Raw genomic sequence first — 72089 nt, 5'->3', positions numbered from 1 at the left:
GACAATGAAACCATGATGATCCAAAACTTATGGGATGCAGCAAAAACAGTTCTAAGAGGGAACTTTATAGCTATACAAGCCTACCTCAAGAAACAAGAAAAATCTCAAATAAACAATCTAACCTTACACCTAAAGGCACTAGAGAAAGAAAAACAAACAAAACCCAAGTTAGCAGAAGGAAAGAAATCATAAAGATCAGAGCAGAAATAAATGAAATAGAAACAAAGAAAACAATAGCAAAGATCAATAAAACTCAAAGCTGGTTTTTTGAGAAGACAAACAAAATTGATAAACCATTAGCCAGACTCATCACGAAAAAGAGGGAAAGGACTCAAATCCATAAAATTAGAAATGAAAAAGGAGAAGTTACAACAGACACTGCAGAAATACAAACGATCAGAAAAGATTACTACAAGCAACTCTATGCCAGTAAAATGGACAACCTGGAAGAAATGGAGAAATTCTTACAAACGTATAAGCTTCCAAGACTGAACCATGAAGAAATAGAAAATATGAACAGACCAATCACACATAATGAAATTGAAACTGTGATTAAAAATCTTCCAATAAAAAAAAGTTGAGGACCAGATGGCTTCGCAGGTGAATTCTATCAAAAATTTAGAGAAGAGCTAATACCCATCATTTTCAAACTCTTCCAAAAAATTGCAGAGGAAGGAACACTCCCAAATTCATTCTATGAGGCCACCATCACCCTGATACCTAAACCAGACAAAGATACTACAAAAAAAGAAAATTAAAGAACAATATCACTGATGAATATAGATGTAAAAATCCTTAACAAAATACTAGCAAACAGAATCCAACAACACATTAAAAGGATGATACAGCATGATCAACTGGGATTTATCCCATGGATGCAAGGATTCTTCAATATATGCAAATCAGTCAATGTGATACAGCATATTACAAATGGAAGAAGAAAAACCACACGATCATCTCGATAGATGCAGAAAAAGCTTTTGACAAAATTCAACATCCATTTAGGACAAAAACTCTCCAGAAAGTGGGCACAGAGGGAACCTACCTCAACATGAGAAAGGCCATATATGACAAACCCACAGCAAATATCATTCTCAATGGTGAAAACCTGAAAGCATTTCCTCTATGATCAGGAACAAGACAAGGATGTCCACTCAAACCACGTTTATTAAACATAGTTTTGGAAGACCTAGCCATGGCAATCAGAGAAGAAAAAGAAATAAAAGGAATCCAAATTGAAAAAGAAGAAGTAAAACTGTCACTGTTTGCTGATGACATGATACTATACATAGAGAATCCCAAAGATGCCACCTGAAAACTACTAGAGCTAATAAATGAATTCGGTAAAGTTGCAGGATACAAAATTAATGCACAGAAATCTCTTGCATCCCTATACACTAATGATGAAAAATCTGAAAGAGAAATAAAGGAAACACTCCCATTTACCATTGCAACAAAAAGAATAAAATACCTAGGAATAAACCTACCTAGGGAGACAAAAGACCTGTATGCAGAATACTATAAGACACTGATGAAATAAAGTAAAGGTGATACCAACAAATGGAGAGATACACCATGTTCTTGGATTGGAAAAATCAACACTGTGAAAATGATTATACTACCCAAAGCAATCTACAGATCCAATGCAATCCATTTCAAATTACCAATGGTAGTTTTTTACAGAACTAGAACAAAAAATATTAAAATTTCTATGGAGACACAAAAGACCCCGAATAGCCAAAGCAGTCTTGAGGGAATGAAACGGAGCTGGAGGAATCAGACTCCCTGACTTCAGACTCTGCTACAAAGCTACAGTAATCAAGACAATATGGTACTGGCACAAGAACAGAAACAGATCAGTGGAACAAGATAGAAAGCCCAGGGGTAAATCCACGCACCTATGGTCAACTAACCTATGACAAACAAGGCAAGGATATACAATGGAGAAAAGACAGTCTCTTCAATAAGTGGTGCTGGGATAACTGGACAGATACATGTAAAAGAAGGAAATTAGAACACTCCCTAAAAACATAAACAAAAATAAACTCAAAATGGATTAGAGACCTAAATGTAAGACCAGACACTATAAAACTCTTAGAGAAAACATAGGAAGAATAACTCTTTGACATAAATCACAGCAAGATCTTTTTTGATCCACCTCCTAAAGTAATGGAAATAAAAACAAAAATAAACAAATGGGACCTAATGAAACTTCAAAGCTTTTGCACAGTAAATGAAACCAAAAACAAGGCAAAAAGACAACCTTCAGAATGGGAGAAAATATTTGCAAATGAAGCAACTGACAAAGGATTAATCTCCAAAATTCACAAGCAGCTCATGCAGCTCAATATTAAAAAAACAAACAACCCAATCGAAAAATGGGCACAAGACCTAAATAGACATTTCTCCGAAGAAGACATACAGATGGCCAAGAAGCACATGAAAAGCTGCTCAACATCACTAATTATTAGAGAAATACAAATCAAAACTACAGTGAGGTATGACTTCACACCTATTAAAATGGGCATCATCAGAAAATCTACAAACAACAAATGCTGGAAAGGGTGTGGAGAAAAGGGAACTCTCTTGCACTGTGGTGGGAATGTAAATTGATACAGCCATTATGGAGAACAGTATGGAGGTTCCTTAAAAAACTAAAAGTAGAATTACCATATGATCCAGCCATCCCACTACTGGGCATATACCCAGAGAAAACCATAATTCAAAAAGACACATGCATCCCAATATTCATTGCAGCACTATTTACAATAGCCAGGTCATGGAAGCAACCTAAATGCCCAACAACAGATGAATGGATAAAGAAGAAGTGGTACATATATACAGTGGAATATTGCTCGGCCATAAAAAGGAACAAATCGGGTCATTTGTTGAGACGTGGATGGATCTAGAGACTGTCATACAGAGTGAAGTAAGTCAGAAAGAGAAAAACAAATATCGTATATTAACACATATATGTGGAACCTAGAAAATTGGTACAGATGAACCGGTTTGCAGGGCAGAAATTGAGACACAGATGTAGAGAACAAACGTATGCAAACTAAGGGGGATAAGCGGCAGGGGGGTGGTGGTGGTGGCGTGATGAATTGGGTGATTGAGATTGACATGTATACACTGGTGTGTATAAAACTGATGACTAATAAGAAAAATAATGTAAACCTTATATACTTTTTATACAATTTAAATAAAAACTCCGATTTGTAAAGGAAAAAAAAAACAAGACCTGTATAAATGCTGTCTACAAGAGACGCACTTCAGATTCAGGGACACATACAGACTGAAAATGTGGATATGGAGAAAGTCATTCTGTGCAAATGGAAATCAAAAGAAAGCTAGAGTAGCAATACTCATATCAGACAAAATAGACTTTAAAATAAAGACTATTACAAAAGCCAATGAAGGACACTACATAATGATCAAGGCATCAGTTCAAGAAGAAGATATAACAATTGTAAATATATATTTAGCCAACATAGGAGCACCTCGATATTAAGGCAAATGCTAACAGCCATAAAAAGAGAAATCTGCATTAACACGATAATAGTGGGGGACTAAGCAGCCCACTTTCATCAACGGACAGATCATCCAGACTGAAGACCAAAAGAAACACAGATCTTAAAAGACACATTAGCCCAGATAGACTTAATTGATATTTATAGAGCATTCCATCCAAAAGCAGCAGAATGTACATTCTTTTCAAGTGCACATGGAACATTCTCCAGGACTTATCACAAGGTGGGCCACAAATCAAGTTGTGGTAAATTTAAGAAAACTGAAATCATATCAAGCATCTTTTCTGACTACACGCTATGAAATTAAAAATCAACTACCAGAAAATACTGTAAAAAAAAGTAGAAACAGGTGGAGGCTAAACAACATGGTATTAAAAAACCAATGGATCACTGAAGAAATCAAAAAATACCTAGAGACAAATGAAAATGAAAGTATGATGACCCAAAACCTATGGGACAGAGCAAAAGCAGTTCTAAAAGGGGAGTTTATAGCAATAAAATCTTACCTCAGGAAACAAAAATCTCAAATAAACAATCTAACCTTACATCTAAAGCAACTAGAGAAAGAAGAACAAACAAAATCCAAAATTAGTAGAAGAAATCATAAAGACCAGAGCAGAAATAAATGAAATACAGATGAAAGGAACAATAGAAAAGATCAATGAAACTAAAAGGTAGTACTTTAAAAAGATAAACAAAATTGATAAACCTTTAGCCAGACTCATCAAAGAAAAAAGGAAGAGGGGTCAAATCAATAAAATTGGATATGAAAAAGAAGTTACAATGGACACCACAAAAATACAAAGGATCATAAGAGACTACTAGAAGCAACTATATGCCAATAAAATGGATAACCTAGGAGAAATGGACAAATGCTTAGAAAGATTCAATCTCCCAAGACTGAACTGTGAAGAAATAGAGAATATGAACAGACCAATCACAAGTACTGAAATTGAAATTGTGATTAAAAAACTCCAAACAAAAGTCCAGGACCAGATGGCTTCACAAGCAAATTCTATCAAACATCTAGAGAAGAGTTAACACCCATCCTTCTGAAACTGCTCCAAAAAATTGCAAAGGAATGAAAACTCCCAACCTCATTCTATGAGGCCACCATCACCCTGATACCAAAAGCAGACAAAGACACCACAGGAAAAGAATATTAAAGGTCAAAATCACTGATGAACATAGACTCAAAAATCCTCAACAAAATACTAGCAACTCAAATCCAACATTAAAAGGATCATACACCATGATCAAGTCGGATTTATCCCAGGCATGCAAGGATTCTTCAACACCTGCAAATCAATCAGTGCGATATACCACATCACCAAAGTGAAGAATAAATACCATATGATCATCTCAATAGATGCAGAGAAAGCTTTTGACAAAATTCAACACCCATTTATGATAAAAAAAAAAAAACTCTCCAGAAAGTGGGCACAGAGGGAACATACCTCAACATAATAAAGGTCGTATATGACAAAACTACAACTAACATCATACTTGATGTTGAAAAGCTGAAATCATTTCCTCTAAGATCAGGAACAAGACAAGGATGTCCACTCTCACCACGTTTATTCAACATAGTTTTGGGAGTCCTAGCCACAGCAATCAGAGAAGAAAAAAAACCAAAAGGAATCCAAATTGGAAAAGAAGAAGTAAAAGTGTCACTGTTTGCAGATGACATGATACTATACATAGAAAATTCTAAAGATGCTACCAGAAAACTACTAGAGCTCATCAATGAATTCTGTAAAGTTGTAGGATAAAAAATTAATACAAAGAAATCTCTTGCATTCCTATACACTAACAATGAAAGATCAGAAACAATCCCATTTACCACTGCAACAAAATGAATAAAATACCTAGGAATAAAACTACTTAAGGAGACAAAAGACCTGTACTCTGAAAACTATGAGACACTAATGAAAGAAATTGAAGATGACACAAACAGATGGAAAGATATACCATGATCTTGGACTGAAAGAATCAATCTTGTCAAAATGACTATACTACCCAAGGAAATTGACAGATTCAATGCAATCCCTATCAAATTACCAATGGCATTTTTCACAGAACTCAAACAAAAAAAATCTCAGAATTTTTATGGAGACACAGAAGACCCCAAATAGCCAAAGCAATCTTGAGAAAGAATAACAGAGCTGGAGGAATTAGGCTCCTTGACTTCAGACCATACTACAAAGCTACAGTCATCAAAACTGTATGGCACTGGCACAAAAACAGAAATGTAGATTAATGGAACAGGATAGAAAGCCCAGAAAAAATCCCATGCACCTATGGTCAATTAATCTACAACAAATAAAGTGAGACTATACAATGGAGGAAAGACAGTCTCTTCAATAAGTGGTGCTGGGAAAACTGGACAGCTACACGCAAAAGGATGAAATTAGAACAGTCTTTAACACCATACAGAAAAATAAACTCAGAATGGATTCGAGACCTAAATGTAAGACTGGATACTATGACAGTCTTAGAGGAAAACATAGGAAGAACACTCTTTGACATAAATTGCACCAATACCTTTTTTGATCCATCTCCCAGGGTAACAGAAATAGAAACAAAAATAAACAAATGGGACTTAATTAAACTTAAAAGCTTTTGCACAGCAAAGGAAACCATAAACAAAACAAAAAGACAACCCACAGAATGGGAGAAAATATTTGCAAACCATGTGACCAACAAGGGATTAATCTCCAATATTTACAAACAGCTCATGCAGCTCAATATCCAAAAAAAAATCCCCAAAAACAACCCAATCAAAAAATGGGCAAAAGACCTAAATAAACATTTCTGCAAAGAAGACATACAGATGGCCAAGAGGCACATGAAAATCTGCTCAACATCACTAATCATTAGAGAAATGCAAATCAAAACTACAATGAGCTATCACCTCACACCAGTCAGAATGGCCATCATCAAAAAGTCTACAAATAATAAATGCTGGAGAGGGTGTGGAGAGGAGGGAACCCTCCTACACTGTTGGTGGGAAGGTAAACTGGTACAGCCACTATGGAGAACAATATGGAGGTTCCTTAAAAATCTAAGAGTAGAGCTACCATATGATCCAGCAATCCCACTCCTGGGCATATATCCAGAGAAAATCATGATTTGAAAGGATACATGCACCTTAATGTTCATTGAAGTGGTGTTTACAATAGCCAAGACATGGAAGCAACCTAAATGTCCATCAACAGAGGAATTCATAAAGAAGATGTGGCACATATATACAATGGAATACTACTTAGCCATTAAAATGAATGAAATAATGCTATTTGCAGCAACTAAGCAAAGTAAGAAAGAGAAGCACAAAAACCATATGATATCACTTATATGTGGAATCTAAAATATGACACAAATGAACATATCTATGAAATAGAAACAGACTCAGAGACATAGAGAACAGACTTGGTGTTGCCAAGGTGGGGTGGGGGAGGGAAAGTCTGGGAGTTTGGGATTAGCCGATGCAAACTGTTGTATATAGGATGGATAAATGGCAAGCTCCTACTGTACATCACAGGGAACTATATTCAGTATCCTGTGATAAACCATACTGGAAAAGTATATGAAAAATAATGTGTATATATATATATGTGTATAATAATCACTTTGCTGTACAACAGAAATTAACACAACACTGTACACCAACTATACTTCAATAAAATTTAAAAATATATATAGACTGTAGTTTTACAAAAAAGAATATTTGATTAAAAGTAGACATTAAGTTAAAATTGAATGTTTTTGGATTTTTTTTTTTTTTCAGTTTTTGCCACGCCATGAGGCATGTGGGATCTGAGTTCCCTGACCAGGGATGGAAGCAGCGTCCCCTGCAGTGGAAGCGAGGCGTCTTAACCACTGGACCACCAGGGAAGTCCCAATTATTGACTTCCTGATGTTTTAAGAATTTAATGTTTTCATTTGGAAGTAAAATCTAAATCAGTCATCTTGTAAGACTGTTCAAGAATGTGATCATCATTTCGAATATTTTTAGAAAAAAAGGAGTAACAAATTTGTAAGAAATGGATCAAAGTATGAATGAAATATTTATAGCACTCTTCTCTCTTTCCCCTTTGTTTTGCACCAAAAGGGGTGATGAAGTTGAGACATTTGCCTCTAGCTAATGCAGTAAATGATGTGGTCAAGCAGGAGGCCCAAGGAAAACCATGTAACATTATCTATGGTTCTTGGAAGTGTCTATGTGTATAGGTTGATAAATACACAATTTCATCACAGCACTTTAGAAGAGAAAGAGAAATTAGAGAATCTGTTTCCACACCCTCATCAACCCATGAAGAAACTGAAGCCCAGACCTAATAACAGGACTCTTTGTAGGTATCCTTTTCTCATATTTGCTTGTAGTATACATAGCACATCTGGAGTTACTTTCTCGTGTGGTCTAGTATAAACTAGGGGAAAAATTGCTTGGTGGCTCTTAAAATTTCAGGGTGCTGGTGTTTGCTGAACGTGCCCTGCATTCAGAGATTCAATTAAGTCTAAATGAAGCCTGGGTGTCTGCAATTTCAACAGTGATTGTGAAGAAGATATCTTTGGTTAGTTAGTCATTCTAAGAAATATAGAACCTAGGATGCAAAAGTTTTAAAAAGGGGTGTTTTTCCTTTCCAAACAAGTGAGTGAGCACACTTTCCAAACAACTCATAGCTTTTTCATTAAAATATAACTGTTTTTCCCTTCCTTTGCAACTATAACAAAAAGGGAATGCTGTTTAAACAAGAAAGTAGGGAAACCACAGAAGCAATACTTGACCAAATTCCCACAAAAGCAGAATCACCTGGGACACTTGTAAGACTACAGATTCATTGGGCCCTTTTCCTGGAGAGTCTTATTTATAGGGAGATACTGATGGGACCCAAAAATCTGTAGTTTTCAGAATCATTCCTGGTAATTCTGAAAACAAACGCACTTTGAAAACGACACCGTGATCTGTTGTATTAAAACAGGCTTCAGCGGTTCTCAACTCTGGTTTACACAATCAGCCAGGAGACTCAGGAAAACACTTACCTCCAGAGCTTCTGAGCGGGTAGGTCTGGAGTAAGTCCAAGAATTTGCACTGTTTCAGGTTCCCGGGTGACGCTGACACATTGCAAACCGCTGGGCGACACCGTACTGTGCAAACTGAGGCAGCAGAGTCACGGGAAAATGGCCAGAGGCTGCGGCAATTTCTCTGCTGAAACTCGTACCTCCGCCTCCCGCTGCCCGAAGAACGAGACAATGGCGTCCGCGGCTTTTTCAAACCTCAAGCAGGTGCTTCTGATTAGTGGAACCTAAATTGGAACCTCCTGGAAGAGAATCTGGCCCAGGTAGTTCCCAGGCATCTAGCTGTTACACTGGATGGGGACAGCCCGGGGCTGCCGTGGAGAGGGGCGGGGTTGGGAAGTAGACGAGGGGAAATAGTGCTAACTCCCAACATGTAAGGTAGCGCAAATGTCAGGTAAGTTTTTTTTTTTTTAACAACTTTTATTAGAGTATAATTGCTTTACAATGGTGTGTTAGTTCCTGCTTCATAACAAAGTGACTCAGCTATACATATACATATATCCCCATATCTCCTCCCTCTTGTGTCTCCCTCACACCCTCCCTATCCCACCCCTCTAGGTGGTCACAAAGCACTGAGCTGATCTCCCCGTGCTATGCAGCTGCTTCCCACTAGCTATCCATTTTACATTTGGTAGTGTATATAAGTCTGCAGGTAAATTTTAATAGTAGTTTTTCCCAAACCGTGGAAGTCAGTTAATCTCTGAACATATTCAGAATTTGAAAGGTTAGTAGGGTCTGAGGGCCTAGGAAAAGGAAAAAAGTAAGACACCTAAAAGAGAAAAAAATTTGAAGATTTAGGTGATCAGATGAGACCAGACTGCTCAATGCAGAGAAGATCATTGCTGTTTTGGCAATGCACCCGAATGTAGAATCCCACATTGACATCTGAAAACTATCCTTATATGTGCAAGTGATCGATAGAAAGAACAGGCTTTGGAAGCAAAAGCAAAGAGGTCATGAGGAGAGCCACAAATATGTGTTGGCAAAATAGAGGCTTACAGAGAATAAGGCATGCTTCAAATGAAAATGCTAGGGAGAAAAAAAAACACTAAAATCTGTTCTAATTATACAAAGGTAAGTCTCACACTCACCAGGCAGCTGAATGCACTTATATGCAATGATAAAAATAAGAAGGAAAAAAGAAACCTTTAGGGACAGAGAAATAAATGAATGTTAAAAGTATAACCGTAGGGGAAAGCAGTAGCTAAAGCAAGAAGCATTGTGTTAAAAATTAGAGTTCAGAGAAGGGAAAGACGCAAGTTATTAAGACTGTAGTTAACTTGAATGCCTTCTGCCAGGTCTGCATTTGTACAGATGCCACTGTAAAATCAGGCACTGAAACAGAGAATATCCTTGGTATAAAAGATTCAGTTTTACAAAATGACACTAAACAGGGATGTTGAAGCTGTCACAGATTTTGGGTGGCTCAAGATAATCAGATAATCACATTAGCACAGAAGCAGACTTTAAACACTTTTCAATTTCCTCTTGAATCCTTATTTTAGGGAGATGAAAAAGTAATCTTTTTTGCTCTCTGTAGATTAAATACCCCACATGCGGCGAGCCGCTTCTGACCAGCAGAATGACGAATCACCACACGCTAGATTCTTCTCGCATCACACTTTATTGGAGTACAGCTTGGTTTCGGGCGGATGGAAGGAAGACCCCGTACGCTCGAGCCTGTCTGCTTATATAAGGGCTTAAGGACTCGTGTAAGTCCCTGATTCGTCCGTATGGTTATCGCATTTCGCAAGCCGGACTTTGGATAGGCCACTGCTTCAAAACCTGATTAGCATATTAGGTGCATACGCCCTAGCGGCATACTTAGTGCATGCGTAATGGCTATCCGGCCGCGCCCTACATCTCCCCCTTTTTTCTTTTCGACCATTGCAGCGGACATTGACCTGTACCAGTGCTCATACCGGGGTATGTACACGGTGTACCGGTAGTTTCCGCTTGCATTCGCAGACACCCTCCTGCGTGCAATGCTCGCAATCGAACTGCAGGGTGCAAGGGCTGTCTTCACGTGGCATGGGCTCCTCATGGAGGTGCAATGGTAACGAGACCTCTCCGTGCAGAGGCAGCCCCTAGGGCCGATCCCCTATAGAGGTGCAATGGCGGCAAGGCCCCTCTGTGCAAGGGCGATCATATGTTTTTTAGGGTGGAGAGCCAGGCTGCGGGGGACTCGCCTTCACTGATGGCCACAAGCGCCTGAGTGAGCATTATCCTATCTCGCCGGGTTCGAATGCGAATACGACAGACCAACCAGAGACACAACACTATCCCAAACAAACAGCAGGCTGCGAACAGTCCCACACCCACCCATTCCTTAAAAAAGGAAAATGCTCTAGCTAGCCATGCGGTAAATTCTCCAAGAGTCACTGGATCCACTCTGGTTGCATTCAGCTGCAGGATATTCAACTTCTGCTTAAATATCATCTTCTCCGCCTCGCGGGACCAATTTCCCTTTAGGAATTCTCCAATCTGCTTGCTCTTATTCAGAGCATCCAATCTGTGCTTAGTGGCCTAGCACAAGCCGTATTCATCTCACAGCTAGTGGAATACAATACTGGGAGAATGGTACTTTGAGAATGAACGGGGATGGGGACTGGCCAGGTTCGGCTAATTCCCCAAAACGTCTTGATCTCCGCCTTGAGCAGGGGGAAGCTCATCAACAGTATCCAGTCCAGTGTCACTCCTTGAGCGCTCCACATCGTTCTTGGGATTATCTTCCACGACTCTTGTTAACCTTGTCGGGACCCAAATCGGATCTTGATCCTGAGACCAGACTTCTCTGGGTATGAATGTACACTTTGGCGGTTCCCGAACCGCAGCGCCAGGGGGGGCGCTAGCAATAAAAGCGGAAGTCTGAGTACATGTTAAAGCTTTTGATTTAGCAGAAGCACAAAATGGCGGTCGAGCACCCGCAGAGGCACAAAATGGCGGACGAGCACATGGGGAACTGCCATATCGTCCTCTTTCATATTCGGCAGCTGCTTCTTCCAGATCCGCCTCCTCCTTGGGATTCAACTCATCTTGAGACAAATAAAGCGCTTTAAATTCATCTAAAAGTGGATACAATCCTGGCGTTGCATCCGATTTTTCTATTTGTTTTTCTCTCCTTTTCCTAGGATTCTTAGGCCTATCTACCGTAGTCCCTATATTTTCACTTTCTGACGCACTATCTTGATGTATGCTAAGAGCTTTACGGCCCATCTGTACAATATCTTCGCATTTCCCTTCTCTTAAGCACGAATGTATCATTCTCCATAACGGAAACGTGCCTCGAGAGAGCTCCCCCATTTTGTGACGATCAGCCAAGTCCTTCCCCAGTTTTTCCCAAGATGGAACAGTCAGGCTTCCAGACACCGCAAACCATGGGGCGGCACCATCAATATCCTGCAACAGTTTACTAATAGTTTTATGTGAAATCTTAAGTCCTCGATCGTTCAGAAGGGCTTGGATGGGCTCATGGAATCCAACGGTTGGTTCCGCGGATGAACTATTCCCCATAGTTCACTCTCATATATGAACAACTTGCTAAAGCGGGAAGATCTCTGACCTATCTAATGGCCAGGGGAGACACACTCGGTCGGGCTGATGGCACCGTAGCCACACGCAGACAAAAAGTGCGACAGCTACGAAGAGAACGAAAGCGAAAATAAAATCTCGGGCTCTATTGCAGCAAAAAACATACCTAAACTGGACTACTTAACGGCGGTTCACTCCGTGTGTCGAGTTCTGAATCGGTCCTCCATGCGGGGCGCGCAGGTTCCCGGGTTTCGGCACCACTTGCGGCGAGCCGCTTCTGACCAGCAGAATGACGAATCACCACACGCTAGATTCTTCTCGCATCACACTTTATTGGAGTACAGCTTGGTTTCGGGCGGATGGAAGGAAGACCCCGTACGCTCGAGCCTGTCTGCTTATATAAGGGCTTAAGGACTCGTGTAAGTCCCTGATTCGTCCGTATGGTTATCGCATTTCGCAAGCCGGACTTTGGATAGGCCACTGCTTCAAAACCTGATTAGCATATTAGGTGCATACGCCCTAGCGGCATACTTAGTGCATGCGTAATGGCTATCCGGCCGCGCCCTACACCCACATTGCTGCAATATCTAGATACATTTTAGGTTCCATTTACACATTTAGAAAAGCTTAAATAGAAGAACTCATACAGATAACAAACCAAGATTAAATTAAACATAATTTAATTTGAAAAAATTAAAACCTCTTTATGTAAAAAAAAGTATATTGTAAATAAAGAGTGCCTAAGATATATTATTGAATGAACAAAAAATTGCAGTGTAATATGCATGCTTATAAGCACATCTTATAAAATTAAAAAATGAATAGGAAGAGAAATGCAGTAAAGTAGCAAAGTGGGAACATCTGATATACATTCAACTGGTAAAGTAGGAGTGAGGAAGGAAAGGGAAAAAAGGGAACATATATTTTTTATTCAAAACTCAAATACACTCAAAAATGGTAATGAACCTTCTGTTTTATAAACATAAAAGATTTAGCATTTAAATAGTAAAATACTGGATTTAGAAAAATTGATTACTTGCACATTTTCTTGACTCCCCTGGCCTCAGAGATCTTCTCAGCAGCGTTTCATACCAGAAATCAACGAAGTGATATCTGCTGAGTTGTGAGAAAAAAGTTTGTTTCACAAAAATATAATAATAATTTAAGACATCAGAAAGACATTCTCCAATGAGCAAGTGCCCAAGAATAAATTCATGTCCTTCTAAGTACATACATGCATATATATATAAACTCATTAATCAGAAGTCACTGTGTAAAAGACCAGTTTTGAATATGTAATCCATTGAAACACAGAATTAATGCTAAAATAATGTGGAATATGATGGCAGACAAGAACATAAATCTTGCAATTCTTGAAATAAAAGCCGCACGACAAAACTAAAAATCTCTCTATAAAAGACCAAAACAAAAATTCTGCAGTATATGCCCTAAATGGAAAAGTAGAGATTGGGGGATTCATATACGCAAAAACGTCCTCGTCCTTCATGGAAGTTGTGTAGTGAATTCTGTAACATGCTACCCAGATCCCCCTTCAGGACAGGTACACTTACTTCCTCGCTGCTGGTGAGGGTGCCGGAAGCACCGCCTGGTCAACAGCCCTCAGCTCCCTTCAGGAACTGCATCATTTGATGTGAGTCACCTGGCCTAAGCCCCTGCCCCCTTCAGGAACAGCCAGCAACCAGTGACTGGACATCCGGGGTCCCTGCCAAAACTCTGAAGGATCTTGTAAGCTTTAGAGCCCCATGTGGGTTACAAAGGAATATTTTGATTGCATAACAATCCACCTTCTCTATTATCTGCCCAATCTCGTTTCCTTCTATTCCCTCTCACAGGTATTGACTCTAAGAGCACTACTCCCAAATCCTCCTGCACTCAATTGTTAATCTCAGAGGATAGTATGGTAGGTTCTAGCTAATAAGGTTAACAAGAAATAAATTAGATATAAATTGTTGAAAAAAGAAAAATTGCTATCTGAAAAGAACCCTAAAGAAAATGAAATGCAAAAACTCATAAAAATTCCATAAAGGAATTAATAAAATATCAATACAATAAAATCTGTAACATTCCTCACCTCAGTAAACACAAATTTGAAAATACAATGTAAAAATTCTGACTAGCAACAAAAAGATAAAATATCCTGGAAATAAACATAAAAAGCAAATTAAAGCTTGTGATATATATGAAATAAATTTTGAAATATTTGAAAAGGTGGGCACTGAGGAGGAAGGTTTGTCCTACCATTTATCAAAATGTTGTATAAACTACAGTAATTGTATCAATTTAATATTAGATGAGGAATAAAGTTATGAAATAGGAGTCTAAAACCAGGCTTATGAATATATGAAGATTTATTTTGTGATAAAAGTAGCAATTTGTATAAGTGGGAAAAGAATGAATTAGTCAAAAATAGTGTTGAAATGAGTGACTATTTGCAAAATCTTAAGTCAGATTTATAAGTCATACTGTACAGTAAAAGAAGATTAATTTTTATTTTTTCATTGGAAAAAAAATTTTTTTATACAGCAGGTTCTTATTACTCATCAATTTTATACACATCAGTATATACATGTCAATCCAATCACCGAATTCAGCACAGCCCCACCCACCCACCCCCTGCCGCTTTCCCTGCTTGGTGTCCATACGTTTGTTCTCTACATCTGTGTCTCAATTTCTGCCCTGCAAACCGGTTCATCTGTACCATTTTTCTAGGTTCCAAATACATGCATTAATATACGATATTTGTTTTTCTCTTTCTGACTTACTTCACTCTGGAAGACAGTCTCCAGATCCATCCACCTCTCAAAAAATGACCCAATTTTGTTCCTTTTTATGGCTGAGTAATATTCCATTGTATACATGTACCGCATCTTCTTTATCCATGCATCTGTCCATGGGCATTTAGGTTGCTTCCATGACCTGCTACTGTAAATAGTGCTGCAATGAACATTGGGGTGCATGTGTCTTTTTGAATTATGGTTTTCTCTGGGTATATGCCCAGTAGTGGGATGGCTGGATCATATGGTAATTCTATTTTTAGTTTTTTAAGGAACCTCCATACTGTTCTCCATAGTGGCTGTATCAATTTACATTCCCACAAACAGTGCAAGAGGGTTCCCTTTTCTCCACACCCTCTCCAGCATTTCTTGTTTGTAGATTTTCTGATGATGCCCATTCTAACTGGTATGAGGTGATACCTCATTGTAGTTTTGACTTGCATTTCTCTAATAATAGTGATGTTGAGCAGCTTTTCATGTGCTTCTTGGCCATTTGTATGTCTTCTTTGGAGAAATGTCTATTTGGGTCTTCTGCCCATTTTTGGATTGGGTTGTTTGTTTTTTTAATATTGAGCTGCATGAGCTGTTTATATATTTTGGAGATGAATCCTTTGTCCATTGATTCATTTGCAAATATTTTCTCCCATTCTGAGGGCTGTCTTTTCATCTTGTTTATGGTTTCCTTTGCTGTGCAAAAGCTTTGAAGTTTCATTAGGTCCCATTTGTTTATTTTTGTTTTTATTTCCATTACTCTAAGAAGTGGACCAAAAAAGATCTTCCTGTGATTTATGTCAAAGAGTGTTCTTCCTATGTTTTCCTCTAAGAGTTTTATAGTGTCTGGTCCTACATTTAGGTCTCTAATACATTTTGAGTTTATTTTTGAGTATGGTGTTAGGGAGTGTTCTAATTTCATTCTTTTACATGTAGCTGTCCAGTTTTCCCAGCACCACTTATTGAAGTGACTGTCTTTTCTCCACTGTATATCCTTACCTACTTTGGCATAAATTAGGTGCATGGGTTTATCTCTGGGCTTTCTACATTGTTCCACTGATCTGTGTTTCTGTTTTTGTGCCAGTACCATATTGCCTTGATTACTGTAGCTTTGTAGTATAGTCTGAAGTCAGGGAGTCTGATTCCTCCAGCTCCGTTTTATTCCCTCAAGACTGCTTTGGCTATTTGGGGTCTTTCGTGTCTCCATACAAATTTTAAGATTTTTTGTTCTAGTTCTGTAAAAAATGCCATTGGTAATTTGAAATGGATTGCATTGAACCTCTAGATTACTTAGGGTAGTAGAGTCATTTTTACAATATTGATTCTTCCAATCCAAGAACATGGTATATCTCTCCATCTGTTGGTATCATCTTTAATTTCTTTCATCAGTATCTTATAGTTTTCTGCATACAGGTCTTTTGTCTCCCTAAGTAGGTTTATTCCTAGGTATTTTATTCTTTTTGTTGCAATGGTAAATGGGAGTGTTTCCTTTATTTCTCTTTCAGATTTTTCATCATTAGTGTATAGGAATGCAAGAGATTTCTGTGCATTAATTTTGTATCCTGCAACTTTACCGAATTTATTGATTAGCTCTAATAGTTTTCTGGTGGCATCTTTAGGATTCTCTATGTATAGTATCATGTCATCGGCAAACAGTGACAGTTTTACTTCTTCTTTTCCAATTTGTATTCCTTTTATTTCTTTTTCTTCTCTGATTGCCATGGCTAGGACTTCCAAAACTATGTTGAATAAACATGGTGAGATTGGACATCCTTGTCTTGTTCCTGATCATAGAGGAAATGCTTTCAGTTTTTCACCATTGAGAATGATGTTTGCTTTGGGTTTGTCGTATATGGCCTTTATTATGTTGAGGTACGTTCCCTCTATGCCCACTTTCTGGAGAGTTTTTATCATAAATGGATGTTGAATTTCGTCAAAAGCTTTTTCTGCATCTATTGAGATGATCGTGTGGTTTTTCTTCTTCCATTTGTAATATGCTGCATCACATTGATTTAATTGCATATATTGAAGAATCCTTGCATCTCTGGGATAAATCCCACTTGATCATGGTGTATGATCCTTTTAATGTGTTGTTGGATTCTGTTTGCTAGTATTATGTTGAGGATTTTTGCATCTATATTCATCAGTGATATTGCTCTGTAATTTTCTTTTTTTGTAGTATCTTTGTCTGGTTTAGGTATCAGGGTGATGGTGGCCTCATAGAATGAGTTTTGGAGGTTCCTTCCTCTGCAATTTTTTGGAAGAGTTTGAGAAGGATGGGTGTTAGCTCTTCTCTAAATATTTGATAGAATTCACCTGTGAAGCCATCTGGTCCTGGACTTTGTTGGAATATTTTTAATCACAGTTTCAATGTCATTACTTGTGATTGGTCTGTTCATATTTTCTATTTCTTTGTGGTTCAGTCTTGGAAGGTTATACCTTTCTGAGAATTTGTCCATTTCTTCCAGTTTGTCCATTTTATTGGCATAGAATTGCTTGTAGCAGTCTCTTAGGATGCTTTGCATTTCTGTGGTGTCTGTTGTAATTTCTCCTTTTTCATTTCTAATTTTATGGATTTGAGGCCTCTCCCTCTTTTTCTTGATGAGTCTGGCTAATGGTTTATCAATTTTGTTTATCTTCTCAAAGAACCAGCTTTTAGTTTTATTGACCTTTGCTCTTGTTTTCTTTATTTCTCTTTCATTTATTTCTTCTCTGATCTTTATGATTTCTTTCCTTCTGCTAACTTTGGGTTTTGTTTGTTCTTCTTTCTCTAGTTCCTTTAGGTGTAAGGTTAGATTGTTAATTTGAGATTTTTCTTGTTTCTTGAGGTAGGCTTGTATAGCTATAAATTTCCCTCTTAGAACTGCTTTTGCTGCATCCCATAGGTTTTGGATCATCGTGTTCTCATTGTCATTTGCCTCTAGGTATTTTTTGATTTCCTCCTTGATTTCTTCAGTGATCTCTTGGTTTTTTAGTATCGTATTGTTTAGCCTCCATGTGTTTGTGTTTTTTACGTTCTTCTGCCTGTAATTGATTTCTAATCTCATAGCGTTGTGATCAAAAAAGATGCTTGATATGATTTCAATTTTCTTAAATTTACTGAGGCTTGATCTGTGACCCAAGATGTGATCTATCCTGGAGAATGTTCCATGCACACTTGAGACAAAAGTGTAATCTCCTGTTTCTGGATGGAATGTCCTATAAATATCAATGAAATCTATCTGGTCTGTTGTGTCATTTAAAGCTTCTGTTTCCTTATTTATTTTCATTTTGGATGATCTGTCCATTGGTGTAAGTGAGGTGTTAAAGTCCCCCACTATTATTGTGTTACTGTTGATTTCCTCTTTTAGAGCTGTTAGCAGTTGCCTTATGTATTAAGGTGCTCCTATGTTGGGTGCATATATATTTATAATTGTTATATCTTCTTTTTGGATTGATCCCTTGATCATTATGTAGTGTCCTTCCTTGTCTCTTGTAACATTTTTTATTTTAAAGTCTATTTTAACTGATATGAGTAGTGCTACCCCAGCTTTCTTCTGATTTCCATTTGCATGGAATATCTTTTTCCATACCCTCACTTCAGTCAGTATGTGTCCCTAGGTCTGAAGTGGGTCTCTTGTAGACAACATATATATGGGTCTTGTCCATTCAGCAAGCCTGTGTCTTTTGGTTGGAACATTTAATCCATTCACGTTTAAGGAAATTATCGATATGTGTGTTCCTATGACCATTATCTTAAGTGTTTTGGGTTCGTTTTTGTAGGTCCTTTTCTTCTCTTGTGTTTTCCCCTTACAGAAGTTCCTTTAGCATTTGTTGTAGAGCTGGTTTGGTGCTGCTGAATTCTCTTAGCTTTTGCTTGTCTCTAAAGCTTTTGATTTCTCCATCGAATATGAATGAGATCCTTGCCAGGTAGGGTAACCTTGGTTGTAGGTTCTGCCTTTTCATCACTTTAAGTATATCATGCCACTCCATTCTGGCTTGTAGAGTTTCTGTTGAGAAATCATCTCTTATTCTTATGTGAGTTCTCTTTTATGTTATTTGTCATTTTTCCCTTGTTGCTTTCAATAACTTTTCTTTGTCTTTAATTTTTGCCAATTTGATAACTATGTGTCTCGGCATGTTTCTCCTTGGGTTTATCTTGTATGGGGCTCTGTGCGCTTCCTAGACTTGGGTGGCTATTTCCTTTCCCATGTTAGGGAAGTTTTCGACTATGATCTCTTCAAATATTTTCTCTGGTCCTCTCTCTCTCTTCTCCTTCTGGGACCCCAAAAATCCGAATGTTATTGCATTTAATATTGTCTCAGAGGTCTCTTAGGCTGTCTTCATTTCTTTTCAGTATTTTTTCTTTCTTCTGTTCCACAGCAGTGAATTCTACCATTCTGTCTTCCAGGTCACTTACCCATTTTTCTGCCTCAGCTATTCTGCTATTGATTCCTTCTAGTGTCATTTTCATTTCAGTTACTGCATTGTTCATCTCTGTTTGTTTGTTCTTTAATTCTTCTAGGTCTTTGTTAAACATTTCTTGCATCTTCTCAATCTTTGCCTCCATTCTTTTTCTGACATCCTGGATCATCTTCACTATCATTATTCTGAATTCTTTTTCTGGAAGGTTGCCTATCTCCACTTCATTTAGTTGTTTTTCTGGGGATTTATCTTGTTCCTTCATCTGGTACATAGCCCTCTGCCTTTTCATCTTGTCTGTCTTTCTGTGAATGTGGTTTTTGTTCCACAGGCTACAGGATTGTAGTTCTTCTTGCTTCTGCTGTCTGCCCTCTGGTGGATGAGGCTATCTAAGAGGCTTGTGTAAGTTTTCCTGATGGGAGGGACTGGTGGTGGGTAGAGCTGACTGTTTCTCTGGTGGGCAGAGCTCAGTAAAAGTTTAATCCGCTTGACTGCTGATGGGTGGGGCTGGGTTCCTTCCCTGTTGGTTGTTTGGCCTGAGGCAACCCAACACTGGAGCCTACCTGGGCTCTTTGGTGGGGTTAATGACAGACTCTGGTAGGGCTCACACCAAGAAGTACTTCCCAGAACTTCTGCTGCAAGTGTCCTTGTCCCCACGGTGAGCAACAGCCACCCCCTGCCTCTGCAGGAGACCCTCCAACACTAGCAGGTAGGTCTAGTTCAGTCTCCCCTGGGGTCACTGCTCCTTCCCCTGGGTCCCGATGTGCACACTACTTTCTGTGTGCCCTCCAAGAGTGGAGTCTCTGGTTCCCCCAGTCCTGTTGAAGTCCTGCAATCAAATCCCACTAGCCTCCAAAGTCTGATTCTCTAGGAATTCCTCCTCCCGTTGCCAGACCCCCAGGTTGGGAAGCCTGATGTGGGGCTCAGAACCTTCCCTCCAGTTGGTGGACTTCTGTGGTGTAAGTGTTCTCCAGTCTGTGAGTCACCCACCCACCAGTCTTGGGATTTGATTTTACTGTGATTGTGCCCCTCCTACCATCTCATTGTGGCTTCTCCTTTGTCTTTGGATGTGAGGTATGTTTTTTGGTGAGTTCCAGTGTCTTCCTGTCAATGATTGTCCAGCAGCTAGTTGTGATTCTGGTGTTCTCACAAGAGGGAGTGAGAGCACGTCCTTATCCTCCACCATCTTGGTTCAGGCCCTCCAGGTTAACTCTTAACTTGCCACTTAAGCCTTTGATACCCAGCCTTCCTTTCACCTCCACAAATTCATTCTGTTGATTTTCCTCATCTCTTATTATATATTCGTCCTCTTCCTCTCTGTTCTGTCAACAATGAAGGATACTTAAGTCTTTCCTGTCTTAAACAAATAGCCAGTAACATCAAAAGAAAAACTCTCAACCCCACCAGTTTCTTGGAGCTACCACCATGTTTCTTTCCTCTTGATTGAAAGTGCTGCCCCGGTACTGTCTGTGCTTCGGCCTCTCCCGCTTCGCCTCCTACAGCAGCCTGCCTTCGGACCCAGGCCTCACAATAGGTCTCTGGAAACAGAGTCTGGGATCAGAGAATTCTGGACTAAAGGGGTTTGAGGACATTCTGTCAGGAGATACAATAGTAAGGAAGTGAAGGGGCAGGATTAAGCAGCTGGAGAAAGTGACCTACAGAGTAGTTCCTGCTGAGACCCCAGTTGATCCTGAGGGGAACACAGGAATCCTTCCAACTGAAACAAGGGGGCTGGGCCTTTAACCCCCACATCAGACAGTCACTGGCCTGGGCTGCCTGCGCATGGCAGTGCCCTGCAACTGAGGACAACTGCCTGTGGGGACGGCGACTCTTGGCTGAGGATGGAGTAACTGGCCCTACAGAAGGGATCTGGGTGGAGCCACAATATCTGCTACATCTCTGCTCTGAGGGCCTCACAATCACTTGCTTCTTAGCCAGTTTCTCCCGATCAGGGAAAGGCTTTGCCAGGATTCTGGTTGACCTTGTTTCCTGGAGGGAATTTGTTTTTTCCACCCGTACCGTTGTAGATTCCACAGATCTAGAGACTCTGGCTCCCCGTAACAGTAGCACTGACATTTAGACTCCTGCTGCCACCTAGTCTTCCAGGATCCTCATGCCACCAGGCCAGCACGAAGAAGAGGAGCCGCCATCCCAGCAGCAGTGATGGAGCCCATCTTCAGGAGGAGGCAGGGCAAGGGCAGCTGCTACCCAGTGTGGGGAGGGATAAACATGTTTGGTCCTCAGGTGATCCACTGGGTTGTCGGGGCCACCGCCATGCCTGGTTTAAATGGTGTGTGTAGAAGCAGATGCAGCCTGGAAATGGCACAGTCACCAGGGGCTCCGACCCTTCAGGAATGACGGTGTAGGTCATCCAAGGAGGTAAAATGCCTGGACCAGCAGAGGTGTTGGCTGAGGGGAGTCTAGAATGGGTGGTGGAGGAGAGAGATGGTGAGTATCAGTTGTAGTTCTGAGATCAGGCGTGGCAACGGGGGCTGTAGTTCATTCTACCAACCCTTCTCTCACAATTTTCCCCAGAAAGCCAGGCCAACCAGAAGCCTGGCCAACCCTTTCCCTGATGGGGAGAAATTGGCTAAGAAGCAAGTGGTTGTGAGGCCCTCAGAGAAGAGATGTAGCAGATATTGTGGCTCCACCCAGATCGCTTCTGTAGGGCCAGTTACTCCATCCTCAGCCAAGAGTCGCCATTCCCATAGGCAGCTGTCCTCAGCCGCAGGGCACCGCCACACACAGGCAGCCCAGGCCAGTGACTACTGGTTACGGTCCACCCTTGTGGGAGCACATAATTCTCGGAAGGGCAGTTCCCTGTGGCTGAGTGCAATTGCCACTGAGGGGCACCACTGAGAACTGATAACCAGAGATATTCGGAGCAGGCGGGGATGGATGTTTTGGCCTTGGAAGGGGATCTGGGTGGAGAACGTTACTCCTCTTCACTGGTTTCACTAAATCTATGCCTGTCTTGTCCAAATCAATGAACACTTTTTAGACTTTAACGTGACTTTATTTCACCATTAGATTCTTTGGTCACCACTCCTTTCTTGAAACACTCTTTCTCTGGCTTCCTTGAGGTTATTCCCCTAACACAAGAATCTCTTGTTTTCCCTGTTTGGCCACTGCTCAGTCTCTACTGCAGGGTCTCTTTCTCTTCCCATCCTTTAGAAGTTGGTGTTCCTCAGGGTTCTGTCCAAGGACTTTCTCATCCCCAGCCGGCATCACACAATTGTGTAGAATCAATTATAGTCCATGTAATGATAGTTTGTTAATATAAGTCATATCTGTATGCTGATTTTCTCCTAAATTTTTGGATATTTGGAATGACCACATCTAAGCTCGACATGTCAAAAAAGGAAACTATGTTCTCTTCTTAAAAATGGGCTTCTCTTGGGCTTCCCTGGTGGCGCAGTGGTTGAGAGTCCGCCTGCCGATGTAGGGGACACGGGTTCGTGCCCCGGTCCGGGAAGATCCCACATGCCGCGGAGCAGATAGGCCCGTGAGCCATGGCCACTGAGCCTGCGCGTCCGGAGCCTGTGCTCCACGACGGGAGAGGCCACAACAGTGAGAGGCCCGCGTACCGCCAAAAAAAGAAAAAAAGGGCTTCTCCTCTCAGGTTTCCTATCTCGGAGAATGACATCACCTTTCAACAGAGTCAGAACCTAGTAGACTCCTTTCTCTTTCTCATGTTCAGTATTCGATGTCACCAACTGCAGTTGACTTTACCTCAAATTCATCTACTTTACCTCTTTTGCCCCATTTTTGTTCACCATATCAACAGCCTTCTAATGGTTTCCCATTGCTATCATGCTGAAACGCAAACTTCTTGTAGGATTCACCTGTCCCTTTATTATCCAACCACTCCTTCTCCTTGCAGGCTCATTTTTCACCACTCCTCAAATTCTATCTTTTCTATTTGCACTTGGCCTTGGACTAGATAATCTCTTTGCAGCTCCAATATCTTGGCTGATACAAACTATTGAGGAAGTGCTATCAAACATAATGAAATAATCTAGTATATTGTTTAACAGAGTATGTTCTGAAGCCAGACTCCCATAGGTCTGCGTGTTGGCTGTGAATCCTTGGACAAATTACTAAATCTCTTTGTGCTTCAGTGTCCTCCCCTGTAAAATGGGTACAAGTTTTTTCTTCATAGTTTTGTGGTGAGAATTAAATGAGATAACACACATAAAGTATTTGGAATATATGAGACACAAAACACTGAATAGATATTAACTATTTAAAAAATTTCCTGAGTTCTATAATTACTCCTACCAGACATCGCATATGGTATTGCAATCACCTATTTTTCCCCTTACATACTTCTCTAGATTATAAACTCCTTGGGAGCATGATATATTCTCTGTTCTATCACAGAATCTAGTAATGATTACACAAAGTTTGTGCAGAACACAATGGCAATGATATGAGGGTGTATAAATCATTCTGTGGGGTTAGGGCGTGTTCAGGAAAGGAAGAAGGGACAACTTGAACTCAGTCCTGAAGAATAAACAGGAGAGATCCAAGTGAACAAGGAAGAAAAGGGCAATTCCTGTAGAGAAGACAGGATTGGCGAAGGTTTAGACTCAGTGACCGGCATCACAGCAAGTAGCTGATAAGATTGCTGCAAAAGGGCGAGCAGGGAAGTAGTGGGAGGCGAGGCCAGCGACTGGTAGTGAAGAGATGATTACACAAGTAAAGCCCTTGTTTCCCAGGTACCGTAAACTTCCTCAGTTCACTGTGACCCTGGGAATCAGGGAGCCCTTAGGAAAGCAAAGATTGGATTTCCCAACATCCTGGTAGTTGGAGACTTAGAATTGTATGCACTCATCCTTGAGGCTACCTTACACCCAGTAGTTTGTACCTTCTCCTCCCCACTGGTAACCACTAGTTAGTTCTCTATATCTGTGAATATGCTTCTTTTTTGTTATATGCACTAGTTTGTTGTATTTTTTAGATTCCACATAAGTGATAAACAGTATTTGTCTTTCTCTGACTTATTTCACTTAGTACAGTGTCCTACAAGTCCATCCACGTTGCTGCAAATGGCAAAATTTCATTATTTTTTATGGCCGATTAGTATTCCATTACAAAATACCACATCTTCTTTATCCACTAATCTGTTGATGGACACAGGTTGTTTCCATGTCTTGGCAGTTGTAAATAATGCTGCTATGAATATCGGGGTGCATGTATCTTTTTGAATTAGCGTTTTTGGTTTTTTTTGGATATATGCCCAGGAACGGAATTTCTGGGTCATGTGGTGGTTCTATTTTTAGTATTTTGAGGAACCTCCATACTGTTCTCCATAGTGGCTGCACAAATTTACATTCCCACCAACAGTGCAGAGGATTCCCTTTTCTCCACATCCTCTCCAGCATTTGTTGTTTGTGTTCTTTTTGATGATGGCCCTCTGACAGGTGTATTATTCTTACTGACAGAAAATAAGAAATGTTACCTTTTTTCCATGTGTGTGTGTCTAGGCATAAAGTCACACCTGCTGAGTGTTTCAGTGAAGTATTATTAGCTGCATTTTCTTGGGTTCTAGATTAAACTTAAGTTGACCTAGTGATGATAATAGCCAATACTACTTCTTCAGGAAGGTATATAGTAAAATATAGAACAGAGATAAGCAATTAACTAAGGATTAAGATGGGATGAAGGGCAAGCTTTTTTCTTTAAGAAGGCCGGGTCCTGTCAGTGTTTGTATGTTGCACAAAGAGGAGACTAGAGATCACTGACGAATCACAGTTTCTGATGAGCACAAAGCAATAAATCTAAAGAACAGGAGGAAGAGTTAGACTTGATCTGAAAGCGAGCAACACTTCTTCCATTAAGAGGGAAGCAAAGAAAGAAGTGTACAAATTCAATTAATTTTTTACCTGGGGTAGAGGAAATTTAAGCACCTGAGAGAAGGAGGTGGATGGTAGTGGAGGGAAGGTGTTCACGAAGAAGAGAGAAACCTGGAAAATCACCTGCAGGGAAAAGAGAAATGAGTGGACTGGGGATATTTAGAATTATACCTAGGTAACCTTGAGGGTAGGCAATATATTAGCACAGTACACATCTTAGAGAGATTTTTTTTGAGAGTGGGAGAGTGATGATCTTAAACCGGAGTGGAAGGCAAAAAATTATGGTGTCAATTATTATTCCCTTTAACCTCATTACATTAACATTACCTACTTATTTTCTGTCCTCCTTAATGGCCAGGCTGTAAAATCTACAGAGATAAAGACCATGTCTTTTCAGATTTTTGTGTGCCTAGCACCAGAACAGTGTCTTCCACATAGTAAATGGTGAAAGGAACTGACCTTTTGGGAACTCTGCCTGGGACGGGGGATTGGCATTGAGGACAGTTCAGTAGGACAAGGGCAAGAAGCAAAGTGGGTTGACACTACCTCAAGCTGAAATGCAGGCCTCAAGTTGTTCCCATAATAAAGCAGTTAAAGACTCTTGAGCTCTTTAATGCTAGAGTGTGTGTTTTGTTTGGGGCCTAATCAGGAATGTGCAGGCTTTGCTTAGGAGTACAAACAAAATAGTGGGGAAAATTTTTAACTGATCTCTCAGTGTATAAACCATTATCCTAGATTATAGTGCGTTTATTGAATTCTGAGTATTTCAGTGTCATCTCTGTGTGTACACTCCCCGTCTTTGACTTTTTCTTTTCCCTTTTCCCTGTCATTCTCTCCCCCACCCCTTTTTTCTGTTGTACCTCTCTCTTGTATTTCCTTGCTTTATTATCAACCCTTTCTTTTTCTCTCCCTAAACATTTCTCATTTGTGAGGAAGGGGTAATGTTTATCAAATGGGAGTTAAAACAGAAAAATCAAGATGAAGGAAAGAGAGGGAAGTACATTGAGCATGTTTTCCTCTTCCCTGTTATAGAGAAAAATGTTGTGTTTGATTATGCATCATTTGTCCAAGGTGAACAGTGGGCAGGAATGTAGGTATTTCAGGGTCAAGGGCAGTACTGAGCCTAACACAAACACACTTGGCCTTTCATTCTAGCTTTGCCATTTATGATCTGTGTCATTTATGGCAAGTTCTTCATCCTTTCTAAGTCTCAACTTTCTTGTTTCTAAAATGGGAAAGTTATCATCTAACTGTGGTAAGCAGAAATGTAGCCCTCATGATTTTTGCTCCCTGGTGTTACACCCTTTTACATGACAAAAGGGACTTTGTGGGTATAATTAAGGTGACTGATATGTTCAGTTCAAGATTGGGAGATTACCCTGAATCATCTAGGTTGGGCCACTGTACCCACGTGGAGCCTTAAAAGAAAAAGGCAAAAGAGTGAGTCAGAGGGATTTGAAGCCTGAGAAGTGTTTGATGTGCTGTTGCTGGCTTGAAGATGGAGGGGCCACATGGAAAACAAGAGAAGGAATGAGTTCCGGCAATGATCAGTTATCTTTCTAGAGGACCTGGAGTGCAAGTTGAGGACTGTAGCCCCAGTCAATACTTTGATTTCAGCCACTGAGACGCTGAGCAGAAAATCCAGCCACATCATGCTATGCTTCTGATCTACAGAAACGATGAGCTAATCACTTTTTGTTGTTGAAAGGTGCTGCGTTTCTGGTAATTTGTTATAACAACAACGAAAACTAACACGAATACCAATAACATTGCAAGAGTTAAAGGAACTGACACAGGGATTAGGGCTGTAGGGAGTCCATAAATCACATCCCTTTCATCTCTAAATATAGAAACGACTGAGAAATAAGACATGAAAGACAAATGGAAAATGAACTGCTAGTATTATTACTGATAAAGGCTGAATTGGATGATATGACCTCAATGTGTGGCCACCATGGGCTTTCTAATACTTCACTCAGGAAATAAATTCACACTTTTAGGTATCCACTCAGTAGAATGATCTTAGCCCCTACCCACCCACCCCCGCTTTGTAGGCACAGACCATTTAACCACGCAGTTGAGATCAGAGTAGCTCTCTCCAAAAGTAGGTAGACCTGCGAGACAGAGACCCCATGTTTTTTGGGTTGAGCATGATTATTTCCTCCTTACAAACTTACTAATCCTATAAGTCATACTTGTCCAATGGGCAGAAGGAGATTAGAAGGGCTATTCCATCTAAAATACTTCCACACTGAAAGACAGCTTAGGAACATGAGATCCTTGACAAAGAATCTGGCACAAAATAAATGCCTCCTATATAGCTGCCAAAAGTTGGCAATGATTTGGCTTTCCTGACACATCCCATTCCAGGATGGCTCTTCTTCCAGAATCTGACGCTACTCTCTGCACTGAGTCAAGGCCCAGAGGTCTTCATTTTGGTGCCCGGCTGAGGTTGACATCTCTTGCTTGTACGCCGACATGTAACTGCCCAGCTCCTGTTCTGCTGCCCTTTTGCACTGGCCGATTGAATCTCATGATCTTGGGGCCATCAGATTCTCCATGCTTCTGTGAGTATTAACTTATGAAATATATAACACAGTCACTGTGGATGGGCTTTCAGTAAAGAGAGACAGAGTAGGGCTCTCTTCTCTCCCCATTCCAGATTTCCTGCATCCACCCTGGGAACTCCAAAGATCTCCCACTGAACTTCACTGTTCTTGGAATTAATACAATAGTGGCAGCCTTTTCCTAATTTTAAGAGGCAAATGAAACTGATAAATCAAATTTTATATTTTTAACCCTTTTTCTTAAAACCCTGCTAAGGATATGTCCTAATCTGGTAAGCACAGAATCATTGGACAAAATCATTGCTGTAATTTCATGGTTAATATTAATCAATAATTCATGGTGCTACACAATGAGTGTGATTTCTATGTCATTTATCAAAACAAATTTGATTAAAAAATGATATAACATAGAAGTGATATTGGTGGGAATTTCAGATTAGGTAAGAAACGGTGTAGGTGCAGTTCTCTGGTGAAGGATTCTGAGGAAGGAGCCTCAGAAATCACAAACTTAAATAGTCACTAACTTTAAATCTAGGCTGGCTCTGACTGTAATACTATTTTATGCTCCTCTTTCCCAGCCAATTAAAATTCCAGCAATTACATGGCATTCCAGTTGGCTATTTTTGCTATCTGTGTAAAGGCAGGCAATCATCTTAGAGTCATAGGATTTGGAAGAGAAGTGAGAATAGTACAAACTCCACTTAGCTAAATCAAATGCATTTTTTTGAGCTTCATAAAAAGAAAAATGTATATTTATGTCATGGCACTATCAAGATGCAGGGTCAATTCCAAAATATTTGTGAATATTGGTATGTTCATTAAAAACATCTTTTGTTCTTGCCACATGTCTGCAAAATACCTGTAAAAAATTTATGGGATCTGTGACAGGTTATTTAACTTCTCTGTGCCTCAGCTTCCTCATCTGAAAAAGATCAATTTCGTAGAGTGTTTTGGGGTATTTAATAAATCTTTCTTTTTCTCTCTCTCCCTACACACACACACACACACACACACACACACACACACACACACACACACAGCTTAGAATAAAGCCAAATACATAAAACTATATAAACTAGTTGTTTTTCTTGTTATCTCTTAACACTATTTAAATTGAATGTCATATTTTTTTTTCTTTTTTTGCGGTACGCTGGCCTCTCACTGTTGTGGCCTCTCCCCTTGCGGAGTACAGGCTCCAGACGCACAGGCTCAGCAGCCATGGCTCACGGGCCTAGCCGCTCCGCGGCATGTGGGATCTTCCCAGACCGGGGCACAAACCCATGTCCCGTGCATCAGCAGGCGGACTCTCAACCACTGCGCCACCAGGGAAGCCCTGAATGTCATATTTATATAGTATTTATCAGTATTTTCTGTTTGTGAAGTGCTTTTATATTGATAGTTTACAAAATCTAATCTTGTCTTACATAATCAGGCCAGGTAGACTTATACCCATTTAACAGATGAAAAAATTGAATCCTTAAATTATAAGGATTAAATTATAATTTAAATTATATTTATAATTATAAGAGTAAAAAAGTTAGATTCGGGATTAAAACTTATATTTTCAAGCTCCAGCCAGGATTATTGTTATTATATAGCTATAATGAAAACTATATGAATCTTAGAACAAATGTTTTGAGGTTTTTTTCCTTCTACACAGAAGTTCTACTCAGAATAGTAAATGTACAATTATTTTCAAAAGAGAAAAATTTAATTTCAATTTGCTCTGAAGATGTTTCCTTCTCAGTAGTCAATATTTTTGATAGAGTAAAAGGAAACACATTTCTGTGTTCTCTGAGACACGGAAGCAGTAAATATTTATTTTTCAACTTAAAACAGGACTCCTTGCCACTTGGTTGCTAACAAAAATGTTTACCAATCCCCAAGCTAAGAGGAAGGATTCTTTTGAGGAGAATTTAAGTTGTCTCAGTAGAGCAGTGATTAGACTGACCTTTGCAAAATGCTCTAAAGTTGATTATAAGAAGCTAGACACTTCAACAAAATAAATAAATAAGCTTTAAATGGTAACAGGAAATTCACACTAAGGCACAGACAAATCAGAGCGAATTGAACACTGAAGGTCAAAGAAATCACATGTTGTTCAAAAAATCAGTCAGTGAGGTAAATATGAAGGAAATATGAAGTACATGATGAGACACAGGACCATCCAGATGTGGCTCTTTTCTTTCAAAGCCAAATAGACACAGATGTGTTCACTAAATAGAATCCTACTTCCTTAGATCTGTTTAACAGGATTCTGTTTAGCTTGTAAAAAAATTGCAAATTCCCGGGCTTCTCCCATGCTTTACTTTTTGGTAAGTGTGGTCTCTGAGACCCCACTTTTCACCTACACAGTATCAGATTCTAAGACTACTAAGTTTAAGAATAGCTGCTCAAAAAAAAAAAAAAAGAATAGCTGCTCTAACTTTGGCTTCAAATTTCTCTTAATAAGTTTTGTATCCTGAGGGGAGGTTCTGAATCGGAAGAGAAGTGTAAGGCATCTTGGTACTTGGGGCTATGGTTGGGGGGACCGTGCACCTTGGGAAGCCAGCAGACACTTTCACTGAAGGGGTTAACAGGACTGAGCAGAGTTAGCTTGGAGGGAGTTTTGACACCAAGGAAAAAAGATTAAATATTTCCTGGGTCAGTGGTAATCACATTTCTGGCTTTTGAGTGTTAGAACCAAATTCTGGCTATTCTAAGCAAAAAAAGAAATTTTATTAGAGGGGCGTTGGAGGCTCTAAAAATTCATGAGAGCCTGGAGGATTTGATTTGGGAAATGGGCAAAGACCAAGGGAGCTCTAGAAAGCTAGTTGATGGAAGTAGGACAAGGTTTATGCAGCAGTAAGAGGCTGGTTCCGGCTGCCACTTAACGTCACAGCGGCCAGTCCTAAATCATGTGCTATCTCCCGGCTATGCTGGAATGGAGTGAGATACATCACCCCCTTTGGTACCTATGGGCTGGCACTATCTTACATCAAAGCTGCACAAATGAGGGCTTTGACAACAGGGAGATAAGGTGCTCATAGGAAGTAGAAACTTAAATGCTAGGCAACAACAAGAAAAACAGCATTAAGTATCTACCATGAGCTCCAGCGAGACAGTCATTTGAGGCCACCTACGTCCCATTGAGCTGAGTTTAATAACCGTTGATGGTAGAGAGCATACTTTTCCCGGCTCTTCCTAATTTACCCCTGCTCCCATTCGCTTTTGGACTCACGTATCTCTGATATATTTTTCTAATCAGAACCTTCTCCTTCCTTGTGCTCAATCTTGCCAAATACAGCCAGTCAGTATTTCCCACTTATTACCTACTAGGATTATATAATTTTCTGAACAGGTTTGAACAGATTGAATGCAACCTGGCTCACTTCTGTTATTGAATACTATCTGCTTTTGTTAGCAGTACCTTCTAAGGACAGATATTGTACAAAAATAAATTGTCCAAACTCTCTGTTTTGCTTCCTGGGCTACTGCAACAGCTGTAGTTTTCAGCAGGAGTACACATTCAGCACATAAATGACATAAAACTGGAATATTTTACATTTTGTTAAATGTGAGTCACATTTGTTTAAGATTGTATGTCCAGCTAGCTCATATCAAATGGATCAATCAAATATTTACCAAATTCCACCTCGGTTGCCTATTAATCTTTTAGACCTTATTCTAAATGAAATTCTAATTTAGTGGTGAGATAAAAATAATTATTACACACATTTTAATAATACAATATTGCACTCTATGATAATCTTTGTAAACACAAGAGAAACCTTCATGTAGCAAGTGAGACCTGACTTTAATCTTGAAGAACAAAGGGGATCTATATATATAGGCATGCCTCGGAGATACAGTAGATTTGGTTCCAGACCACCACAATAAAGCAAATATTGCAATATAGTGAGTCACACGAATATTTTTTTCCCAATGCACTTAAAAGTTATGTTTACACTATAGTGTAGTCTATTAAGTGTGCAATAGCATTATGTCTATAAAACAATGTACATACCTTAATTAAAAAATACTTCATTGCTAAAAAGTGTTGATCATTATCTGAGCCTTTAGCCAGTCATAATCTTTTTTAAAATTAATTAATTAATTTTTGGCAGCGTTGGGTCTTCATTGCTGCGCACAGGATTTCTCTAGTTGCGGCGAGTGGGGGCTACTCTTTGTTGCGGTGCACGGGCTTTTCATTGTGGTGGCTTCTCTTATTGCAGAGCATGGTGCGTGGACTTCAGTAGTTGTGACGTGCAGTCTCAGTAGTTGTGGCTCGCGGGCTTAGTTGCTCCGCGGCATGTGGGACCTTCCCAGACCAGGGCTTGAACTCATGTGCCCTATATTGGCAGGCGGATTCTTAACCACTGCCCCACCAGGGAAGCCCAATCTTTTTGCAACAATAACATCAAATATCACTAATCACAGATCACCATAACAAATATAATAACAGTGAAAAAGTTTGAAATATTCTAAGAACTACCAAGATGTGACACAGACACACAGAGTGAGCAAGTGCTTTTGGGAAAATGGTGCTTGCTTGATACAGGGTTGCCACAAACCTTCAATTTGGTAACAGGATATTATCTGCAAAAACTGCCCAATAAAGCGAAGCCCAATAAAATGAATTGTGCCTAGTTGCTGAAAGTAGCTGAAAGGGAGTAAATCAGACTTGGGAAAGCTATGCTGTGTTCTTCATATAGAGACAAAATTGCCCTGGTTAATGCATTTGTAATTTAGGCATTGTTTCAGCCTTATTATTTCCTTGTCTAATAAACTGGTCTACCCAGTTGTAATGGAACTTCCTCTTATCCTAGAAGATTTTTCCCTCTGGTCTGTCTCCTTGCATGTATACCTTTGGAATGCTTGGTAGTCATTTGATTACCGATGTTGAATGTGGGATACTCTGCAGCCAACACCTTTGGTGCTAAGATGTCAACAGAACAAGGGTCTACCTAGAAACTTCCTGATGATCATTAACAGATATTAAAAGTCACTTTATTCCAAAACTCATAATGTTTTTCCAGAACCTACCTCTGAAATAGGAGCAATGGGAGAACTGATATGCTGCCTTCCCCCTTCTCCATGGAGGGAACAGAGTAATCTTGACATGAAAATTGGATGTCAACCCTGTGCTAAAACCCTCTAGTGGCCTCTCATTTTACTTTCAATAAAATGCAAATTCCATACTTTGGTCTACAAGGTCTGGAAGCTTGGTCCCTGCCTCCTTCGAACTTGTGCCATTTTCTCCCTTCCTCACTATGCTGCAACCACACAGTACCCTCTTATTACCCCGATATACCAATATCCTTTCAACCTCATGCGTTTTGTTCTTGCTGGTCCCACTATCTGGAATCCTCTTTCGCGGGCTCCTGAAATGCTGTGTCTTTTATTCAGGCCTCAGCTCACATTGCACAATATCAGAAAATCTGCCCTGATGACTCAGTCTATAGTTGTCTCTTGTTTGTCCAATTCACTGTCAGATCATCCTGGTTTTTTTGTTTGTTTGTTTTGCGGTACGAGGGCCTCTCACTGTTGTGGCCTCTCCCGTTGCAGAGCACAGGCTCCGGACGCGCAGGCTCAGCGGCCACGGCTCACGGGCCCAGCCACTTCGCGGCATGTGGGATCTTCCCGGACCGGGGCGCGAACCCGCGTCCCCTGCATCGGCAGGCGGACTCTCAACCACTGCGCCACCAGGGAAGCCCAAGATAGCGATATTTATGAAGCGTAACCTGTCAGTTATAAATTGGGCAAATTCCAAACAGGAGGAAAGAGAGGTTAGAAGGATACTTAAGATGCACAATTATTGTTTCCATACCTGCCAAGAAGCTAATTGCTTTTACTTTGATAAGTCTACATTTTAATATAGGTTTGAGATCCTTTGCCAGAAGAACATAGATTTTTCTCTTAACTGCATAAATTATTGGGATTTTGTTACTTAGAGAAAAAGCAAAATGACAGCTCTTCACAACTATGTAGAGAGAGAATAGCAGATGTGTTGGTCTGAATTATTTTTTTCTTTTCTTTCCTTCTTTCTCTTTCGCATATTCCATCTCCCATCCTCATTGTCTTTCTCTTTAAAAAGACATTTATTTTAGAGAGTTTTTAATGTGTGTTCAACAAGATGCTAGATGCCGTGGGGATACATGAGAAGAAGAAATCTAGACTCAGTTTAGGAAATTTGGAGGAGGAAGTGTTGAGTGTGGGCAGGAGATAGAAGGAGCCACGAATGTGTGACTGACTACAGGTCAGCTTTGACTCACTCACAGGCGCCTTTCACTTTTTAAAGGCAATGATTTCTCTCATCTCCTCCCAGTCTGAATTTATTAGCCCCAGGAAACCACACCTCAGAATAGTTTAGAAGAGAGAGGAGACAGAATTTACCTACTCAGTTTCCTCCCATCTCTCGATTCCCATTAGTCAAGAGGATACAACGCCCTGCTTTACTGGATGTTATTTTCAGCTCCTTGGTGGTCAATAAGGAACAAATCCCACACCCCATTTTTTTCATTGAGGTTTGCAAATGGACGGGGATTGGTTTGTGGGACTTGAGAGGCGTGAAGGTCCGGGACTTCACCTTGACCTCCAGCCAGTTGAGGAAACTTGGCAAGGGCATTGGCAAAGGCAGCAGCAGTGTAGCCCACAAGGAAGAAAGCATCTCTGTAAATAAAGAGGTGGCCAAGGGAATTTGAGGAAGCACAGAAGATTTTTGTCTAATGATACAGTAGTGAGTGATTAGGACACTGGATATATGAGTCTAGTTTAGGAGAGTGATCTGATCTGGAGATAGGTATCTTGGAGTTATCAGCCTATAGATGCTGTTTAAAGCCGTGAGCCATCTGTGATAATTAAGAAGGTGAATGTAGCGGAAGAAGAGAGTAGCAGCAGGGGCTGAGCCTGGGGCTACTCCAACCTTACAGGGTCAGGAAAGAGAGAAAACAACAGTGAAGAGCTAGGAGTGAATAGTGACAAAGAGGAAAAAACAATAGAAAGTGATGTCCTTGAAGGCCAATAAACAAGTTACATTAAGGAAAAGCAACCTTTAAGTGTTTACTTTGACATGCATGAGTAGATCACTAAAGGAGGTGCCTAGAAACAGAAATACTAAGTTATAGAGCATGCACCTTTCATATTTTAAAAGACAGTCTCAAATTGTCCTGAAAACTGGCTGCCCCAATGTAAACATCAGAACTCTGAGAGTTTATGTTTCCCAAAACTTAAGCGATCTTTAAACCATTTAAAATTTTTTCCTAATTTGATGAGTGAAATATGACACATTTCTGTTCTTTCAAATTGCATTTGTTTAGTGTTTGGATACTTTTTAATATATTTTTAAGCCAATTTTTGGAAAAACTGTCTTTTTCCAGTGTCCCACTTAGTTGTTTGCGCCTTTCTTGTTGACTTGTATTCTTTATGCTACATACTAGTCCTTTATTTTGTAATATGTATTTTATATATTTATAATATTTTATTTATATTTATACATAACTATTTCTTCCAGTTTTTCTCCACCTGTTAATTTTGTTGATGCTGTCTTTCGTCAAATGATTATTAGTACTTTGAGATAGCCAGAACATTTGGCAATCTTTTTTTTGACTAATTTTACCTTGGAAAAATGTTTAATTAAAAGGCTTCCCTACCTCAGTATCATAGACACAGTTTTCTTTATTAAAAAGTCATGTTTCTGTTTTTATTTAGGTCTGTTCTCCATCTGGAATTTGTGTTTGAGGTAAGTAATAACATATATACATTCCATTTAAATATATTTCTGTGGAGAACCAGAGCCAATATTAGTTGGTCACTCCAACTGCTAATTTGTCATACAACCTCCAAATATATCAAATTCCCACTTACGCTTGATCTTCTTCAGAATTTTCTATTCTGTTTGTCTTTACTACCTTGAAACTCCCTGATGCCTTCTGTGTTGAGGGTCCACAAGACCACCCTCATGTTTGATGATTTTCCAGAAAGACTCAGAGAACTCAGAAAAGCTGTTATATTCATAGTTACAGTTTATCACACTGAAAGGATACAGATTAAACTCAGTCAAGACAAAAGGTGAAAAGGGCAGGGTCAAGGAGAGATTAGGAACAAGCTTCCAGCTGTTCTCCTTCCTAGAGTCCTTGAACAGCATTTAATTTCCCAGCAACATATGTGACAAGTCGTATGAAGTATTGCCAAACAGCGAATCTCACATGAGCCTTGGTGTCAAGGTTTCTATTAAGGGTCAGTCAGGTAGGCATGGCTGACTGCCCAAGTGGCTGACCTTGGTTACTCAGTTTCCAGCAACTCCAGAGGTCAAACTGATACAGTGAGGTCCAAGTTCCCACCATAAGTCACTTTAAAGCATGAACTATATCTGGCATGCCCCCAAGGCCTCATGTATCAAATACACTCTTAACAGACAGGATATTCTAAAGATTTATCACTCAGGAACTAGTTGAGGGCCACTCCTTTCTCTGGAATGTGAAAGTTTTGAACATTCCAAGCCTGCTGATTAACCCTTTACTGCAATTTTCAAACAGATCCTTTTTTTTTTTCATTTTGAATTTTGTCTATATTTTTAAGTTTTCCTTGGTTGGAAGGTTGGTCTGAAGCCATTAGTGAGCAATTGCAGAAGCAGAACTCTTAGCAATTACCCTCAGTAATTTGGAAGTATTGCTCTATTGATGTCATGTATCTAATGAACCTGATAAAATAGCTCATGAAAATTGATTTTTATACTTTATTACATTGTTTTTTCCCCTCTGATGGCTTTTGAAGTTTTGCTTTATCCTTAACATGTGGAAGTTGCTTTGCAATGTGTTCAGGTGTGAAGTTTTATTTGTTTCTTGCTTTTTAAATTTGTTATGATATTGCTTTGCATTAAGTGGACTTTTGTAGTATGTAGAATCATATATTTCCATAATTCTGAGGTATTATTTCCCATTATTTCTTCAAATATTGGCTTTCTTTTATTTTCTCTATTACTTTTTTCTGGAATTAAATTGAAAAAAAAATTTGAACTTCTGGATTTATTCTCCATGCTTCTGAACGTCACTTTGATACTTTCTAGAGTCGACTCTTGTTTTTTTTCCTTTAATTTTCTTTATTTTCCCACATTAAAAAATGAAACATACTATACAAATGGTTTTTCATAGCAGATTACACGTGGGTCCGTTCAGACCTGCTCTCTAGGTGTTGCTGGCCCCCGAGGGGCCGCCCAGCCAGCAGCTGTTATTCAGGTGGCCAATGGGTTGATTCGGATGCAGAAGCATGCAGCCCTCAGCATGGAAGGTTCCATCCCCTCTGGTCTTAAATTAGGTTAAATGGCATTGGTGTCCGTATTTACAGACTTGAAGTGTGGCGATCCTGAGCAGTTCTGATCGCCCCGAGCCCTCAGTGGGAACCTGGGGGCCAAGCAGGAGGTGCGGGGGGCGTGGCTGCTGCGGTGAACTCGTCTCCATACTTTCCACAGGACGAGGGGCTGCGCCCGCGGTCAGACCCTTTCAGGAGGGTTACGCCAAGTAACTGTAGGTGTCCTGTTCACCATCCACTCGTTCCAAATATTCTTTCGCGATTAGAATGTCAATGCATTTCTTAATTACTGGGATCCGAGGCTTGAATATTGAGGAGAGCTGAGTCAGTACTTCTCCAAGTAACTGCTGGTGTTTTAGAACCTTCCTCATTTTCATAATTCTCACGAGAGCCGCCTGGACCAAGAGTTTACGATCTGCCTCGATGTTTCGGTGTGTGGTTTCTTGTTCCTGCTTCTGTTCCATTTTCATTGGCACATTGATGTTAACCCTCAATTTCTTGTTTCTATAACCAAGATATAATTTTATTAAGGTATCTTGCTTCAATTCCATCTCATCAACATGTGTATTTTCATCTTCCAAGACCAGTAACTTCAACTTCAATAAGATCTGTAGCACTTGTGCAAAAATGTCAGTTTTGATCTGGGTGCTGTCCATCAGCTGCTGCGCGGCGTAAGCGTCTTCCGTGTTGTACCGGAGCAGGATGGCCATCTGGAATGTAGATGCCTGCAAGGTGTATCTGTTTTTGAAGCAGTTTGTTACTAATTCTCCTTCAGACAGTTGATATAACCACGTCAATTTTCTGCCACTGTGACGGCTGGCGTAAAACGCCGTCAAGCGCTGATAACTCCGTTCCAGCTCCGAAGGCAAAGGCAAACGTACCGGACTGCTGAGAAGGCCATGATCCGGAGCTCAGAACTTGAATACTGAAATCCAAGCCCAGCGGCTCTGAATTTGGCGGGTGCTTTTTGAACTGCTCATTCAAATATTTGCTTGTACCAATGTCTTGAAACATCCGCTGAAGTTTAGAGGTATACTCAAAACCACAAGCTTGCTTTAACTGGAGATCATGCTTGCTTCGGCGTCATCACTCGCACTGTTCTGATGAACAAGCCTTTTTGCCAGCATCTTTGCCTAGAACTTCTGAAACATGTCCTTGTCCTCTATATACTTGAAGGCCGCTATCACTTGGTTGAGCGTGTCTTCTAGTTCTGCTTCTTCTGGGTTCTTGGACCTCTTCTTCAACAAGAAGTCACAGTATCCAGCCAGCAACTCGGAATATTTACTGGACGACTGAGCCATTTTGGTAACTGCATTGTTGTTTATGAAGCGACCGCAAGCCTTGTCCAGCGCAGCCACGAAGCCAGCATTGTTGTTGAATGCCAACATCACCAGGGCGTTGTATTTTTTTATGAACATCCAACACTGTCTGTATATACATTTTGGGGTCATTTAAAGCAGCTTCTCCCCACTTTTCAATTGCCGCAATACACTGATTATGAATGTGTGTCTCCAGGAGTGTTTTCAATTCTCCCAGGCCATCCTGGATTCTAGATACAAGATTATACACGTGACCCAAATCTTCACTTTTGTCGGCATCCAGTAAATTGTGAAATTCCCTGTGGAAGATCTCCAAGTGTTTCTCAGTGAGCACCTGCCTGCACTTCCTGGCTAGCTCTTCTTGGGTGTTCTCATGAAGGTACTGGCCTCTCCGCTGCTCCTCCAGCAGACGAGTCTCTGCCTTTTTCATATACTCAGTAATGGTGCTGTTGCAGGAATTTGGTACTCTCTCTGGTATAAAATCTCTCTGTGTCAGCCAAAAACTGAGACTCAAAGGATGCTTTGTACACCTTTAGCCTAGGGCCCATCGCAAAGGCATCGTCTTCGTTCAGCCCCAGTTCCACGTAAGATTGTACAACTCCACTCATCAGTCTTGTATTGATGGTTTCACCATTTCTTTCCTTTTCAATCAGTTTTAAAACAGCATTTGTTACCTGTTTATTCAATGGCCTGAAAAGACAATGTCTCCTAGTCACCAAGGCAAGAGAATAGATTTCGTAGATTCCTTTTCGTCCTCCATAATATTTGCAGAGAACCCAATATCTATTGAGGTAGGCACAAATCCCATTCAGCACTTCACTTGAAAACCGGTAATCTTCCCATTGTTGAGTGTAGAACTTCAGTACACTCTCATCTAGCAAATCTTCTCCGTCCTGAAGAAGATTTGTCAAGTAATTCTTCAAAAATTCTTTAAGCTGTTTGTACAGTTCCAAGCCAACTAACTGAACTCCCTCCAGCGTCTCCCCCTTTTTTGATTTAGAAGGAGGGACGCCAGCCTCTTGAGCTTGGTTTGACTGGTGCACACTTGTGCAGTAGTTATAAACATGAGTGTAGAGTTCCATGTATCTGGATTTCACCATACTTTGTCTGGTATACACTTGCTGGATTCCAGCTCTGAGGTCATCCCAGGTCTGGTCAGGGCCAATCTGCTTCAGTCCATGGGGATTCTGGCTCCTGTTGGATGACATTGTGAGTGATATTCTGAAGTCGTCCAACACAGCAATCCTTATTCAAGTTACAGCTAATTCTCCATTAGATGAAAATTTAAAATATCATTCCAGATTTATTTACAGCAGCTCAGAAAGGATGTCCTTTAAATTTAGAGAGTGAAATCTCATTGCAGGCAAACCTGGAAAGGGACCTGCAAGTAAAGCAAACACCAAAGTGATTCCAGCACTGAACTGAGTGAGCAGAAACATCTTGCTCAGAAGCAGGCTCACTGCTTCTATTGTCCTTTGTCTTCATAAGGTAATCCACTGCATTATTTGCATTATATATTTCTGTAACATGTTATGGAAAAACCGAAGCGAACTTTTTGGCCAACCCAAAAAATACACGTGCACCGCATTTCGCGGGTGCCTAAATGGCTCCGGCGACGTCTCTACATGGTCGTTGCTCCTGGCCCCAGTTAAATCCCCGTTCCACCAAGGTCTTGCAGTGTCCCTCAGCCTCCGGGGCTGCCCTGCCTGCAGTTGCATGTAACACGGCTCCCTCCTCCTCCCTGCCCACTCGCCCAACTCTTGTTATTCTTGGTAGGTATAGTCTATAAAGTGTCTGGGAACCTTGAATGAGCAAATACTGAGCAATTGTTCCTGGGGGGAAAGATGCACGTTTCATGTATACGAACTATTTTGTTCTTTAGCTAGTTTCAGTTTGTTATTTAACCTGACTATAATGAGTTTCTTTTTTACTAATTTCAAACAAGTTGCCATTTCTATGATCTCTAACTTCTTTTTCCACAGTACATTTTTATTTTATAGCTATTTACTTTTGTGTCATGGGTGTATTTTATTTATCTCTTTGTAAATAGTAACTATATATATTCCAACTCCTTTTGATATTTTTATATTATCTCTAAGTTATTGGGTATAAATTCTTTGATTCATGAATTTGTTGCCTCCTTTTCCAGCATTTCTCAGATGCCTGATGATTCTTAGTTTTGATTCTACGTCCTCAATTATGACCACCTGTTGACACCATGGCCTTTCCTTGCAGTCACGTTCTTGGTGATGTCATTGGTTTAAGTCTAGGAGTAGTGGCAGCCTTTGTTCATTGCTTCACTGATATCAGAATATTTTATCCCATTTCCCCCTCTTAATATAGTTATATATTAATACTTATTTACTTTTTTTAATACTTATTTACTTTTATAAACTTTCTACAGTATCTGTATTAAACATAAACCAGAATGTCAGTTTTGAATAAGAGCCAGAAATTTTGGCGTGCATGTTCAATCCATCTTGAAACTAGAAGTTCCATTGTGTTGTTAGAACTTGATAGAAGATACAGCCATGGGAATAAATCTCCCTGACAGAACCTAGACCATAAAAAAAGTGCAGGCATAATCAAACAGTATCTCAGAATGGAAGGGGTCAAGGGAATAAACGCTCTGGACTCCTTCCTTCCTCTCATATCCTGCCAGTGCCTTTTTGGACCAGATCCAATCATAAACTAGAGAGTAGGTGAGCTCAGGAATGCAATCCATTGAAAATATTAAAGCAGCAGCTAAAGGAAAAGTTAAATGGAGAAAAACCAGTACATCAAACTAGTTTTAAGGACTAGTTGCCCACATCCTGCCTTAATGCATACAATACAGTGTTCAATTGATTATGAATTTATAATTGCGGGCCAACTTATGTTAGCCAAAACTAATGTGCCTGTTATAATATAATCTATACCTCCAATTATGCTTTTTTCCTTAGTTAAAATTTTCATGAATTTATCAACATCCATAATTTAGAATATATATTTATATATAAAGATATAAATTTTACACATAAATATATATTTTATTAGAAGTAAACATTAATAAATTACATACATAAACACACAACTATTTTATCTTAGTGTCTTATCTAAGAAGTTATATATGTATTGAAGTCCACTAGTGATCTGAAAATCAAGAGATTGGGACTGGGGATGCTCTGAACAGAATTAATTAAATTTCTTTTCTTATTAGGCCTTCTTAGTGAGTCACTTATTTCTTTTTAAAGACAGGAAAGCAGAGGATTTAAGGCAAATATTTGCCATGCTCAACAAACAATGTTCTGATGTGTGAATTGATTCTAATCAGGACAGCCAATGTCAGCTAAATTAATACACCATTAGGCAGAAAATAGACGTATCATCAGGAATACAACCTCCTAATTTGCTGATCATGGTTGAACACTAGCCAGTAGGTAGTAACTAATGGCACCACAAACAGATGTTAACTGAACTATATTAAGTAGACGCTGTGCAATTCTTTTTCTTTTCAACTCTATACTTGATGGTAATATATCATCTTGGGTTTTCTTATTATTACTAACTTTATAACAAATATTATTATGATAAAAATTACATAAAACATATTTTCCCTGAATCAAATTTGCTCCAAAATCTTTTCATTTTTTAACTATAATGCAATATAAGTGATTCATTTCCTCAAATTAGCTTAATTTCAATTTAGTGAATATTTATAGATGCACCATGTGCCAGGCACTGTGGTAGGGACTGGGAAAATGAGGATGAAAAATCACGTTTACTATGTGCTCAAAGAGTCATTATATGCTAGAGGAAGAAGTCATGTAAATGAATAATAATGTGCAGGACAATAGGTAAAGCAAAGTCCATAGATGAAATAGGTGACATAGTAATAAGTCAGAGAGAATGTGATTGTATCTGAGAGGTTTATAGGTCCCTTAGAGAAGTTGGGATCTGAATTGTGTTGTTTTGTGTGTGTGTGGTTTTTTTTTTGCGGTACGCGGGCCTCTCACTGTTGTGGCCTCTCCCGTTGCGGAGCACAGGCTCCGGACGGGCAGGCTCAGCGGCCATGGCTCACGGGCCCAGCCACTCCACGGCATGTGGGATCTTCCCGGACCGCGGCGCGAACCCATGTCCCCTGCATCGGCAGGCGGGCTCTCAAACACTGCGCCACCAGGGAAGCCCCTGAATTGTGTTTTATAGTAGATTCAATAGCCTCCTTCAAGATGTGTACTTATATCAGTTGGTGGTGGATTGGGGCGTACCAGGGCAGGAAAGGTGTCCCCTTTTACTAAGCATTTCTCTTAATGCAGCATTATATATAAGTTATGGACTATCATTTATACTCTGATTGCTGAATTAAAAGTTTTTTAATGGAACAGTTCATAACTCCAAATCGGAGTATTAGAATCAATCGTTTTATTTATTGCATTTATTGCCCTATCAACATCATTGAGGACTGCTCAGTACAAGGTGCCAACTAGACCTACTGGTAGAGGATACATAGATGAATCCTTCTTTAAAGTACTGACAAGCTAGTAAAAAGGCAATACGTACGTATGCAGGAGGTACACAAAATGGTAACAATATAACGGTGACACTAATACAACAAATGGTAACTTAAATAATTATAACAAAGTACAACAGAATATGAATGGTATAATTTATGTTTTTGTAGTGTTTAATCACTTATACATGTTTCCCACATTAATTTCATTTAATGTTCACAAATACTCTCTGAGATTGATATTGGTATTCCTATTTTATTGATGAAGCAAAATAGGTAGAGAGAAGTAATAAATACATAGGAAGTAAATGAAAGAAAAAAATTCAGGGCCAGAGCTGAAAAAGAAAATAGAGTATAAAAGATAGATTGAACTTAAAACTCTTGAGAAGAGGCTGGGGAAGGCATGTGGAGTTAGTGGAAAGGAAAAGACTATGCAGAGACCAGCTTGGCTAGACTATGCATATGAAGAAAAATAGTATATACAAACATGTGAAATCTTTAACATAAAAAATTAGGAAAAAATGTTCGACAATAGAGAAATGATTAAATAAACTATTGTGTGTGTGTGTGTGTGCGTATATATATATATTGTAATTCTAAGAAGTATTAAAAATGATGTAAATGAATATCTAAAGTCATAGTAATGATGAAAATAATTGACTTTTAGGCAACCAATTTTTAAAAATAATGAATAAATGCATAAGGTAAAAAATCCAGAAAATATGAAAGGGTTTGTAGTGAAAAGTAATCATTCCTTTTCAGTACCCACTTCATCCCCTTTCCAGAGGCAACATGATTATAGATAATTTACGTATCTCTCTAGATAATCTATGCATATAGAAGCATATACACACATAGGCACTATATACACATATTCATTTTAAAATTCTTGGTTTTTAACCCTGTTTTTGAAAATTTAACAATGTGTCTTGGACATGGTTTCATAGTTTATATAGAACTACCACTGTGTATATGCACTATAATTTATTGATGATGGAAAACTTTTCACATTTAAAAGACATTTATATTTCCTTTTTTTGGTGAGTGATTGGTTAATATCCTTGCTTATTTTAATTGGGCTATTGATTTTTTCTGTTAATTTTAGAAGCTCTTTTAAATCTAATTATTTCTATAATTGTCTGTGTTACAATTTTTGTTTTACAATCTTCTCTTTTATCCTGACTGTATTTATGATATTTGTGCTCTGTAATTATATTTTATTTTTGTGTAGTTGAGTTGATCGATCTTTTTTCTAGTTCACTTACATTATTTCATATTTTCTTCCATTACTTTTATCATTTTCATATCCTACATTTACATCTTTGATCCCTTTAGCATTTTAAAAATAATAGAGGCAAGAGGGAGGGATCCTTTTTAGTTATCTTATCATTTGTTGAAAATTTTTGTCATTTCCCCAATTACATGAAATACCTTTATCTTGTAGTAAGTTGACATAATTTTAAATCTATTTCTGATATCTTTTATTCATTGATCTGTGTAAATATTCTTTGCCTGTCATTATCTAACTTATTTTTTAAATGGGTAACTATTTAACTCTCACTTATCATCAATCACTCTAACTATTTGAAAGACTGTATTGGCTGACCATCCATTACATTTATTTCTCAAAAACTTTCTAGGATACATGCAATGATTTAATATGCAAATATTAATGGAACAATGTGCTGTCTCCACTGCTGCAGCTAGTCCAAAAGGTACAATATTTATTTTCTCCTTTGTCTATCACCAATTTTATAATTTTCTTACCATTGACTAGAACTTCAGTCTAGATGGCTTGTTTGGAGTTTGAGTTTAAGAGTTTGGAGTTCTCAGTTGCTTTAATGTTGCCAGTTTGGGTTTATTGCAATGGCCTATTAGACTCATCAGCAGGCATGAAAATGCCAAGAGACGCTCCAGTGAGCTCCTAGGTTCTAGATACAGTTCTGTCTTCCCACATTGTATTGAAGCAACCACTCCTTATGGTATTTGGGATCATGTCCGACGATACGGTAATTCTTTTCCTGGCCTACTGTTCCACTGGTATGAGGGAACATTGACCAGCTTCTGCTTTAATGGAACCCTTACAGTGTACACAGGAAGAAGCTTCCCCTTGTTGCTTCCCTTCCCCAGTCCCATTTGGCTTCATGTCCTCTAATCCAGCAGAACCTAAATTTGTAGGGTCAGGAAGTAGAAATTCTGCAAAATGGTCACTGTGAGGAGTCATGCAGTGGGCCAATTCTACTTCTACCCCTCATTTCATGGTCCCAGGTAAGTCTAGAGATTGGGGCCATAGCGTTGCATATCAGGCATTAGTTCAATGCATATTTCTCATCTTAGCAGATACCCAAAGATGATGCTTTACACATTTTAACAGGTGCTTCAAAAATCTATTATGCTAGCTGCTTCCAAGATGGCACCCTGTATGGTAGGACCAGAGAGTGAATTCCGGAGTCAGGCACTCAGTGTCATACCTTCTCTCTTAGAATGGCCCCTTGGTCTGAGGTTATATTATGGAAGATTCTATGTAACTTAATCAGGTATAAGCTTTTGAGCTGTGCTCCTGGCAGAGGCACAAGGCAGAAAAGGCAAACTTGTATCCAGAGATAATTTCAAGTCTGAGAAGAGAAACTTGTTGCCCTTCCAGGGTAAAGTGGCCCAATGTAATCAACCTGCCATAAAGTGAAAGGCTGGGTCCTAGTGGTGCAAGACTTGGCATTGGTTTCTGCTGCTGGCAGCTCAAGAATTCTACAGTTAGAGTGGGTAGATCAGCAGTTTCAATGGAAATTTTGTACTTTGTTTTGCATTAACCTAGGGTTATCCCATGGAGGTTAACTCCCTGATGTATCCATGCTCACACAGGCATCAGAAAGACTGAATGGGTTCATGCAGGTGTCCCACATAGTGGTGGCAGAGAAACCCTGGGTCAGAAGAGAAGACAGAGTGGAGAGAAGGCAAGGTGTTGTTGGGTTACGTCTGCATGTAGCTGGTCGCTGTAGCAATGGCCAGAGCAACAAGTTGGACTGAGAGGATGTGAACCAGGGCATGTGAATCATCTGATCCTGCGACCCTCATCAGGACACTAGTGTTTGGGATGTTATTTTGCTTTCAGTCAAATCAAATACAGCATGACCACAGAAGAATACATCAAATACCAAGGCTAGGAATTAGTCTCTTTATATCTAGGCAGGACTAAGGAGAGAAAGCCTCTACTTCTGAATGGCAAATCTTCTATGTTCCTGAGTGGACATCTAGTGTATGACTATTTTAAGGTCCTTGATACAGATTTCTAAATGACTTTTAAAACATTATGAGAGTACATTTTATAAGAGTATCCATTTCACTGTATCTCTGATAAAATTGGGAATGAAAATTTTTAGTCTCACAATTCAACAGTTGAAAAATAGCATCGTATTTTAAATTTGCAATTCTTAGTTTACTACTACGGTTATATTTTTGAAATATATATAAACTTATTCTTCTCTGCGTGGCCAGTTCAAATCATTTGCCCATTTTTAAACTAGACCTCTTTACCTAAGAACTCTTTATATCGAGACCTCTTTATAAGTTAGGAAGACTGACCTGTTGTCCATCAAATACAATGCAAATATTTTCTCACTTTTTTATTTGCCTTCTAATATTAATCATGGTTTTATATATTCAACCCCTCCCTGTTTTTCTTGTTTTTTTCTGTAAAAAAACGGAGTAGTCTCTTTCTTCTTGCTTTTTGCCAGGCTTGTTAGTGAAAGCTAAATAAAGTCTGCCAGTCACAGTTAGTTGTCACTTGTCTTTACTTATCTGTTATAATCTTCACTTGTGTATCATCAGTTTTATTTTTACAGTTATTGATAGCTATGGAAAGAGCTTAAAATTTGCCCTGTGAAGCAAATGGATGATAAAATTATGTTTTTAAAAAAATTATAACTTATCTTTGTTGAGTGACTCAAAACAATTTTATTTATCCCTTACCTCAGTATATTAAGATGCTAGATCTTCAAACTGTGGTTTGCACACATCAGTATCAGCATTGCGTACATGCTTGCAGAATCTCAGGCCTTAGACCAGAGGTACTAAATTAGGATCTACATTTTAACAATATCCCCTAGTATTTCATCTGTCCATTATTGTTTGAGAAACATCATTTTAGATCCTCTAGTCTATTTTCAGGGAGACATAAAACTAACCGATTAATTTATCAGTTTCCTGGATGACGAGATTCATAAAAATTAAAATTGTAGAATGTCGTAATAGAAGTATATATTATTGCTAATTTTTTCTACTCCCATCTCAAGATTTTAATGTTACATATTGAACACATGAATTGGCATCTGAGCTTTAGACAATTTTCACTCTTGATAATCACCACTAAACTGAGATTTTCAGCACCATATATATAGAATAGTCAATCTGCAGTCAAAGGAAAAATTATGAAATCTAATCCCTCTATTTCTAGATGTAGTGACAGTCATGACTCTTTGTCTTTAACGACCAAAATCATAGGAAGAAGGAAGAAAATATGTAACTTAGGTATATCCATTCTTAGGTGTTATATATAGTTGTATCATAATTATATTCATTGATTCATGTATTTACTCTGTACTTATGTACAAGGCAATATTGGGGATAATTAAAGAATAGGCAAGAAAAAGAGGGTAATATTGTTATCAACAACAAGCACTTTTTGAATGCTTGCAGTGTGTTGGACATTTTCCTGGCACTTCGGCTCTGCAATCCTCATAACCACCCTCAGGGTTGGGACTATTATTAACCCAGTTGTATAGAATTAGCCTCAGAGCCTAGGAAAATAAAGCAAACTTTTCCAAGGTCACATAGTGAGTGGTGGGGCTGGAATTCCAACCGTGTTTGCCTGAACCCCGAGCTCCATCATACATTTTTGAGTATCTGATTTGATTCTATCAGTAGATGGCAGTTTGAAAATTGATGAAATCATTCATTTGCATTTTATATTTCTTTTCTTTAAAGTTTCAGCTAATGGAACTTTAGCTTTCTTTTTCTTTTTTTTTTTTCTATTGGTATGCGTGCTGCTCACCCAGCTTATTCCTAGTGCCTTCAAAACCCTGAGAGAATACATGGTGAAGGCATAAAGCTGTGTGCTTTCACCTTGCAGCAGGTGGGAGACACTCATAAATAAAGTGAGCAGTGCTGGACAGAAGGTGAAGCGTTCTTACTTCTTCCCTTCCCAAGTAAAACTGGATAAAAACCTGTTCCTCTACCTTGTAAAGGGCATAGCCCATTACATGGCACTGAAGGCAGAGCTGTTATTTCAGAGAAGAATAAAATAATTTACTAAGAGAGGAGGGAACATTTGTGTGTGTGTGTGCTCAAATAAGAAGACTTATACGGTATTTTTCTTGATATTATTTTCAAAATGTGTAGTAGAATAAATCTAACTATGGAGAACATTTAAGTAAATTTGGTTAAACATGCAAATGTCATGTGATCCCATCCTGGAGGCAGAATTGCCTCTTTGGTTTACTTTGATTCTGTAAAATCCCAACTCTTTGTTCTAAACAACTATATGAGAGTATGGAGTATTTGCAATACAAATGACTTACTAATTATATGTAGATGATTTCTAAAGGCATGAGACATTTTCTTTCAAATTCTAGCAGTGGGAAAGATGTGAAAGCATCCCAGCAATTGACTTCATGCCAGAAAAACTCCAACTGACTCATTCTCCTTAATTGCTTAATCTAAATGATTTTGCTACAGTAGTTTCCTAAACATGGTGTTGAGTCTTTTTCTTAAGGATGAAAACAAATTTTAATGGCCTATTCTAGTTTCACAAATTAGGAAAAAGAGAATATAAGCTGCCTCGTGTAATAATAACATTCAATGATATTACTTTAAAACAAACATTCTCAGGGCTTCCCTGGTGGTGCAGTGGTTAAGAATCCACCTGCCAATGCAGGGGACATGGGTTCGAGCCCTGGGCCGGGAAGATCCCACATGCTGTGGAGCAACTAAGCCTGCGCGCCACAACTACTGAGCCTGTGCTCTAAAGCCTGCGAGCCACAACTACTGAAGCCCACGCGCCTAGAGCCCGTGCTCCGCAACAAGAGAAGCCACCACAATGAGAAGCCCACGCACCGCAGCGAAGAGTTAACCCCCGCTCGCTGCAGCTAGAGAAAGCCCTCGTGCAGCAACAAAGATCCAATGCAACCAAAAAGTAATAATAAATAAATTTAAAAATAACTAAATAAAACAAACATTCTCAATGGGAGCAATATCTCCTTCAATGGTTCTTGGGGGAGGAAAAATATCTTACTCTTTTTGTGTGTAAATCAGAGACATGCATACCGTACATCATTAAATATACAGTATATCTGTGGTATTAAAATTTCACGGGAAGAGGTTAGAGGAAAAATGGCTAAAAAGGTAATAATAAAAAAGATTGACAAACACAGCTTTAAATCATACTTCCTATATCTCAGCCAGCAAGGTTCTGCCAAGTTATTGTCACTAGGCGAAGAGCTTATTTTGTTTTCCTTTCCCAGCAGGATCCCTCCTGAAAGCCAGTGATAAAATTATCACCCGCTGCTGTCTCTAGTGAGGGTCTGGATACAAAATTACTGGCAATAAGGAACCCGACAGACTTGCCTTTCCTATGTCCTGGGTGATTTTTCAGCTCTCTGCTAAGGTAGCTGCGTGTGTTCTGTGACGAGACACCAAGGAGTGAGTTCTATGAGTCAGAGAATATTGTGAAGTACACATTTACTCAGTACATTATTCTCATTACTCACCTTGCCATTTGCTCTATTCTTTTCAAACACTCCAATCAAGCATGAGAGAATGAAAAGAGAAACTTATTTCTTGTGGGCTAATTTCTTGGTAGCACTTGGCATGTTGTAGAACTTGAGGATTTGGGGATAGGGCCTACCCTGGACAAATCGTGAGGTTTCTGTGGACTTACTAGGCTCTGCTGTGATCCCTCTCTTCATTCTTCATCACAGAAACCCACCCACCACACAATACATCTTCTTCAGCTCCCTATAATTACCAGAAGATCTGATATTATTTTATTATAACTTGTATGAATTGTATTCAATACTTAACTTTCCCAAGGGGTGTGCCTCTAATTAATTATGAAATGAAGAGTGTTTTTTTTCCTGTTAGAAACATTTCAGACATGAAGTATATGAAGGAAATGTTTTAGCACCCCCAAACTAATTTCATGTAGACTACTCACTATTCTCTATTCTGCTTAAGTGTAATGCCAAGCTTGCTTTTAAGAATTACTTCTTTATCAAGTTGATAGTCAAAAAGCTGAAAATTATTAAAGGATAAAACACAGTACGTTTTCTTTTATTGCATCTTTCTCAAGTTTCTCTCTTTCTCTTCTTTATTCCTCTGGAATCCTTTTCCTCCAAGTTTTTAACATAATTTCCTTAATTTACTCTTTTGAAGAGGGATCTTATAATTCATATTTTATCCCAATCAATGGAGAGTTAGGACCTAAACTCTGGGCAACCCCATTCTTATATTTTCAATTTTTAAAAATGAAAAGTTAGAGTAACCATTGTTCTTCATTAACATGAAGATTAAGAAATGTATAGAGGGAAGAAGCCCTTTCTGTGGGTGAGAACTGAGACTCAGAAGCCTATTTTCCTCTCTAAACCTTCATTCTTCATTTGTCTTGTTGCTTTTTCCCTTTATCTGTTATTTTAAGTGTCCAATTATGGATCCAATATTACTAATACACCCCAGTTTTGATCTTTTTATATAATACTGAAAATAACAAGAAAATTCGATTTCAAATTCAATATAATAATGATTTTAGTAAGTGACATATTTCAACATAAAAATATATAAAGAAGAAGCTGACTATATCCCCTCCCACCCCCTTCATTTCTGCCTTTAAAGCCAACAGTTCTCCAATTTGGCTGTATGTGGGAATCTATTGGGGAACTTTAAATATAAAATCTGTTGTAAATAGAACTAAGGATGTGTTTGAGTATTCAGTGAGATTTTATAGGTTTTTTAAAAATTTAAGATTTATGTTTTTCTAAAGCTTTATTTCTAGGCATTTTATATCATATTTCTTTGATTCTAGGATGCTATGAATGTTCCTTTCACATTTTAGTATCTCCAAAATCAGGTGCATCATTGGCAACCTAGGTGAAATGAATTATCATACTTTTTGTCATTACTGTGAATGGAATATTTTCCCCCTAAATTTACTAAAATTTAATTTAGAATGTTTGCACCTATAGTCAAAAGTCAAGTTAGTCCATAGGTTTTCCTGTTTGTACTGCTCTTAAGATATTATAATAAAGTTAAATTAGGAGTCATTCCATTCATTAAAAGATCTGGCTGATTTAAATGGTATTGCAATTACATTTTTGTTAGAAGTTATATTTCACTTAGCTTTGAATACAGCTGGTCCAGCTTTTATTATTATTATTAATTATTTTATTGAGGTATAATTGACCTATAACATTGTATTAGTTTCAGGTGTACAACACAATGATTCGATACTTGTGTGTATTCTGAAATGATCATCACAATAAGTCTAGTTAACATCTGTCACCATATATAACTACAAAATTTTTTTTCTTGGGATGAGGATTTTTAAGATCTACTTGCTTAACATCTTTCAAATATACAATATAGTTTATTAACTATAGTTGCCATGTTGTACATTACATCCCCAGGACTTACTTATTTTATAACTGGAAGTTTGTAACTTTTGACCCCCTTTGATCCAGCTTTGTTTTAAAATGGTAGATCTTTAATTATCTTTTCGATCTCCTCTATGAATTTTAGCTCTTCCACTGCTTAGATAAATTTTGAATAATTTATATTTAGCTGATATGTTGTTTGGTGAATATGTTTATGAAACTTACTTCAAACTATTTCTTTATTATATGCTGCAATTTATTCTTATTTCTTCTTTTAAGTTAATATTCTACCTTTTCTGACATTAATAATACCACTCCTGCTTTCTTTTTGTTTGAAATTACAGAGTATCTCTTGGCCCATCCCAGTATTTTCAACCATTATATATCAATTGCTTTAAGCACGTTTACTGTTTGATAATCCAAAATGGCAATCTATGTATTTCAGGGAGATAATTCATCTCTTTTACATTTTAGTGTGAATTCTTTACGATTTTATTCCTATTATATTATCTCATGTTATTTGTTTTACTTTGAGATTTCTTCCTTTTCTCCCTCTTTTTACTCTTTTTTGTGAAGTATGATCTGCAATTCATTCCTCCATTTTAATATGAGAGCCCTTCTGGTTTTCATTACTGTTAATCTTCCCTTTCCTAGGGCTCATAATCACATGTGCATTTTCTACTATTTTCTGAAAACATGGTATCAATTTTTAACCATATCAAAATGCTTTATTCCTCCCTGTCTCCCCATTACGTGATGATGAGACCTTCAGAAGACTGACTTTCCAAAGCCTATTTTCTGAAGCTATCTCCTTACCATCAAAATGCAAACTGTACTCTACCTAGTGACTTCTCAGGAATTTATAAAAAGAGAAATACATCAAGTCTCATTATTATGCTAAAGAGAGAGATAACACCCATGTCACAAACTAATTACAGTGTAATATACATCACTACCTACTGTGGTTTTGCAATCATAGATCCAAATCTAAGATATTTGAATCTATATCATATTAAAATAGTATCTTTGGTATTTATTTGATTTCATTGAACTTATTCACAAAATACAATGTAGCCATATAGCTAATTTAGAGTTTTATTATAACTGGATATTGGGGAATTGAAACGTTTTATGTGAAAAGGAAGATTTATTACTATAAAGAAATATACTGGGCTTCCCTGGTGGCGCAGTGGTTGAGAGTCCGCCTGCTGATGCAGGGGACGTGGGTTCGTGCCCGGTCCGGGAAGATCCCACATGCCGCGGAGCGGCTGGGCCCGTGAGCCATGGCCGCTGAGCCTGTGCATCCGGAGCCTGGGCTCCGCAATGGGAGAGGCCACAAGAGTGAGAGGTCCGCGTACCGCAAAAAAAAAAAAAAAAAGAAAAAAGAAATATACCGATTTTTCAGGGAAATCATAACAAAATATTCTTATATGTTTAGTTAAAGGGGAGGTGGCTATCAGTCCACTATATCCCCATATCCTAAGTAAATGATTCAGTACCCATTAAATTAATTAAGGTACTCTTATAATCCTATTTTTCAGGAAAATAGTTTATTTTAGTTAAGCTATCCTATATTTATCTAAGCCATTAACATCTATATGTGCATGATAATGGGTCTGAAAACCGCAAAGGTAACAGAACATCAGAGGATTATATTTCATGAATTGGAAAATCCCCTAATAAATTTTCCATGTAGTACTTTTTATTTGGAAAAATGTATTTCTAAAAATTCTAAATAATTATACTTAAAAGTGTTTATTCTTTTTAGGAAATAAAATATTCAACAATACATAGAGTGTGGGGTTATTTTCTAATAGGTTTGACAAATTTTCTGTGGTATTATAGGATTATATATTTGTTAGCAAATATTAATTGATCACTTATTATGTGCTAACAATGTGTATAGAAATGAATACAGTGGAGTTTCCTACTCCAGGGAGTTTACAATATTTAGAGAGAGAGAAGAAAAAAATAAGAAAAGTCAAAAGAACAGAGCAGAGTGGTCATATGGAAAGAGGTCAGATCTAGAACATTTGGGACTTGAGTCAAGTTTTAAAGGAGTTTTGGCATATCAAGAAGAGGGAGGAAAGCAATGGGGCATTCGTTCCAGGTCGAAGCATCAAGAGTTGAGAAGCCTCAGAGGTTTGGAAGAGCCTGAAACATTGAAAAAACTGCAAGTAATATTTTATGATCAATGTGAAAAGAATGTTGTGTGATGATCAGTGTTGGAGAATATGGACAGAAAAGTCGACCAGACCCATCAATGAAGAGCATCATGTATTAGACCAACAGTTCACATTTTGGTCTCAGGATCCCTTTATTGGTTACATGGGTTATATATCTTTGATATTTACCATACTGGCATTGAAGCTAGGAATTAAAAAAAAATTATTAATCTATTGGAAAATAATGAGAAACCCATTTAATATTACATAAATAATATTTTGTGAAAAATAATTATATTTCCCCAAACAAAAAAATAGCAGGGTAAGTTTTACATTTTTGCAAATCTCCTTAATGTCTAGCTTAACAGAATACAGCTGGATTCTCATATATGTTTCCTCAATCACTACTTTATTTTAGCTGAAATAATGGAGAAAATTTAGCCTCACAAGATAATTATTTGGAAAAGGGAGGAGTCTTTTCACAATTATCCCAGAAAATTGTGGATATTCTTTTTTGGGACTATATCAAAAACTCAAGAAGTGAATGGGCGACCCTTAGAATGGGAGAAAATATTTGCAAATGAAGCAACGGACAAGGGATTAATCTCCAAAATATACAAAGAGCTCATGCAGCTCAATATCAAAAAAATGAACAACCCAATCAAAAAATGGACAGAAGACTTAAATAGACATTTCTCCAAAGAAGATATACAGATGGTGAAAAGGCACATGAAAAGATGCTCACCATCGCTAATTATTAGAGAAATGCAAATCAAAACTACAAGGAGGTATCACCTCACACCAGTCAGAATGGCAATCATCTAAAAGTCTACAAATAACAAATGCTGGAGAGGGTGTGGAGAAAAGGGAATCCTTCTACACTGCTGGTGGGAATGTAAATTGATACAGCCACTATGGAGAACAGTATGGGGGTTCCTTAATAAACTAACTACCATATGACACATAAATCCCACTCCTGGGCATATACCAGGAGAAAACCGTAATTCCAAAAGATACATGCACCCCAATGTTCATTGCAGCACTATTTACAATAGCCAGGACAAGGAAGCAACCTAAATGTCCATCAACAGAGGAATGGATAAAGAAGATGTGGTACATATATACAATGGAATATTACTCAGCCATAAAAAGAAATGAAATTGTGTCATTTGCAGAGACGTGGATGAACCTAGAGACTGTCATACAGAGTGAAGTCAGAAAGAGAAAAAAATTATTGTATATTAACGCATATATGTGGAATCTAGAAAAATGGTACAGATATATCTATTTGCAAAGCAGAAATAGAGACAAAGATGTAGAGAACAAATGTATGGAAAACAAGGGGGGAAGGGGAGGTGGGATGAACTGGGAGATTGGGATTGACATATATACACTACTATGTATAAAATAGATAACTAATGAGAACCTATTGTATAGCACAGGGAACTCTACTCAATGCTCTATGGTGACCTAAATGGGAAGGATATCCAAAAACAAGGGGATGTATGTATACATATAGCTGATTCACTTAGCTGTATAGCAGAAACTAACACAACATTATAAAGCAACTACACACACACACACCCAAAAAATAAGAAGTGAATTGGAGGACTTAACATTTTTAAGATGGCAGTGCTTCCCAAATTGATCTACAGATTCCACTCAATTCCTATAGGAATCACAGTTAGTTTCTTTGTTAAAATTGACAACCTGACTCTAAAATTCACTTGGATTTGCAAGGGACCCAAACTAGCCAAAACAATCTTGAAAGCAAAGTTGGAAGACTGACACTTCCTGAGTTCAATACTTAACTACAAAGCACCAGTAATGAAGACAGAGTGATACTGGCATGAGACAGACATAGAAATCAATGGATCAGAATGAACGATCCAGAAATAAACCCATGTGTCTGTGGTCAACTGACATTTAACAAGAGGGCCAAGATCATTCAGTGAGAGAAAGAACAGCCTTTTCAACAAATGGTGCTGAGACAAGTGGATAGCCACATGCAAAAAAAAAAAAGAGATTAGACTCTTGTCATACCATATACAGAAAATTAACTCAAAATGTATCAAAGATCTAAATGGAAACACTAAACTATAAAACTCTCTTAGGAAAAAAATAGGGGTAAATCTTCATGGCTTTGGGTTTGCTATGAATATATGACATCAAAATACGAGTAACACAAGAAAAACTGCAAAAATAGGATTTCATTAAAATTTTAAAAATTTGTGCTTCAAAGGACACTATCAAAAAAGTGTAAAGGCAACCCACAGAATGGAAGAAATTTTTGCAAATCATATATCTGATAAGGCCTTGTATCCAGAATATATAAAGAACTCTTACAACTAAATAATAAAAGGAAAACTGACTCAAGTTAAAAATGGGCAAAAGATTTGAGCAGACATGTCTCCAAATAAGAAATAGAAATGGCCTATAAACACATGAAGAGATTCTTGACATTATTAGTCATCAGGGAAATGCAAATCAAAATCACAATGAGAAACTACTTCACATCCACTAGCTGTAATCAAAATGACAAGTGTTGACAAAATGTAGAGAAATTGGAACCCTCATATCTTGCTTGTGGACATCTAAAATGATACAGCCACTTTGAAAAACAGTCTGGCAATTCCTCAAATAATTAAGCATAGAGTTACCACATGATCCAGCAGTTCCACTCCTAGTGATATAACCAAGAGAAAAGAAAACATGTCTGCACAAAAACTTGTATATGAACGTTTGTTTATAGCAGCATTATTCATAATAGTTATAAGGTAGAAACAACCCAAACGTCCATCAATGTATGAATGTATAAGCAAAATGTGGCATATCCATACAATGCAATATTATTTGACCATAAAAGGGAATGAGGTACTAATACATGCTACAATGTGGATTAAGCTTGAAAACGTTGTTCTAAGTGAACAAAAAGCCATATACAAAAGGTCACATTTTGTATGGTTCCATTTATATGAAATGTCCACAATAGGTAAATCTATTGAGACAGAAATCACATTAGTGGTTGTTTAGGGCTGGGGTGAACCGGAACAATAGGAGGATAATAGCTGAAAGATGTGAGATTTCTTCTTGTGGTGACTGAAAACATTCTAAAATTTACTAAAGAGATGGTTTCCCATATTTGTTAATATACTAAAAGCCATTGAATTGTACCCATTAAATATTTGAATTATATATATAGTATGTGAAGTATATCTGTGAATAAATCTGTTGAAAAAACTCAACAAGCAGTAGTGCCTTAAAGGTTAGTTGTAATGTGGAATTTGAAACCATTTCAATAAACATTTCTTACTTTGCAACATAAAATCCATTGGTCTATCTAGAACTCTCAATAGATCTTTTACCTATGCATGATTTTGATCTTGCAGATACGCTAAAATTCTCAGAGATAGCCAAGTGTCCCTAGACTACAGTTGGAGAACTGCTGTGTTAGGTTAGAGTCTGAACTTCAGAGAGGTGCAATCTAGTTTTTAAAAAAGCCACCCCTCAAATTTTGTGAGCTTTGGGAGTAAACCACATTTGGCTACATTCAAACCAATGTACAAACATTTTATAGACAGAGTACATAAACATTTACAATTCGGTTTGCCTAGTAATAACAATGACAAATGCATGTGAGACTCAGGTCAATTAAGAAGACTAGTGAGGCTGGAAAGGAAGATTTTGGGGAAAAGTAATTGGCTGCTTTTATAGAAATTACGAGGATACCCATGAGATAAAGCAGTTAATAACATGAAGAAGCTGTCTGAGTATAGGTACCTCTGGAAATCTGAAGAATAGTGTCAGAGAAAGGGAAAGAGAGCACAGTGCAATTCTGCAAGCAGAACCCAGGGAGCTCCAGGTTCATGTTCAGTAAGCACAGGGAAAACAGTTTTTTCCAGAAATGAAGGAAGAGGTTTGGGGCCCAGGTGAGTAGGCTTTCCATAAATGAATGTTCTTTCTTACCCAAAACATAGAGGTAAATAGTTCTTACTTATAGCCAAAGCCTAAATGAATTTGGACAACTTTTAATATAGTAAGTTATCTATTTTTATGTATGTATATGATGAAATCGGCATAACAAAATTGGTTTATGAAGTACATTTTCTTGGGCTGACAGGGCAAGGGATGTGTGGTATAAGGAAGCTATAGATGTTTGGAGTAGCCATTGTAGGCCAAGACTTGATCACTCAAGGGCAAACTCCCCCAACACCTTTGCCAGAAACCCCGTGTCCCAGGTGCCATGTCACTGTTCCCACACTCTCCGATTTCAAAGCTGACCTTACTCGGTTTGATGATATTCACTCTTTCAAGTCACTCTGTATTACCCAATGACTAGTCCTTCAAAGTACATTCAAACTTATTTCTAGTATGTGCTTATTTGATGCTGGCACAAATAACTTAAAGGTTAATTTAGATTTTCATCTTGTTCCTTGAATTTTTTTCTTAATGAGTCGTTCTTTCGGCAAATATTTATGGCCTATTTACAGAGTGTTACCATAAACAGCAAACTTGCTCTTCTTACCTTAATAAAACACGCTTGTAAAACTTTTGTATTAGGGTAAGACTATGATGTGTGGATATAGCTACCACAAATAGGTATGTGTAACAATTTTTAACTTCAAAGATAATTGCTAGATAAAAGGATAGTTTTGTTGAAGAAGGGCAGCACACTGACCTCTTTCTAGAACACACTGATTCCTATAAAATAACTTTCAGTATGAGATCAGTTATTCTTGGGACACAATACAGAAAGGCTTAATTATTAAAGTAATCAAAAATATTTTTTGCATAGAACTCTCATTTATAAAGGTGAGGACCAGAGCTTGGGCCTAAAGTCTAATGTACTACCTTTCAAAACTGATTCATATTCACTTTAGTTTTTCCAAGGTATGAAATAAGATTTTGCAATATTGAACAATATTCTTTAGCTTCTGTAGGTTTTAATTTCTTGTTTGAACTCCATATGCTGGCTTTCTGGATTCAATAGCTAGATTAACTATTTCTCAGTTTGCTTCCAGCTTTTACATTTGGTTACTTCTGATATCAAAGTGGAGACAAAATTATTTGATTCAAACAACAACAAAACAAAAAACATGTTAAATGTGTTTTTGTGAAATTAAATATTACTCTTTTCTGAAAAGTAAACTTTTTGGGAAGGGACTGAATGTGCTATTGTAGTTAGGATTTATTACTATTGTTGAGTTTTCTCTAAGAATGCAATTTCAGGTTTTTTATGGATATTATTCTTCAGAAGCGTGCATTTGGTATATTTTTTGGAAGTGTGCATCTGGTTTGTTTACTTATCTACTTGGTCTGATGATAATATTAGAGAGACATTGTAAAAGGTTTTGATAACAAGATTTTAATGAAAAGAAAATAGAGATACTTCAGGAGGTAGATCAATTTTTCTTTGATCAAAACTAAAAAGAGGACTACAAAACAGAATCTAGGCTAGTGAAATGCCAGACAGAAATATACACTCCAAACACCAGCAGTAACTTATGTGGAAGGAGTAAACAGCACTGTAAAATGGTCTATGTCTCTTTCATTTGTTTTTTGATATATGCCCATTATTTTGCATAAATATGCAAAGTGGAATGTAAACTAGAATCAGAATATCATGAACTTCAGATCTGGAACATTTTAATTTTAATAATGGGAACCCTAGACTAATTAGTCAATGCCCACATTTTCCTCAGATAAATTTATGAAATTTTAAATCCCATTACACAGACATGTAATTTTACTGATCTTCTTAGTGTGCTGTACAGCATGGTACCAAATTGAATTTCTTTTCTAATAAAAATGTTTATCGACCCTTTAATTTTTATCTTAGGAAGGAAATGATTTATAAAACTATCTGAATTAATATATTGCCCTTTGGTAACTATGTTATTGATATTGTTTTGTCCCCTAGGGAGGGAACAAACTACTATCTCAGTCATTTTTCCTGTTTTCCCATTAAATGATTAGATTAGCCATCACCAAAGCATGCTTATCAATTGCTTGTTGAAGAGTTATCGTCTAGACTAGTTAGTAAGATTAAGCACTGAAACTTAGAACTGCAGCTGATGCAACTCTTGCCTCTGAAGATGCCGGCCAGAAAATATGCTCAAGGTTGTTCCATAAATAGTAAACCTTTTTCCTGCGTAGTCTTTAACAGGAGCTTAAAATGGATCTTTAGAAGGCTGTGTGGATTGAACAACAGGAAATTTTAACCAAGTCATTAATAACTAATGATGTAAACTGTAGGCCACTACCCATGATCAGTCATAGAAATAGGAGAGAAAGGCTGGATCAAGCAAGAGGATGAGACAGCTTTTACTGCAGCAACTTCTCACTTCTTTCTTCATGTGTTTTTTATTCCAATGGTAGACATAATTTACTGGCTCAATGACTTTTCTTTTGGTTTCTTTGTATACACATATACACAAATACATACACATATGTATACATAAATTTATATTTATATATTATTTCTAATAAACACTTCTGAATTTATTGTTTTTTCCTCTATTCTGTATTATTTTAAATAAATATAAAATATTCTAAATATTTCTCTTTCCACTTGAGGCAGGCAAATATTTGTTTAAATATACCCTACCAAGAATCACATATCTGATAAACAACTTTTATCTGGAATATATAAAGAACTCTCAAAACTCAGTCATCAGAAAACAAAAAACTCAATAGAAACAGTCAAAAGATTTGAAAAGACACGTCACCAAAGAAACACATGAAAATATGCTCAATATCATTAGCCATTGGGAAAATGGAGACTAAAACCACAAAGAGATATCAGTAGACATCTATTAGCATGTTTAAAATTTAAAAGATTGATCAAATGTTAGGGAGAGTGTGGAAGAAGTGGAACTCACATATACTGCTGGTGGGAATGTGAAACAGTACAACCACTTTGCAAAAGAGTTTGTCAGTTTCTTAAAAATATTAAACATATACCTATTATATCATCTAGTCATTCCATTCCTAGGCATTTAACCCAAGAGAAATGAAAGCTTATATCTATACAAATACTTGTACAAGAATGGTCATAGCAGCTTTATTTTTAATAGTCAAACTGGAAACAACTGAAGAACGCTTCAAAGGTGAATGCATTAACACATCATAGTATATCCATGCAATTGACTACTGCTCAGCAATAAAAGGGAATGAACTACTGATACCTGCAACAACTTGAATAGCAATTCAGAATAATTATTTCAAGTGAAAAACATATAGTAGTATGTACTGTATGATTCTGTTTATATAAAATTCTGGAAAATGCAAATGAATCTATAGAAAGCAGATTGTTTGTTGCCTGGTGACAAGGGTGAGGGATGTAGGGAAAGGCAGGGGTAAAGTATTACAGTGGGACACTAAGACTTTTTTGGGGTTTTATATGGTCATTAACTTGGTTGTGTTGATGGCTTCATGGATGATTATACAGGTTAAAACTCGTCAAATTGTATACCTACAAGTGTCTAAGTTATTGTATTTATGTCAACTATACCTTATAAAGCTTTTTAAAAATATAGGCTTCTTAATCCTACAAAAAACATATTTTTGTGAATAAACACATCTAGACGGTCAAAGGTCTGAAAGAGATTAAAGGCTCTCATGTTAGGACTTTGTTCTTAGATTGATTTGTACCAAGGCTGTCTTTGAGATGTCTCCTCCTTCTACCCTTTCTCCTTTCTCCTCCTTTTCTTCCTCCTCCTTCTGTCCTTCTCCTCCTCCTGTTTCTCCTATGTTTCTCTTCCTCCTCTTCTTTTCTCCTCTCCCACCTCCTCTTTCTCCTCCTTCTTCATCTAAAATACTTCCAATTTAATCTCTCATATATCCCTTAGTAATATTTCCTTCCTTCCTTCCTTCCTCCCTTCCTTCCTCCCTCCCTTCATCTCTCTCTCTCTTTCCTTCCTTCTTTCTTTCGCTCTATTTCTCAGCATAAACTTTGCCCAAATACATTCTTGTATTTCTTGGATTTCTGTAGCCATATGAACTGTGTTGCATCTGGTGTTACTGCACATCAGATTTGAATCAAAATATTAAGAATACTCACTATTGGATTTCAGGTTAAACATCACATCTTCAAGAAGCTCTTTTCTCACCTGACACAATATGGTTTCCTAGTTCTGTGTTCCACTAAACCCTCTACTCCATCTAATATAATACTTTTAATTCTTTATTGTAATTACTTGTTAAATATCAGTCTCCTCTTCTGATTTAAGATCGTTGAGGGCAGAAACTATTTTACTTTATTTCCTCCTGCTGTAAAATAGACACTAGTATCTTATTTGAATGAACTGAAAGAACATCTATTAGCTTAGAACAGTCTTACCTAGACATCATCTAATGTAGATTATAAGCAGAAACCCAGGGGAAAATCTTCCTACTTCAGTATTCACCTACTATGATTGTAAACAGGTAATAAAAATATATCTTCGCATCTGTGGAATACCTGAATAGACAAGGAATGATCCCAAATTGAAGAGGTGGAATTTAGGAGCGAGATCTATGATTTTTTTCCCTTTTCCTCTTTTTGTGAATGTGTACGTGTATGCTTCTGTGTGAGACCCTGTCTGTATACTCTTGCTTCCACCATTTGTCCTAGGGCTCTATCCGTCCATGACTTTTTTTTAAAAATTCTTTTTCTTAATAATTAAGTTTAATTGTAATAACTTTATTATACTTTACCTTCGTTCTTTCTTTCTTTCCTTCCTTCCTTCCCTCCTTTAGACAACGAATCACCCAAATTGAGGAGGTGGTCTCAGGGAGCAGGATTTATGATTTTTCCCCCTTTACCTCTTTTTGTGAAGGTGTATGTGTATGCTTCTGTGTAAGATTTTCTCTGTATAGCTTTGCTTCCAACATTTGTCCTAAGGTTCTATCCGTCCCTTTTTTTTTTTTTTCTAAATATTTTTTAATTCAATAACTAATTATACTTTATTTTATTTTTACTGTATCATCTTTCTTTCTGTCTTTTTTCCTTCTTTCCCTCCTTCCTTCCTTCCTCCCTCCCTCCCTCCCTCCCTCCTTTCTTTCCTTCTTTGCTTCTTTCTTCCTTCCTTCCTTTCCTCCTTTCCTTCTTTCTTTACTCATACTTCTACTAATTCTCCCTACTTTTTCTCCCTTTTATTCTGAGCTGTGTGGATGAAAGGCTCTTGGTGCTCCAGCCAGGAGTCAGGGCTCTGCCTCTGAGGTAGGAGAGCCAACTTCAGGACACTGGTCAACAAGAGACCTCCCAGCTCCACATAATATTAAACGGTGTAAATATCCCAGAGACCTCCATCTTAACACCAGCACCCAGCTTCACTCAACGACCAGCAAGCCACAGTGCTGGACAACCTATGCCAAACAACTAGCAAAACAGGAACACAACCCCACCCATTAGCAGAGAGGCTGCCTAAAATCATAATAAGGCCACAGACACCCCAAAACACACCACCAGACGTGAACCTGCCCACTAGAGAGACAAGATCCAGCCTCATCCAGCACAACACAGGCACTAGTCCCCTCCACCAGGAAGCCTACACAACCCACTGAAACAACCTTAGCCACTGGAGACAGACATCAAAAACAACGGGAACTACGAACCTGCAGCCTGCAAAAAGGAGACCCCAAACACAGTAAGATAAGCAAAATGAGAAGACAGAAAAACACACAGCAGATGAAGGAGCAAGATAAAAACCCACCAGACCTAACAAATGAAGAGGAAATAGGCAATCTACCTGAAAAAGAATTCAGAATAATGATAGTAAGGATGATCCGAAATCTTGGAAGTAGAATGGACAAAATGCAAGAAACAGTTAACAAGGACCTACAAGAACTAAAGATGAAACAAGCAACGATGAACAATGCAATAAATGAAATTAAAATCACTCTAGATAGGATCAATAGCAGAATAACTGAGGCAGAAGAACGGATAAGTGACCTGGAAGATAAAGTAGTGGAAATAACTACTGCAGAGCAGAATAAAGAAAAAAGAATGAAAAGAACTGAGGACAGTCTCAGAGACCTCTGGGACAACATGAAATGCACCAACATTCGAATTATAGGGGTTCCAGAAGAAGAAGAAAGAAAGAAAGGGACTGAGAAAATATTTGAAGAGATTATAGTTGAAAACTTCCCTAATATGGGAAAGGAAATAGTTAATCAAGTCCAGGAAGCACAGAGGGTCCCATACAGGATAAATACAAGGAGAAACACGCCAAGACACATATTAATCAAACTGTCAAAAATTAAATACAAAGAAAGCATATTAAAAGCAGCAAGGGAAAAACAACAAATAACACACAAGGGAATCCCCATAAGGTTAACAGCTGATCTCTCAGCAGAAACCCTACAAGCCAGAAGGGAGTGGCAGGACATACTGAAAGTGCTGAAGGAGAATAGCCTGCAACCAAGACTACTCTACCCAGCAAGGATCTCATTCAGATTTGATGGAGAAATTAAAACCTTTACAGACAAGCAAAAGCTGAGAGAGTTCAGCACCACCAAACCAGCTTTACAACAAATGCTAAAGGAACTTCTCTAGACACGAAACACAAGAGAAGGAAATGACCTATAGTAGCGAACCCAAAACAATATATAAAATGGAAATAGGAACATACATATCGATAATTACCTTAAATGTAAATGGACTAAATGCTCCCACCAAAAGACACAGATTGGCTGAATGGATACAAAAACAAGACCCTTATATATGCTGTCTACAAGAGACCCACTTCAGAACTAGAGACACATACAGACTGAAAGTAAGGGGATGGAAAAAGATATTCCATGCAAATGGAAACCAAAAGAAAGCTGGAGTAGCAATTCTCATATCAGACAAAATAGACTTTAAAATAAGGACTATTAAAAGGGACAAAGAAGGACACTACATAATGATCAAGGGATCGATCCAAGAAGAAGATATAACAATTGTAAATATTTATGCACCCAACATAGGAGCACCTCAATACATAAGGCAAATACTAACAACCATAAAAGGGGAGATCAACAGTAACACATTCATAGTAGGGGACTTTAACACCCCACTTTCACCCATGGACAGATCATCCAAAATGAAAATAAATAAGGAAACACAAGCTTTAAATGATACATTAAACAAGATGGACTTAATTGATATTTATAGGACACTCCATCCAAAAACAACAGAATACACATTTTTCTCAAGTGCTCATGGAACATTCTCCAGGATAGATCATATCTTGGGTCACAAATCAAGCCTTGGTAAATTTAAGAAAACTGAAATTGTATCAAGTATCTTTTCCGACCACAACGCCATGAGACTAGATATCAATTACAGGAAAAGATCTGTAAAAAATACAAACACATGGAGGCTAAACAATACACTACTTAATAATGAAGTGATCACTGAAGAAATCAAAGAGGAAATAAAAAAATACCTAGAAACAAATGACAATGGAGACACAACGACCCAAAACCTATGGGATGCAGCAAAAGCAGTTCTAAGGGGGAAGTTTATAGCAATACAAGCCCACCTTAAGAAGCAGGAAACATCTCGAATAAACAACCTAACCTTGCACCTCAAGCAATTAGAGAAAGAAGAACAAAAAAACCCCAAAGCTAGCAGAAGGAAAGAAATCATAAAAATCAGATCAGAAATAAATGAAAAAGAAATGAAGGAAACAATAGCAAAGATCAATAAAACTAAAAGCTGGTTCTTTGAGAAGATAAACAAAATAGATAAACCACTAGCCAGACTCATCAAGAAAAAAAGGGAGAAGACTCAAATCAATAGAATTAGAAATGAAAAAGGAGAAGTAACAACTGACACTGCAGAAATAAAAAAAATCATGAGAGATTACTACAAGCAACTCTATGCCAATAAAATGGACAATCTGGAAGAAATGGACAAATTCTTAGAAATGCACAACCTGCCAAGACTGAATCAGGAAGAAATAGAAAATATGAACAGACCAATCACAAGCACTGAAATTGAAACTGTGATTAAAAACCTTCCAACAAACAAAAGCCCAGGACCACATGGCTTCACAGGTGAATTCTATCAAACGTTTAGAGAAGAGCTAACACCTATCCTTCTCAAACTCTTCCAAAATATAGCAGAGGGAGGAACACTCCCAAATTCCTTCTACAAAGCCACCATCACCTTGATACCAAAACCAGACAAGGATGTCACAAAGAAAGAAAACTACAGGCCAATATCACTGATGAACATAGATGCAAAAATCCTCAACAAAATACTAGCAAACAGAATCCAACAGCACATTAAAAGGATCATACACCACGATCAAGTGGGGTTTATTCCAGGAATGCAAGGATTCTTCAATATACGCAAATCTATCAATGTGATAAACCATATTAACAAATTGAAGGAGAAAAACCATATGATCATCTCAATAGATGCAGAGAAAGCTTTCGACAAAATTCAACACCCATTTATGATAAAAACCCTCCAGAAAGTAGGCATAGAGGGAACTTTCCTAAACATAATAAAAGCCATATATGACAAGCCCACAGCAAACATCATCCTCAATGGTGAAAAACTGAAAGCATTTCCACTAAGATCAGGAACAAGACAAGGTTGCCCACTCTCACCGCTCTTATTCAACACAGTTTTGGAAGTTTTAGCCACAGCAATCAGAGAAGAAAAAGAAATAAAAGGAATCCAAATTGGAAAAGAAGAAGTAAAGCTGTCACTGTTTGCAGATGACATGATACTATACATAGAGAATCCTAAAGATGCTACCAGGAAACTACTAGACCTAATCAAAGAATTTGGTAAAGTAGCAGGATAAAAAGTAATGCACAGAAATCTCCTGCATTGCTATACACTAATGATGAAAAATCTGAAAGTGAAATCAAGAAAAAACTCCCATTTACCATTGCAACAAAAAGAATAAAATATCTAGGAATAAACCTACCTAAGGAGACAAAAGACCTGTATGCAGAAAACTATAAGACACTGATGAAAGAAATTAAAGATGATACAAATAGATGGAGAGATATACCATGTTCTTGCACTGGAAGAATCTACATTGTAAAAATGACTATACTACCCAAAGCAATCTACAGATTCAATGCAATCCCTATCAAACTACCAACGGCATTTTTCACAGAATTAGAAAAAATTTCACACTTCGTATGGAAACACAAAAGACCCCGAATACCCAAAGCGATCTTGAGAAAGAAAAATGGAGCAGGAGGAATCAGACTCCCTGACTTCAGACTATACTACAAAGCTACAGTAATCAAGACAGTATAGCACTGGCACAAAAACAGAAAGATAGATCAGTGGAACAGGATACAAAGCCCAGAGATAAACCCACGCACATATGGTCACCTTATCTTTGATAGAGGAGGCAAGAATATACAGTGGAGAAAAGACAGCCTCTTCAATAAGTGGTGCTGGGAAAACTGGACAGGTACATGTAAAAGAATGAAATTAGAACACTCCCTAACACCATACAGAAAAATAAACTCAAAATGGATTAAAGACCTAAATGTAAGGCCAGACACTATCAAACTTTTAGAGGAAAACATAGGCAGAATACTCTATGACATAAATCACAGCAAGATCCTTTTTGACCCACCTCCTAGAGAAATGGAAATAAAAACAAAAATAAACAAATGGGACCTAATGAAACTCAAAGCTTTTGCACAGCAAAGGAAACCATAAACGACACCAAAAGACAGCCCTCAGAATGGGAGAAAATATTTGCAAATGAAGTAACAGACAAAGGATTAATCTCCAAAATTTACAAGCAGCTCATGCAGCTCAATATCAAAAAAACAAACAACCCAATCCAAAAATGGGCAGAAGACCTAAATAGATATTTCTCCAGATATACAGATTGCCAATAAACGCATGAAAGAATGCTCAACATCATTAATCATTAGAGAAATGCAAATCAAAACTACAATGAGATATCATCTCACACCGGTCAGAATGGACATCATCAAAAAATATACAAACAATAAATGCTGGAGAGGGTGTGGAGAAAAGGGAACCCTCCTGCACTGTTGGTGGGAATGTAAATTGATACAGCCACACTGGAGAACAGTATGGAGGTTCCTTAAAAAACTAAAAATAGAACTACCATATGACCTTGCAATCCCACTACTGGGCATATACCCTGAGAAAACCATAATTCAAAAAGAGTCATGTACCACAATGTTCATTGCAGCTCTATTACAATAGCCAGGACATGGAAGCAACCTAAGTGTCCATCAAGAGGTGAATGGATAAAGAAGATGTGGCACATATATACAATGGAATATTACTCAGCCATAAAAAGTAACGAAATTGAGTTATTTGTAGTGAGGTGGATGGACCTAGATTCTGTCATACAGAGTGAAGTAAGTTAGAAAGAGAAAAACAAATACCATATGCTAACACACGTATACAGAATTAAAAAAAAAAAAAGTTCTGAAGAACCTAGGGGCAAGACAGGAATAAAGACACAGACCTACTAGAGAATGGACTTGAGGACACAGGGAGGGGGAAGGGTAAGCTGGGACAAAGTGAGAGAGTGGCATGGACATATATACACTACCAAATGTAAAATAGACAGCTAGTGGGAAGCAGCCGCATAGCACAGGGAGATCAGCTGGGTGCTTTGTGACCATCTAAAGGGGTGGGATAGGGAGGGTGGGAGGGAGGGAGACGCAAGAGGGAAGAGATATGGGGACATATGTATATGTATGGCTGATTCACTTTGTTATAAAGCAGAAACTAACACACCATTGTAAAGCAATTATGCTCCAATAAAGATGTTAAAAAAATAAATAAATAAATAAATAAAAATAAAAAACTAAACTATGATTATTTTTAAAAAAATATATATATCTTCTTTCATTCATTTATTAAATATTTATTACAAGGTACTACATTTCGCCCTGAGGAATCACGAGAATGAATAAACATTTTACCTTTTCTTAGGTTATTTATAGTATAGTTGAAGGACTAAAATTTACACATGAAAAGGTAACTAATAATGCAAAGACTACAGAAGGGTATGTGAGATACTTTTTGAAAAATGAGTATCAAGAAGGATGAGTTACTAGTTTCAGAGATTCAAAGAGGTTTAAACACAGAAGAGTTTATGGCCTAAGGTGAAAGAAATTTAGAAGTTGTGACACATGTTGTTGGGATTATGGATCAAGTTAATGTTTCATGAAGTCATTAAAGACCATGATTTCCGTTCTTTTTTTTCTCCTATGCACACATGATTTCTATCCTAAAATTTACTTTCTGATGTGATATGACTGCTGGAGCTCCAGTCATTGCATTAAATTCTAAAAAGCACTAGGATATAAGCTGAATGGGAGTACTATGTTTTTACTATTGTGCTCTGTCTTCTATCTCTAGCATATAGGACAATGCCTAGAACAGAATGAAGGAAGGAAGGATAGAAAAAGAAAATGCAAGAGTGCAAAAGGGATACCTTTATCAATTGAATCTAATTTCTTTATATAACTGTTCTTTAAAAACCTGTCATAGACAGCCAACGCCACTCTCCTGCTAACAACTCACTGGACAGAATTTAGTCTCATGGCCACATCTAGTTACAGAAGTGACTGGGAGATGTAGTAATTATACCAGGTGACAAAGTGCTTAGACAAAATATTAGGAAGCTATCCAAAGTCTCTGCCATATGTAGGAAGAAATGAGAAATAACACTTGAAAGACAGGTTGATTTCAGATTTTGAAGGACCTTGAATGCCAATCTAAGGAATTATGACATAGCTACTACAAATCCAGTGCAATATTTTTTTGGGGGGGGTAGTGAAATGAAGAAAATAATGTTTTAAGAATATTAGTTTTATCTTGTTCTGCATATAAGGAGTTTGGAAGTCACCACTCCAACCTAACAAGTAAAAAGCTGAAGAGAGTGAAAAATCAGTTTTCCTAGGAACCATAAGAGAGGGGAGAACATGTGGAAAACTGCTGCCCCCAAGATTAGAGAGGCAGACAGGTGAGTACAGGGAGTCACAGCTTACCAGACCAGAGACTCAGGGGCAGAAAATGCTATATAAACCAGTGTCAGAGTAGGAAAACCTGGACTGTGATTGATAAATTGCTGGTGGCTCAGTATGGACAAATCTGAGAGCTAATAACTCCAGGGGGATCCAGACAGGAGGCTGCCACAGTATTGTGAGATTTGTCTCCAGGAGCTCAACCAGATTCCCACAGTAAATATCTGAGAAAAAATCCCCTCCTGCTTCCTGCAGTGGGGGAGGGGAAAATAACCATTTGAAATACACCAAAGCACTCTGTTCTTCTAAACAAGGCCTGCCCTCAGGAGAAACCAGATAACCAGAGCTTAACCTGCTGGCTCTGACCTAGAGAAGGAAATTACCCAACTCTAACTCACTCTAGCCTTCTTGTCCCACACCTGAAGGACAGGTAGGAGGGAAAAAAACTGAAAAACACTTGTTAAGTTAACATTCACTAAATGTGATGAGGCATGGTTTCACTAAAAGACTGAAGCCTAATCATAAGATCACAAAATGCTTCCCCTTTCCTTACACCCGACCATCACATTACCAAAGGCCTGTTTACCTACTAAACGTCTTTTATCCAGAACACCATGCCTGGCTAACAACAAAAAAAAAAAAATTACAAGGCATACCAAAAGACAAAAACACAGTTGGAAGAGACAAAGCAAGCATCAAATCCAGACATAGCAGGGACGTTGGAATTATCAGATTGGGAATTTAAAACAACTATGATTAATATGCTAAAGGCTCTAATGAATAACATAGATAATATGTAAGAACAGAGGGCAGAAAAAGAGTGGAAGACAAATAGGATGAAAAAACAAGGCATCAAATAGAAAACAGTAACAAATATGGTAGATATTAATCCAACTATATCAATAATCACTTCGAATGTCAGTGGTCTAAATGCACCAATGAAAAGACAGATTATCAGAGTGGATAAAAAAAAAAGAAAAGACCCTAACATATGCTGTCTACAAGAAACTCATGTTAAATATAAAGACACATATAGCTTAAAGGTAAAGAGATAGAGAAAAATATATCACACTATCAATGATGAAAATAAAGTATCATAAGGTTTATTAATTTCAGGCAGAACAGGCTTCAAACTAAGACAAGTTAGCAGGATAAAGAAGTGCATTGCCTAAGGACAAAGGGCTCAATTCTCCAAGAAGATGTAACAATTTTTAATGTGTATCACCTAACAATAGAGAATCATACTTTGTGAGGCAAAAACTGATAGAGCTGCAAGGAGAAAGAGTTTAATCTACTATTATGGTCGGAGACGTCAATATCCTCTATCAGAAGTGGACAGATCTAGTGAGCAGAAAATTAGTAAGGACATAGTGAACTTAACACCATCAATCAACTGGATATAATGGATATCTATAGACTACTACATTCTAAAACAAGAATACACACTTTTCTCAAACTCACATGGAATGTTTGCCAAGATAGACCACATTCTGGGCCATAAAACACACCTTAAACAAATTTAAAAAGAATAGAAATCATACAATGTCTGTTCTCAGACCACAATGGAATTAAACTAGAAATCAATACAGAAAGAGGAGAGACCTTCAAGATGGCAGAGGAGTAAGATATGGAAATCACCTTCCTTCCCACAGATACATCAGAAATACATCTGCATGTGGAACAACTCCTACAGAACACCTACTGAATGCTGGCAGAAGACCTCAGACCTCACCAAGAGGCAAGAAACTCCCCACGTACCTGGGCAGGGCAAAAGAAAAAACAGAGACAAAAGAATAGGGACGGGACCTGCACTTCTGGGAGGGAGCTGTGAAGGAGGAAAAGTTTCCACACAATAGGAAACCCCCTCACTGGCAGAGACAGGGAGTGGGGGGGTGGGGTGGGGTGGGGGAGGGAAGCTTCGGAGCCACAGAGGAGAGCGCAGTAACAGGGGTGCAGAGGGCAAAGCGGAGAGATTCCCGCACGGAGGATTGGGGCCGACCGGCACTCACCAGCCCGAGAGGCTTCTCTGCTCACTCACCCGGGGGCGGGCGAGGCTGGGGGCTGAGGCTCAGGCTTCACAGGTCAGACTCCAGGAGAGGACTCGGGTTGTCTGCGTGAACACAGCCTGAAAGGGGCTAGTGCACCACAGCTAGCCAGGAGGGGGTCCGGGAAAAAGTCTGGAACTGCCTAAGAGGCAAGAGGCCACTGTTTATGGGTGCGCGAGTAGAGGGGATACAGAGCACTGCCTAAACGAGCTCCAGAGATGGGCACGAGCTGTGGCTATCAGCGCAGACACCAGAGACAGGCATGAAATGCTAAGGCTGCAGCTGCAGCCACCAAGGAGCCTGTGTGCAAGCACAGGTCACTATCCACACCTCCTCTCCCAGGAGCCTGTGCAGCCCACCACTGCCAGGGTCCTGTGATCCAGGGACAACTTCCCCAGGAGAACACACGGTGCGCCTCAGGCTGGT

The 72089-nt window shown here is 38.3% G+C and overlaps 1 protein-coding gene across 1 annotated transcript; it reads right to left on the bottom strand.

The window, feature by feature from the left end:
* Positions 1-37226: 37226 nt before the first annotated feature.
* LOC116759317 (cullin-1-like) lies at positions 37227-39722 on the bottom strand. The gene is given in 5 exon segments (XM_032642932.1): positions 37227-37909; positions 37911-38101; positions 38104-38449; positions 38451-38802; positions 38804-39722. Coding segments are annotated over 5 exon segments (2322 nt in total). The 5' UTR covers positions 39568-39722; the 3' UTR covers positions 37227-37240.
* Positions 39723-72089: the final 32367 nt, after the last annotated feature.

This window comes from Phocoena sinus, chromosome 9 (assembly GCF_008692025.1).
Source record: "Phocoena sinus isolate mPhoSin1 chromosome 9, mPhoSin1.pri, whole genome shotgun sequence".
NCBI classification, from domain to species: Eukaryota; Metazoa; Chordata; class Mammalia; order Artiodactyla; family Phocoenidae; genus Phocoena; species Phocoena sinus.
Note: the sequence above shows the minus strand (reverse complement) of the source record. Positions and strands in the feature narration are given on the sequence as shown.